The 60948-nt window shown below is 44.0% G+C and overlaps 5 protein-coding genes across 10 annotated transcripts in view; 3 read left to right on the forward strand and 2 right to left on the reverse strand.

Moving 5' to 3' along the window:
* cdk17 (cyclin dependent kinase 17) overlaps positions 1 to 13531 on the forward strand; it is a 34069-nt gene extending 20538 nt beyond the window's left edge. The window contains exons 4-17 of the mRNA XM_076722862.1: positions 2227 to 2360; positions 5175 to 5300; positions 6403 to 6459; positions 6549 to 6663; positions 6866 to 6960; positions 7239 to 7301; positions 7467 to 7590; positions 7786 to 7906; positions 8099 to 8196; positions 8311 to 8416; positions 8683 to 8725; positions 9250 to 9340; positions 9448 to 9525; positions 10063 to 13531. Coding sequence (XP_076578977.1) covers positions 2227 to 2360; positions 5175 to 5300; positions 6403 to 6459; positions 6549 to 6663; positions 6866 to 6960; positions 7239 to 7301; positions 7467 to 7590; positions 7786 to 7906; positions 8099 to 8196; positions 8311 to 8416; positions 8683 to 8725; positions 9250 to 9340; positions 9448 to 9525; positions 10063 to 10103 — 1292 coding nt within the window. The 3' untranslated portion in view covers positions 10104 to 13531. The remainder of the gene's footprint in view (positions 1 to 2226; positions 2361 to 5174; positions 5301 to 6402; positions 6460 to 6548; positions 6664 to 6865; positions 6961 to 7238; positions 7302 to 7466; positions 7591 to 7785; positions 7907 to 8098; positions 8197 to 8310; positions 8417 to 8682; positions 8726 to 9249; positions 9341 to 9447; positions 9526 to 10062) is intronic.
* A 61-nt stretch (positions 13532 to 13592) lies between these two features.
* Positions 13593 to 22145, reverse strand: elk3 (ETS transcription factor ELK3). Of its 2 annotated transcripts, none has more exons than XM_076722863.1 (5): positions 21819 to 22145; positions 18111 to 18346; positions 17245 to 17970; positions 15701 to 15823; positions 13593 to 14495 (listed from the first exon to the last, which is right to left on the reverse strand). In XM_076722863.1, the coding sequence occupies exons 1-5, from the start codon at positions 22039 to 22041 to the stop codon at positions 14400 to 14402; spliced, it is 1404 nt and encodes a 467-aa protein (XP_076578978.1). In that variant the 5' UTR covers positions 22042 to 22145; the 3' UTR covers positions 13593 to 14399. The 2 variants fall into 2 exon arrangements, with proteins under 2 accessions (XP_076578978.1, XP_076578980.1); XM_076722865.1 differs by having other exon boundaries at positions 13596 to 14495; positions 21815 to 21870.
* A 1494-nt stretch (positions 22146 to 23639) lies between these two features.
* Positions 23640 to 30188, forward strand: hcfc2 (host cell factor C2). 4 transcript variants are annotated; one of them, XM_076721853.1, is made up of 17 exons: positions 23640 to 23855; positions 24630 to 24778; positions 24875 to 25035; positions 25414 to 25616; positions 25822 to 25906; positions 26022 to 26125; positions 26321 to 26551; positions 26643 to 26834; positions 26947 to 27011; positions 27220 to 27340; positions 27635 to 27694; positions 27788 to 27825; positions 27911 to 28045; positions 28241 to 28426; positions 28572 to 28869; positions 28971 to 29043; positions 29136 to 30188. In XM_076721853.1, the coding sequence occupies exons 1-17, from the start codon at positions 23690 to 23692 to the stop codon at positions 29143 to 29145; spliced, it is 2277 nt and encodes a 758-aa protein (XP_076577968.1). In that variant the 5' UTR covers positions 23640 to 23689; the 3' UTR covers positions 29146 to 30188. The 4 variants fall into 4 exon arrangements, with proteins under 4 accessions (XP_076577968.1, XP_076577966.1, XP_076577969.1 ...); XM_076721851.1 differs by having other exon boundaries at positions 23665 to 23855; positions 27908 to 28045; XM_076721854.1 differs by having other exon boundaries at positions 23665 to 23855; positions 27635 to 27688; positions 27785 to 27825; positions 27908 to 28045.
* A 1167-nt stretch (positions 30189 to 31355) lies between these two features.
* cep83 (centrosomal protein 83) lies at positions 31356 to 38703 on the forward strand. Of its 2 annotated transcripts, none has more exons than XM_076721857.1 (16): positions 31356 to 31467; positions 32545 to 32765; positions 32954 to 33104; positions 33230 to 33322; positions 34032 to 34163; positions 34292 to 34543; positions 34640 to 34771; positions 35075 to 35189; positions 35360 to 35504; positions 35768 to 35917; positions 36459 to 36534; positions 36647 to 36804; positions 36904 to 37033; positions 37146 to 37249; positions 37432 to 37621; positions 38172 to 38703. In XM_076721857.1, exons 2-16 carry the CDS (start codon positions 32566 to 32568, stop codon positions 38307 to 38309), a joined length of 2166 nt encoding a protein of 721 aa, XP_076577972.1. In that variant the 5' UTR covers positions 31356 to 31467; positions 32545 to 32565; the 3' UTR covers positions 38310 to 38703. The 2 variants fall into 2 exon arrangements, with proteins under 2 accessions (XP_076577972.1, XP_076577971.1); XM_076721856.1 differs by lacking the exon at positions 31356 to 31467 and adding an exon at positions 31589 to 31766 and having other exon boundaries at positions 38172 to 38702.
* On the reverse strand, positions 38471 to 59791 carry plxnc1 (plexin C1). The gene is made up of 31 exons (XM_076721850.1): positions 57983 to 59791; positions 57267 to 57389; positions 55258 to 55392; positions 55065 to 55165; positions 54886 to 54991; positions 54636 to 54801; positions 54364 to 54466; positions 54191 to 54266; positions 53911 to 53952; positions 53647 to 53780; positions 52793 to 52972; positions 51528 to 51636; positions 51035 to 51211; positions 50783 to 50950; positions 50586 to 50688; positions 50378 to 50479; positions 49272 to 49375; positions 49147 to 49188; positions 48931 to 49055; positions 48256 to 48454; positions 47027 to 47173; positions 43799 to 43967; positions 43509 to 43609; positions 42600 to 42675; positions 41676 to 41710; positions 41484 to 41579; positions 40818 to 40981; positions 40515 to 40662; positions 40228 to 40368; positions 40067 to 40141; positions 38471 to 39206 (listed from the first exon to the last, which is right to left on the reverse strand). Exons 1-31 carry the CDS (start codon positions 58997 to 58999, stop codon positions 39102 to 39104), a joined length of 4569 nt encoding a protein of 1522 aa, XP_076577965.1. The 5' UTR covers positions 59000 to 59791; the 3' UTR covers positions 38471 to 39101.
* Between the last annotated feature and the right edge of the window lie 1157 nt (positions 59792 to 60948).

The following is a 60948-nucleotide window of genomic DNA, read 5'->3' on the forward strand; positions in this document are numbered from 1 at the left end:
GAGTGAACAGGAAACAGTTAATGGTATAGCTGAAATCTGAAATTGAACATTTAATCAATTATGCTCATGTGGTTGACAGTAGAGTTGAGGTTTGGGCAGAATTGATTTACCTGCTATTACACCTGTGCGATCATTGTAATTCTATGTTTAAAAGTGAGCAACTGTGCTAAATCCTGTATTCTGTAGACTGGGTATTGGCCACATATCCAAAGAGATAAACACTCCTATGGCATTAGTTATTGCTTTGGTCTCAGTCTGCTGTGAGGTGCTGCTTGAATGCTGCGAGGAGAAGGAACGAACGCGAGCTCGGCGGTAAGCCGAGTAGCACGCTACAGCTGGCGCGCTGCCAAAACATTCCAGGTAAAAGAATTCTGTTCCGCTCGCGCGAGTACTCGGACTTAAAACGAATGCTGTGACAGTAATTGTTTGGTTGACAGCGTGTGCTGAACTGAGGAAGTGACATACCAAACGGTTCAGCATGAATACACGTGCCGTTACACCGCCAGTATGCATGGCTGACACATGAGGCCCCGGGGGAGGACAGAGGAGGTGCGTGAAGGTAGATGGTTGCAGGGGGGTTGAGATGTGGAGCATCTTCCTTTCTTTTCTGTCATACTCTTTTTTTTTTTTTTTTTTTTTTGTGGCAAGACAGACATGACGGCTTGTTGCCTTCTATATTTTGGTGTTATATTTTCCCTTTTTCTTGCTGTAATATATCAAGTTCTGCCACTGGAACCAAAACCAAAGATCAGATGGAGAAGCAACAGAGAAACCTCACGTTAACCATGTGTGGAAAAACACAGGAGCGACATGTCGGGTGGAACAGCACGGGTCAGCCCCAGAGGAAAATCCTGAAGACATTTTGGTGGCTAAAAGTGGAGCAGCATTTCCTTTAATCTGAAGAGACTTTGGGTTTTAACCAGATGACCGCAGACAGGTTCACAATCTGGGGCAAAGTGTTCCTTTGGGTTGTGGCCGAACCGCAGAGTCAGAGTCAGAGAGCTTTACCACGGTGCAAAACCCAGACTAACAATTCCAATTAATAATGTTTGGTGTGATGTTTAGAGAAATAATCGGGATTATCCTGTTTGGAATAACAGTTAATCTGCATCAACAGAACAGAGATTTCTTTCTCCTCTCGTTTCTGTGCGCTCACATTTCATGAGCGAGTGCGTGGTTGGAGGCGCTGACACGCTGATGACAGAGAACTGTTCAGCCACAGCTACTCATTAACTGTGTTTGTACGTGTGTGTGTGTGTGTGTGTGTGTGTGTGTGTGTGGAGTCGGGGGGTGCATGTGGTTTGTGTGTCAGTGTGTTTGCTCCTGCAGTGCTATGGTAGTAGTGGTACCTTCACTGGCCTGGAGGAAGCGGTGCAGGTTGGAGGGTTTAATCTTTGGCCTCGGGGGTTACAAGGCTGTGAGAGGAGATGAGAGAGAGAGAGGGGTAGAGAGACATAGGTTTGAGGGCCAGTGCTAGAGCTTTTATTTCTATTCAGTCTTAAAGTCAGATGAAATATTCAACAAATGTTGAGTTTAAATGCAGCTACTGCAGTACTGCAAATGCATATCCGCTATATTCCCAAATGGACTTTTATTGAAATAGTATCATTTTCAAAAATGTTTCTTTTCACTCATGTTTCTCATTTCTGCTGTACGAATATAACAAATACACATTAAATGCATGCAAAACACACATCTCACATGCACGCTGCAGTGTATCGACAGTCAGAGCCTTCTCCCTTAAGGAATTTGACTGAGGTGTTTGCCTGATGAGGACAACCAGTTTTTCTCTTCTTCCCAGTCTAAAGTCAGTCCATGTTTTCTGAATAACATACATGCATGTTCTTAGTGTCACCTCTGTTTGATAAGTCAAACAAAATGCTGTTGAAAAGGTCTGTTTAGCTGTTGCCCGGTCAAGTCAAACAATACAGCGCTGATGAGTTTTAGTGCTTTAACAGTTAGCTCGTCATTCGACAAGTTGACTGACAGAGAGTCAGTTGGTAACAGTTGGGATCATCCATCAATCATTTACGTCCTTTCAATGGGACGATTTGCTACTTTGTTATATCACTGAAAAACTGATTGATCAAACTAGAAATGCCCCTGTCCATCATATTAGACAGACTGAACCAGGTCTGATTTAATGGACAACTTCAGTCTACTTTATCTGTATCTTGTGTGTGTGTATCTTGTGCGTGTGTAATTGTGATTCTCTTTCTGTCTTAGATATTGTGCATGAGAACCTGAAGATGGGCTCGGATGGGGAGAGCGACCAGGCGTCGGGGACGTCCTCGGACGAGGTGCAATCTCCCACCGGCGTCTGTCTGAGGAACCGCATCCACCGGCGGATCTCCATGGAGGTGAGACGCGCGGCGCAATAACTGCAGAAGTGGCCTACACGGCTCGTCTGCATTCCACCCTTCACCCCCTCTCCTTCTGCTCTGCTCCTCACCTCCTCCTCCCCCTCAACCCCCCAGCCTCATGGGAGATTTGATTCGGGAGGGGGCTCGGGTGGTGGGTTGTTCATCTGCTTAATGGGCTCTTGGTGTCTGGGCTTCATGATACTCACAGCAACCTGCTCCCTGAGGACCACCGCAGCGTCTGTAAAGAGATGCAGGGCGGTAATCTGTGCTGTAACCACAGTGATTTTCTATACTGTATGTGAGACGTGTCGGCGTGCTCCAGAGCATGCTGGGACAGGAGTCTCCTTTGTTCCTCTCGTGAGGATGTATGTAATCATATGTGCCATTCAAAAATCATGTTAGCATTTAAGCACCTGCTTGACATCAGAGCACCAGCTCTACATGGATGAAATTTCAGATTAAACTAGAAATAGTCTTTTCTTTCCTGGTTCCTTTACTGCCCTCTTTAAATGAAATACAAAATCCATTTGCATTTAGGCACACAAAATTGTTTCAGAATAACCTACAGTTTGTCGTTTCTGCCTGTTGATACACACTGAAAACATAAATAAAATGAAGCTAAATGTTGGCTTCATGTGGGTTTACGCTACATTGCATGCAGACGCTACCAATAAACCATCTTTGCCTTTATAATCATTGAACCCTGGGGGAAGTTTGGATTTTGGAGGAGCTTCTGAGCCTGGAGGCCTCCTGCCCCCTGCTGGCAGAGGAGCATATGTGACAAACACACACACACACACACACAGGTGACCTATTTTTCACTCGTTTTGAGTGTTTATCTCATTTGTACGTGCATGAAACAAGAGGAGCTGAAGGATGTGGTGATGAACACTTGACTTGGTGCACGTACACACACACACACACACACACACACACACACACACACACACAAGCTCTGTTACATGATCGCAAGTGTGCTGCTCTTCTTGTGGTTCTTTTGACACCGCCGGAGGTTTTAATGAAGCCGTATTATGCCAGTAAAGAGGTTAAGAGGACGCTGTACACACTCGCTTACTGGCTGTTATTGGCAGACAGTCAGCTTTCTTTCAGTTATGTTGTGCCTCTACAAGTCGGTCACCTCAAAAACACTTATTACAAACTTAGGTCGACCAAAGCCTTGGAAGTCAAGAGTGTGTGCCATCAGCATGTAATTCAAGACATTAACCAAGCTCAGTGATGTATTCTTGTTACTCACACTCACTCTCTGGTCAGTTTTTGGTTTAGTTCATTCACATATGTGGCATATTGTGTTAACTTTGATGTTATTGTGGGAGTGGTCATGTTTTTGTAGTGTAACCAAATGCAGATTTGCTTTTATTTAAATGTGAAATCAGCACAGGCTTTGGGATTACTCCGATCGCATGTAGATAATGATTATGAGTAGTATCGCCACAACTAACATTTTCATTTTCGATTAGCCTGTCCATTATTTTTTAGATGATTAGTTGTCATTAAATTGGCTGAAAATGGTGAACAATGCGCATCACAAGTTCTCAGAGCCTGAGATTGTCTTACTGCTTGTTGTCTGTGCTCGCAGATATGACATTTTAAATGATACAAAACATATCCAGGACACAGAGAATGGATGGAATTTTTAGCTGATGAATAACTTGAACAATTAAATGATTATCACACACATTACACGAGTGACAGTTTTTAAAATTAGAATGACAAAGTGAGTAAAAAGTAATAAAAATAGATGAAATGCTGAGAGGACAGGACAAAATCTGTTGTAGAGTGGTGAGTTTTAAGACACCTCACATCAGAGAAAAAGCAGCACAGACTCACATTACATAATACCTCTTGAAGACACCATAATCAGAGCTTTTACTTGAATCCTTACTTGTCATACACTGGCATCTCCTCTGAGCAGCACTGTCAGAGAGGACAAAAGACTGCATTAATGAAATGAGAGCAGATGGTATTTGTGGAGAGGGACAAACTTAAAAGCGTCCACAGTGACCAAGCAGATGTGACGCCTTCTCTCGTTGTATTTTTACTCCGCTCTGCCTTGTTTTTCCCCACATCAGTCAGCATTATGTCAGCGCATCGCCATCAGATGTGGTCTTTATTTTGACCCTAGAATAGATATGATCGGCAAAAATACAATATGAGCCCAGTAATACTGACAACAGCTGCCTGCGCTCTGAATACGGACTGAGAATACGAGCTGCAGACATTAATAAACACATGTATAATTTGCTTTTATTCACGCCTGCTTCCTCTTGCTGTTTTGTTTACAGGAATAGTGTTTTCACAATCGCAATCTGATTCGTGCTTTCAAAGGTTTCGCTGTTCAGCCGCAGTCGCGCCTCAACACGCTGCCTCTGATTTTCACCCTCCATAAGACGCCGATCGGCCTCATCTCTGTCTTCTCTCTTGGGGAGTAGGAGGAGATGGGAGCGAGTTATTTTCGACGTGTGTGTGTGTGTGTGTGTGTGTGTGGGTGGGTGGATGGGTGGACTCGTTAGCCTACATTGTCTTGTGCTGCTTGCTGCTGAAACATGCCTCACACCACATACAGACTCGGGGCATGTAGTGGTATATTTTCTCATGCACGACTGCAAAAAAGCAACAGTGTGACTCATAACCGTCATGTGTTGAAGTTCAATAAGTATGAGTAGCAAGAATTTAATCTTGCTATAGCGGGTTTTAGCTTTAGAAAGAAACGACCTCACTGCAGGAATGTCAAATCAAAAGCGAATTTAACTTCTACACATTTAAACATTCTTCTGTGCGTGTGTGTTTTAGGACCTCAACAAGCGCTTGTCTCTGCCTGCTGACATCCGAATTCCCGACGGTTACCTGGAGAAGCTGCAGCTCAGCAGCCCCCCCTTCGACCAGCCGCTCAGCCGACGCTCCCGCCGAGCCTCACTGGTCAGTGTCTGCACGTGTCCATGTCTGTGTGTGCTAGCTTTATTGCTTCGCGGCGCTGTTACCAGACTCCCTCTGTGCGAGTTGCCATGGCAACTGGTGTGAGACCAGGATGGATTAATCTGGAGTCACAAGCGCTCACCTCCTGCCTTCAGCCCATCAAATTAGATCATAATGCTCAGCTCATGCAGCTTTGTTGCAGGGTGTCAATGACAAGCAGGTTTATGCATATTAGACGTTTGCCAGCGGTGACGCCGAAGCTTAAAAAAGTTTTCACGTATGGTTCCTTCTCACCTAGGATCAGGTGGAATGCAGCATTTCTTGTTTGATTCGTACTTTGATGTACTGTTTTCCTCCTTTTGGCCAAACCTTTTCTCGCCAATCTCAGAGAATGTCATGTCAGCTCAAGATCTTCCCAGCACCTACATTGCCAGCACTGACGGCTACATTTTGGCAATTCAGCACCATTGAAAGTATGCCAAATGAATGAGTAGCAGTTCCTCTTAGCAATGTACCCATGGATGTACATGTGACTTTCACTGTACTACTTTGATACTGTAGAAAACGTAAAAGCGTGATGATTCTCAAGTTCTGGGGCTGTAAGGAGCGTCTTTTTTTCTAGTCACACTTAATGAAATATGTGTATCATGTCTCTGTGTTGAGATTTGAATGAGTTATGACCCTGAGAACAAGTATGGCTTTTGAAGCAAATTGCAGTAATCAAGCGCGGATGGTTTTGAAGCACCTTAAGTGCCCCGCAGTGTGAAAACCTTTGATTTAAGACATTGACTGGTTTGTTGTTAGTCCTTTTGAAGCAAAGAGCGAAGGCGCCTGGAGCAGCTTCTTTTGCACCATCATTCAACACGCGCACACAGAGAAAAATTCATCACAGAAGACGCAGAGACCGAATTCTGCACCGACAGTGACAGACCAGAATACCACACACCTGCCTGTCTGTTGAAATGAGCTTTATTCAGGTGTTGCAAGGACAGCAAAATGCACAGACTGAGCAGCCTGCAGATCCAAAATGGGACGTAAGCCACATGTTATTAGTGGCCCCATAATTTAATCTTAATTCTGATTGTGTCCTCTGTCTTTCCCTCAGTCCGAGATTGGCTTTGGCAAGTTGGAGACGTACATTAAGCTGGACAAACTGGGAGAGGTAAGGAAATCCTGAAAAACCAATTTGATATTAATGAAAGGAATCTGTTAATTCAGTAATTTTGAGCCAGCATTGTGTGTTGCATTCAGGGAACCTACGCCACGGTATTTAAAGGACGCAGTAAACTGACGGACAACCTGGTGGCGCTGAAGGAGATCCGACTGGAGCATGAGGAGGGAGCACCGTGCACTGCAATCAGAGAAGGTTTCTCCTCCTGCATTTCAGTGCAGCATTCTTATGAAATAAACTTTTTCTCATAGTGATCACAGACAGTCATCCCCCTGTTGTAAATAGTACAATTAATGTTGTTAATGATAATAATAACATGCACAAGTGGAGCCATCAGGATCTGTCATTAAGAAGTTGTTCTCTTTGTATAAACGTCTGTCGGTCATTGTCTCTGCAGTGTCGCTACTGAAGGACCTCAAACACGCAAACATCGTGACGCTACACGACATCGTCCACACTGACAAGAGCCTCACGCTCGTCTTCGAGTACCTCGTAAGACTCGCTGCTTCCCCCGTGCTGTCAATGCACGATGCTCTTTGTGGACACAGCACTTGTAAATTCAATATAAAGAAAAGAGCTGGATATGAACATATGAGTCGTTGCAGAATTGTATAATAATATCAGGTTGTTAACATTATTTAAAAATGTAGGAAATGAGCAGAAACATTAACATAGACAATTACCGCTTGATGATGACAAAATGTCTGCAGAGATGCTCTCTTGGTGTCGTTGTATCTACTCTTGTCTGACGGTGTCGTCTCTCCCTGCAGGATAAGGACTTGAAGCAGTACATGGATGACTGTGGAAACATAATGAGCATGCACAATGTGAAGGTGAGGACGTCTCGAACTTTTACTGACTATTACACTTTTTTTTTTTTGCTCTCTTTACTTTGGAATGTTAGAGAGATGGGGCTGCATGGTGTTTTGGACCACAATAATAATCACAAAAGAATCAGATATATTCATAACATCAACTTCTTACACATATCTTTCCAGATCTTCCTCTTCCAGATCTTGCGAGGGCTGTCGTATTGTCACAAGAGGAAAGTTCTCCACAGGGACCTCAAGCCCCAGAACCTCCTCATCAACGAGAGAGGAGAACTCAAACTGGCTGATTTCGGTAAGAGGAAACACAGCAGGAGCTAATGCTGTTTTTAGGGTAGTAGAGAAGGGAGGAGCGGGAGTATATTCCTGCTGTCCGTACAGTTTGTGAAGGAAGCTTTGAAAACGATTTCCAGTTGTGCTTTTATAGATATCATACTTCTCCCTGAGTGCAGAATCCTGATGTTTGTTTATGTCTGTGGTGGGCTGGCAGGTCTGGCGAGGGCCAAGTCTGTCCCGACTAAAACTTACTCCAATGAGGTTGTGACTCTCTGGTACCGGCCTCCTGATGTTCTGCTGGGATCCTCCGAGTATTCAACACAGATCGACATGTGGTACGAGCGCAGCACTCATTTCATCATTTGAGCCATTCATCAATAATTCAACATACTTCTCCCAGTATTTAGTTGTAGCCCATCGCTGAAGGACTCCATGGCAACATTTGACTTCCTGTTTACATCCCCCAAAGGCTCCTTAATTAAAAGAATTTGCAGATGAAGGCTCTGTGGTTGTGTGTGTGTCTGCAGGGGCGTTGGTTGTATATTCTATGAGATGGCTGCAGGTCGGCCGCTGTTCCCCGGCTCCACCGTTGAGGACGAGCTCCACCTCATTTTCAGGTTACTGGGTGAGTGACTCCTGCCCCCACCACATCAGCATAGGACCCCAAATGTTTCATCACTTGTCTCATCAACAAGGCCAAATGCTGAGTATCTGAGAGGCTGTGATTCTGTGACTTCAGGCACACCCACAGAGGAGAGCTGGCCGGGAATCTCCTCCATCGAAGAGTTCAAATCCTACAACTTCCCCAAATACAAACCACAGCCGCTAATCAACCACGCGCCCAGGTACTGTGGTCTGTGTGTTTGTTTTTTATGTACCCATGACCCGGTTGCCAGTATGCAGTCGTGTGTGTGTGTGTGTGTGTGTGTGTGTGTGTGTGTGTGTGTGTGTGTGTGTGTGTGTGTGTGTGTGTGTGCGCCACAGGCAGGAAGTCCTGTGGAACATTTTACAGACAGCCATCCACTTCCTTCCTCCCATGAGCTCCCTCTTTCCCATCAGGCTGTGCTGCAGGCAGACAGTAAACTGTTGCTCTTCCTTTTGTCCCCTCTAGGCTGGATGGTGAAGGCATCGAGCTGCTGCTGTCTTTCCTCAAAGTGAGTGTTTACTTTCCTCCTAATACCCAGAATGCAATTGGCTCACTGCATTTCACACCTTTTTTTTTCCTTTCTTTTCATTTTCATGTTCTTATCTTGAAGCCCCATTAAACTAACATGGATTCAGTGCTCAATCAGTCAAACTTTTAATGATGAAAACAACACTATGAAAACTTTTCAAACATAAACATACACAAAACTCAGGATAAGCGCACCATTTTTAGTGTACTGTGAGGTAAGATCAGATAAAAATTCCCTGTCTTTCATGTTAAAACCGTCCTTAATAGATATATTTTGGAAATCCCTTCAGTACCAGGTGTAGACAGCAGGGGGCATAGCACTCTGTGGTTTCCCTTGCACAGTATGTCCAGTGAACATACACTGGGTTCCTGTTTCCGATGGTCTTGTTTTTTGTTAATTCATCACAGTTTATCTCACTCAATCGCTGATTGCAGACATGACACTCACAGCCTTGTCTGCTAAGATCACAGGACGCTTTATATCTCCTGCTTCTGTCCCCACAGTACGAATCCAAGAAGAGGATTTCAGCTGAAGAGGCTATGAAGCATTCCTACTTCAGGCAGCTCGGCATGAGGGTTCACACACTGCTCGAGAGTGAGCGCACACCCATAACTGATTCAAGCTGTCTTTCTTGGGCTCTCTTGCTTTTCTTCTTGTTTCCTGTCATTTGCTGTAGACTGAAGTTGTCCTCTGTGTTGTAGGTGTATCAATATTCACATTAAAGGAAGTGCAGCTGCAGAGAGACCCTGGCTACAGGAACTCCTCATACCCAGAGTCAGGTGGGTGCTGATCACATCCAGATGATTTCAGTGTTTAACCTTGTTAGATCTTTAGACAAAGAAATAAAGTTTTCTTCCATGATCGGGTGTGTGGCGATCATCACAAAGCAGGTTAAATGAGTGGTCAAACTTAAACAACAGGGAACGAGAACCTTTAGTTTCTTGCACGGTTCAGGCTTCAACAACACTGGATCCTACATTTCCCATAATGCAACATCTTTCATTTGACCCTCCCGGGCTCTTAAATGCCCACTTCTTGCAAACTTCACTCTTCCAGTTTGTAATGCAGCCTTCCTATAAAAACACTGTAAGTCTCACGCAAAACCCCAGATTACCCCAATGACATCATCAGGGTTATATTTTTTCACTGGTTTAGTAGGACTCCTACTTACAAGTAACGTGAACATCAGTGTAATGCTTTAAACTGCCTTAAAAAAATAATGATATGTTGAGCAATTGAGGCTGTATAGAGCGTCTTTAATGTAGAGCAAAGGCATTATGGGTATTGTATTTTTAGAGTCTGTCTTTTTCTTCCAGGTAACGGCAAGATCAACAGGAGGCAGAGCATGCTCTTCTAATCTCCGATGAAGAGGATTTTCAACCGCCCAACTTCTTCATCCCTTCCCACCAACCTCTCGCATGAGCCCACCTCCCATTGGAGTGACCCTCCCCTCTCCCCCTACCTGCACACACACACATAAACACGCACACACACACCCCTCTGAGCAAGTGACTCTGGGTTTGAATCTATTTGGAGACTGTGTTTATTTATTGGGGGGTGGGGTGAGGTTGAATTTTTTGCTGCTAAACTACTACTGTCTGTATTTAACACACCGCGTGCGTGCGTGTGTGTGCGTGTGCATGTGTTTGTGTGTACAAGATGTGAACTCGAGACGCCATGCACAGTTGAGCAGTCGGTAAGGTTACCATTGTTTTTCTTCTGACTACGATCCTCCGGCTTCGTTTGAGTTAGAATTCCACTGATGTTGATGTCGACGCTGTGATCCAAGTTGTTGTTCCTGTTGTGCTTGGAGACCGAATGCTTCAGTTTCTTCAGATTTTTTTTTTCGGAATACGTACACAGTATCTATATATATTTGGAGTTCATGTTTTGTTTTTCTTAGAGCTTCCATGACTGAACTCTTTCCAGGTTTAGAGACTGGGACGGTTAGATGATCTTAGTTGGGGAAAAACGGTTCCTCTGGATTCCTTGTCGTCATTTTTTTTTTTTTTTTTTTAAACATTTCAGTCAACTTTGCTTCCAGAGGCCCTGCTACCCTCTGGGGGGTTACTCTGAGTGGCAGAAAGCAGAACTGTGAGTGGATTACGGTGACAATTTTGGTCTGTGGGATAAAGAAGCACACAGAGTCCAATCAAACTGGGAGAACATGAAACCAGCTTTCGGTTCTTTTGTTCTTTTGCCCATTCTGGCTCAGCAACGGGACCAAAACTGAGGAGGAAGGGGGGAGGCTAACCGTTCAGAAGATGGCGAGAAGCACGGATTAAAGAGGAGAAATACTGGAGCTGAACAGGAAGTCATGTGACGTCCCACAGGAAGCCAGCAAGCCTTCCCTAAAACCCCTCACAAAACTGCCAGGACTTCAGTGCTTTTTTTTTTTAAAAAAATGCAAGCTACACTTTGTCGCTCTGTGTGCGTTTGGATTCTCACTGCAGTAACTCTTTGTTTTTAACTTGCACTTCAGTCTGTTTTTTTTAATTTTTTTTTTTTTTTTCTTGGAATCAGGGACCCGGGCCTCGACACGGCCGAGTTTACCCAGCAGTATTAAGATGTGTTCTCTGTGTCTGTGACCTTTGACCTCTCCGTGTGAAACAACGGCGTCAATGTGGCATGTTTTTTCGGAGGGGGTGGGGCGGCGCGGTCAGAAGCGAAAGGGTTGCTTTCCGCTTGCCGTCGGACCTGCTCTCTCCGGCGTTTGTACACAAGAAGAAAAAAAAGGTTTCAAATTGAAATTTTTGATTTAACTGCCCGCTGTGTTGTTTGCAACTTACAGTGATGCTACAGATGAAGCCATTAGAGAAATCTCACTTTTGACTGCATGTTTACTGAAGCAGGTGGAAGATCTCCCCAAAATCACTTAAATCACTGAAATGTCTACTGCTGTGCTTTGTAATCCTGGCTTAGTTAAGTAGCAGTGAGTATTTGTCTTATTCCTGTGGACCAACGAAGGTGTAGTCACCTCTTCTCTGCAGATGTTCCCAACAGCTGAAAGCAAGAAGTGTTTTGTGGCTTTAAAGGAACATTCTGCTGATTTGCATTCTTGCAAGACTTAGATGAGAATAACGATGTCAGTCTTGTCTGTGCAGCAATGAAGCTTTGTCTTAGTTTGGCTTAGCTGGACTATGTCTTAGGTGGGCATAGTAACTTCTTAGAGTCTTGCAGAGTCTTATGCTAAGCTAAGATATGCTAACCTGCTGCTGCCTCCCTCTAGATGTTTATTGTGCAGACTGGTATAGAGTGATATTGATCTTCTCATCTAACTTTTAGTAAAAAAGCTAATAAGTCTATTACCCAAAATGTCAAGGCTTGAGCTTAACATCATGTTTTAGGACTTTCAGAATCAGAAAGCAAGAACTGCCAGAGCTGCCATTTTATGCCAAAATTCGACAGTCACACAGGGACAAATCCACCATGGAAAAGGCAGAGAGCAATTTCTGCACTCACAGTAGCAAAAATAGAACTGAGTGCAGTGCAGGAGCTTCTGCACTGAAAACACCAGGAATTCATCGCATATCACAGGTTGCCTACATGATAGTGTGGGAAGATCTGAGGGAGATCTTCTAGTTACTGCGGCTCTTTTGCTCAACATCTACATGAGAATTTCACATTTGCTGAGATTTAAAGGATTTGAGCAACACTAGAGTCCTCTGAACAGATTGGGTAGAACGTGCTAGAAAGGTGCTAGAGGCACTACTAATGCTTGACAGTCTTTAAAGGCTGAGAGAATTAATGTAATAAGCATTAACTTAAACACAGTTTGCAGAAAAGAGCGTAATAATCCTGTAAATCCTGGCGACAAAACCATACCTGTAGTCAGGTGGTTTGGTCGGGGTTACATTCCCAGCAGCATAGAAGCCACTGAATGTTACAGGAATACCACAGGCAGCAGTGTGTCCCTATGATCCTCGCTCTCCTCTGTGACTACGTTGCTACTTGTCACTTTGATCGTGAGTATTTAAAGTATATAGTTTGGAGAATATTATCGGTGTAAATGACAGAAGGGCGGGACCATTACAAATCCGTCTGCTGCTTCAGCACCACGGACAGCACCACGGATTCATCAATACACACTGACGAGTGGTATTCCAGAGGCATGGTCATAACTTGCATAAATCCTCAGTTAGATAAAGGATCAATAAGTCAGGCAGACTAGACTAACATTCATCTAAACAACTCCTCTGGAGGAGAGGAAGATGGCATCCCTGCTCATCCTCGCTTAAATTGCCCACTGTTTATATTAATGGCAGACATGCTGTATTACATTGACCCACTGCCTCATGATTTCTCCCTGGGTAGCTTTAAAATGGGGAAACTTTCTCCTCATTGTATTTCACAAAAACATCTGTGTTTGGATGTTTCACTGCCAAAAAAAAAGCAGTTTTTTTTCACTTTATAACAAACATGAGAATGCAGGATTATTCCACTGTTAACTGCAAACAGTGTTTCTGCTAATAGCAGTTTTCTTTTTTTTTTACATGAACAACAGTGACATGCATGAAAGTAGATTTCTACAATGGCTAAATATTTGTCATTGTACAACTTTTTCAAATGTATGAATGAATTTCTGTGAACATGTCTGAACGTGCGTGTGTATGTGCGTGCGTGTGTGCGTGCGTGTGTGCGCCTGATGCATGGAAGGCCTGCTGTGTTGTGAATTCGACCTCTCTGAAACACTGAGCTGCCGGTCAACAGTTGGTGTGTGACTCTTTTTACTGGAACTATTTATTTCTCATAACCATCGAAAGTAAATTTAATCTGTTTCATAAACAGTCTGGGATTCATTCTTTGAGCGGTGATTCACAACTTGAGGTATTATAGTTTGAAACTTCTAAAAAGTTATTCATTTTATTCCAAAAAGTTCTCAACAAAAACAGCAAAACACAAGCAAATCAGTGAGAATACATTTCCATTAATTTCTCTATAAAAATAACCAGGAACAACTTTACAGAAAAAAAAGGCTTTTGTGCAATTTTGACCTGGAATGTCTAGTAAAACCTGGTTTAAAGCTTAATACAACACACATCTTAAAATATTGAAGGCACGGCTGGTACAAGGCTTAAAAAGACAGTGCATTAACAAAAAAAAAAAAAAAAAAAAAAAGCATTGAACTATACAGAAATTTTAAAAAGTTCACAGCGTCAAGTCAAAGCAATATAGAGGACAAAGTAAAGATTTGTCCAGCGTTCGGCGCACTGGCTAGCATGCGCTCTGCTAGGAGTCAGTGAGGGATTCATCTCGCGGCCACACTCTAGATCTGGACAAATGGATATCAAGTGTAAAATGAGATGAGATTTAACATGAGATGAGAAACTTGACCCTCAGTCACTTTCTTTGCATGTAAAGAAATTCAGAAGCTTTTCCATCTTGAAAAGAGGAAAACCCCAAACACGAATGCAAAGAACACACAAAGAAATGTCTAATGCGGATACTCTTCTCAGAGAGCAAAGCTTCAGAGTGAAGCTCCTGTTTCTTCAGGTTATAAATGCAAAGGAACAGGTTTCAGATCAGAAATAGAACTCAGAGGAAATCCAACTCCTGTGCCATTCATCATCAGTTTAATGCCGATTGGCTCGGTGCTGATCTGGCCTAGGTCGGCCCGGTTTAGCCCAGCTCGCTCCCGGAGCTCGGGGTGGCATCAGGACTTGTGGGAGCTGGAGGAGAGCAGCAGAGAGGAGGGGGCGTCCATGCTGGTTAAAGGCACGGGGATGGGTCCATTCAGCAGTGAGGGGAACTGCAGCAGGACAGTTAGAGTTAGAGGAGGAGACCACAACTCATTTAATCCAGTGACACAGAGCTTCACAAGAGAAACCTGGAATACTTCAGCTTGATTTTAAGAAGTTTAAGAATGTCAAAGAGAAATGTGCAATGTTTGGTATTACTATTCAAGTTCCTATGTGGAGAATTAGTTAGGGATTATAGCCTCTTGAATGCTGTGGAACACACTGATGCTAGCTTAAGTGAGAAATGTTCAAATCTGACACAATGGGCATTAAAGAGGATTGATATGGTTAAATGACTTAAGTCATTGCGAGTTCACACTGATTTAAACTATATGGTTGTTTTAAATGGCGTAATTAATTTCTCGATCATTAAAAGAAAATCGATCAGTCCCACCGCCCATACAACACCAACGATGTTGCATCCATACTGTCAACAGTAACGTCAAGGTTCATCAGTGCTTTCACAGAATTATTTCTGCAAAAAGACGAGGAAATTTACGTTCTGCCTGAGCTGACATCAGCTGATTTCTCTATTTTCTGCCGCTCTCTAGTCTGCCTGCTGCTGCGTCACAGAGTGCACTTTTGCTTTTATAACGCTGTGGGGACCTACCCTCATACCTATGTTACGAGGACCAACCCGTGTTGTGGGGACCAAAGCTGGTCATTAGATGCTTAAGTTTAGTTTATTTTGGGGTTGTGTGTGTGTGTCTGTGTCGGAGAGTTGACATGGGTGGGAGGGGCTCCTGACCAACCAGCCCTCTCCCTTTCCCCCTAGCCAACAGGAAGTTGCCCCCTCTTCTTGTCCACACCAGAACGGAAACATCTGTAGCTTATTTTGAAACCCTGGCACACTGCGAATCACACATACGCCAGCAGACACACACACACAACTGTATGAAAACAACCTTCGAGGTAAATCTGCGGTGTGAAATGAAAGATCCTGTAGTTATGAGGGAGGGATCTGCAGTAAATAGAGATTCATAGGCAGACAGAGATTTTGTATCTATCACCATCAGAGCAAGCCGGTGTTTTCTCTGACAGGCAGGTATAGAAAATAAAGGTTCGTTTGTCCCTTTGACACAGAACTGAAAGCTTTAGGGGTTATTTTAGAGCACATTTTACATAATTATCCATGAAAGTATTTTCCAGCATTACAGGGACAAAGTTGGAGCTCACAGTATTTTTCGTGTGTGTATGAATACATGGTGTCTGTTACCTGAAAGAGGGAGGCATGGCTCTGCAGTTGGGCAGGACTGAGGGGTCCTACAGGACTCAGGCTGGACCAGAAATGGATATTGGAGAGTAGAGGACTGGGAGCGAGCAGCAGACCAGACGGAGTCTGCATTGACAAAACCCAAAATGAAATGTCAGAGGATAAATAGACAGGGATGGAGATGATGGTATTTATTCTGGCAATAAGTCCTCAGAGTTCTACATAGTCTGTGGTGAAGCTGTCATATCATTCAGTCTCACCCAGAGCTCGAAGCCAAGTCTGCCCTCTAGTGAACTCATGTCTACCAGACTGACTGACTTGGCAGACGGACTCCCTGCAGGTCAGGAAGCTGCACTCACACGGATTCATGAAATATATTTTCTCCTGTCTCTTCATATTTAACTAAGGCCAGTTTGGTTTTCATTCTGGCTCTGGCGCGAGAACAGAAGACTCCATTCAATCACGACAATAAGTAACTAAAAGTAACGACAGTTTCTTAAGTGTGTTTCTGTTTACCCTCTCACTGCAAAGATAAAGATTTATTTTGGTCTTGCTTCAATTTTTCTTTTAACTACGCTTTACATAATGCACAAGCTTAATTCTTTAAAATCTTTAAAAAGGCACATGGGTGGCCTAATGGTTCAAGGTGGTGGCCTCGTTTCCTGTCATCTGTCTATGATCGACTTTCTAATAAGGGCGTAAAATGAACTAAAAATGTTAGAGAATTTGTTTTTCATGGCAGCGAATGGTGCCAAACTCTTGCTGTAATGAGGCACAGGGCTGTGCTTTAGCTATATCCATCATTCCTTTCTTTGGTCACTCACTTACTTTTGCTTATCCAAAACAGTTTGGGATGTTTTGACTGTTGTTTCTGGTTTACCAGCCGGATCGAGCTCTCAGCTTGAGTAGCAGGATACCACTGTAGGCCATCAAAGACCAGCAACCACTGTAGACTGGTTTCTGGTGGACAACAGGGTCAACTGCAGGGACTGTTTTATAATGTAGCAGCTAAAATCAGAAGCACATCTGTCCTGGGGAAAGTTCATCAAAGGTTTGTGAATTCTTGCAGATTCCTGTGGTGGATAATGGACTGTGGACACTTAACCAACTGCTCAGGTGTTCCTTGCAAACACTTCATCATACACTTCTTGGGTTTAGCATGCACTTTTATTTTCCATCAATTCTGTACTGTACACTTAGCAGCCTGTCATTGCTCAGTCTGGATAAAAGCGTGTGCCGAATGAATGCAGTCAGAATGTCCTGGTTCGGTCAGTGCGTTCCTGCCAGTGAATCAGGAGCTTCAGGAACATATGGCTTCACTTATGAACCTCCTCCCTCCCTCGTCCTCTCCCGTCTTTCCGCTCACCTCTTTCCATCTCCTGCCTGTCTACAAGTTTAACTTTCTTCATTCCCCAAAAAACTGACACACCAACTTTTTCCTTTCCTCTTTTCTCTGACTCTGTCCTCACCTGAAACCACCTGTATTTACAGATGGACTGTGTGTGGGTGCAGTGGTGTTAATACATGTGTTATGTATCATGTTGTACCTGTGCAGTGAAGAAGGCAGGGGTCAGGGACCCTGAAGGCAGCGCTGGGCTGTTGAGAGCAATGGAGACGAGGTCACTTCCTGTCAGGAGGAGGGAGGAGGTGGAGAGTTCCAAGCCTTTGGGTTTTCTGCTTTTCAAAGGTGCACTACTGACCAATCCCCTCCTCTCTGGCGTTGTCGTGCTTTGTGACCTTACTCTCTCCCTCTGACCAGATGACAGGTTTAGAGGTTGAGCGCTCTGCTCCAACTCACCAGTCTCTGAGCTCTGGCCCCGCCCCCTCCACGATATGTGTGCGGGGCTCTGTGACGGGGAGGAGGAGCAGGAGGAAAGGCGGGCTTGCTGAGGAGACGGCCTGGAAGAATGGGAGGTCTCAGTCGAGGACGGGGGTGGGGTGGATGGTAGGGAGGAGTGGCCGTGATTGGTTATGAATCGGATGACAGACGAGCTGTCATCGTGGTGATCGGATCTGGGCTCCATCTTAATCGGATGGTGAGGTTCTAAGGAGTGTTGCAGGGAACTGATGGTGAAGGAGGAGTACAGGCCGGAGCGTAGGTATTGGTTTCGCCCACCCCCATCCTCGTCTTCAGCTTCAGGCTCTGATGTCGCACCACCGCTTTCCTCACAGCTCCGGCCCGACTCCACCACCGCAGGGTCCATCTTCAGGATCTCAGGGAACGACACAAACCTGTAGACGAACTTCTGGCCGATCACCTTCTTGATAATGTTCTACAGAGGAAAGAAGAGTTCTTATTTTAAACCCTTTTATTAACATTATGGTGTGTTGATTTCAAGTGGGTTTCATGGCCCTAACGACATAAACACTTAGACTGTTCAACAGTGTATTTTGAAATGTATATGTTGCATACTTTGTCATAGTAATAGCGCAGGGCTCTGCTCAGCTTGTCATAATTCATGTTGGTCTTGTTCTTGCGCAGCCCCCAGAGCTTGGCCACTTCCTCTGACTTAAGCAGCTTGAACTCGCCGTCGTTGGACGTCCAGCAGATTAGATGTTTGTGGCTTTGGTCAAGCAGCAGCTGCAACAGGAACTGCCAGAGTGTGATGGAACTCTCCATGACGGGATGACAGCAGAGACACAGGCAACCTGCAGGGGAGAATCAAGACTTAATGAAGTCAGTTCTACAAGCACAAATTGCTTTACACTCTCAAGAACAGTAAATTAGCTAAAAGATGCTAAAATGCTCTGCTGGCTGAGGGAAACTGCAGAGTTAGGTGATAACTACATGCAGATTTGTCAATATGAGCAATGCCTTAAACATTACACATAGTGCTTTGATCCAGTGCTATTCCAAAACTATTAATTAGTCCATCTTAAAATTCTCTGTTTGTAAAAATCATACATTTCTGTTTTGTGCATAAAACCTGCTGTGGAAATTGTTGCAGATTAAAGATGTACATGCAGCTCAGGAGATCAATTCTCTGACTGTTTAGGGCATCAGACACCAGAAAAGTCATAAAAAAAGAAGGAAGGAAAGAAAGGAAGGAGGGTAGGTGGGCAGGGAGGAGCAGGAAATGTCAACGTCAACACAAATGTGAACCACGATGTTTCCGCTGATGCAAAGTCCACTAAAAACCACAAGCATAACAGTGCTGACCAGCCCCCCACCCCCAAAACTGGGAATTTCCTGAACCACTGAACAGACAACAACACACACATACAAACAACACCAAAGCCTCTAATCCACTGTGACCTGACCTTTTCGGACCTTTTTGGTTCATGAACAAAGTAAGTAATCTACATCACGCATAAGAATATGAATTCATGCTCTTCTGCCTGATGGGCACACAGACTTTGGCTGCCATCCAAAACAGGCGGCAGCAGTAGTAAACACAAACTGCCATTGATGCTCACACTTGATTGTGTGCCCTTACTTCACCTCCTTATCTTGGAAAGAGCAGGTTTTATGTATAGATGAGCGAAAAATTAAAAGAAAAAGAAAACATAACAAATTGAGATTCTTCCATTCAGGGCACATATGGGGTCAGTGGATGCTTGCCCCTGCTTGCCAAACCAGTTCACACAATGCTGATTAAGGCTATCACTGCCAGGTAAATCTCTCAGTAAAACCAGGTAAATTTCAGACTTATTAAATCTGGTGTTTTCACATCTAACTCTATGAATCGAACCAGAGTCGGTGATTGTTGGAGCATTGGACGGTTTTGATCAGTTTTATTTTGTATCTGTCGAGTTTGAATGAAGCGAAGTTTTACGATGAGTTAAATTGGCAATTAAGCTCGACTTAGTTTAATAAAAGAGAGGAACTCGAAATCAGAAGGTGTACGGTTGTATTTTTTTGTTTATAAGGAATATAGGTGTATGAATATTTCCTTTCTTTATATATATATTTTTTTATTTTTTTTTTGTTTGTTTATTTATTAGAATAAAAAAGTTTGCATACATCTTCCAGCTGAAAATACTGAGGGGTCTATTATCAGACATTGTACCTTTAAGCATCTGCATGCATATTGTTCAAATGATACTAAACTCAGGGATGTAGTGAAGTTGAATATGTTTGATCTCACCTTTATTTACAAAACTGGGTCCCTTAAGGACATAGAATACATAGTGTTTTTTTTTTTTTTTTTGTAGTTAGAATTGCACTTTTTAAAATCGTCTTGTTATTTCACCTTTATATCTCCATACACTCGATCGCTTATGTGTGTGTGTGTGTGTGTGTGTGTGTGAGAGAGAGAGAGAGAGAGAGAGAGAGAGAGAGAGAGAGAGAGGGACAGACATTGGTTGGCTTTTGGACGTTTCCATGGTGATAAAGCAGGATGTGGTCAGTGACCTTCTGCCAAGACAAGCATGGGTATAACCGATGTGTTTACCTGGAAACCACTGACTGTCTTTGAGCGTCTGCCTGGCTGTTTCTCTGTCTCCTTTGCTTTTCCTCTCTCTCTCTTTCTCTCTCTCAAATTAATTTACAAGGCGCCTTATTGGCAGGAAATACAAAACTACTTACTGCCAAAAGAAAAACAACAAATAACTCACCATAACCAGATTTAATTTGCAATCATGACGACATGACAGCAGTGACTTTGCAGTTGCACCAGGAATCAACCACAACCACATCTGCCTCAACAGTGGAGAAACATTGGAGCCAAGGACCTCAAACATTGCTCCCAGAAGCGATGCTTACTCTACCAACTTCATAATAACATGTGGTTCAGTAATACCAGAATAATCAGCCACTAATTCAATATAAATATACAGTGTGCATCTCTCTTTTTCCTCTGTCTTTAAAAAGAGACCATCCAGCAGAAAGGGGAAAGTGTATGTGGTGCAAACAATGACCCATCACCATGAACACAACACATATCCCCTCACTTCCCTTTTCCTGCATGTGTGTGTGTGTGTGTGTGTGTGTGTTTGTGTGTGTGTTAAGTGACGGAAGAAGTGTAGTGCTGTCTCTCTGTCCACATTGAGGACTTCCTGTCATTCTGCTTCAGGGGCGTCTTCCCGGAGAAAGGCCTCGCCTCTCTGGGAGGTAGGACGTCCTGTTACTGAGAACCACCAGGAACACACACACACCTCATGCTTCTTTATTTGTATAGAGATCTTGTATGGACTGTTAACACTTAGTGGATGCAAAAGTTTCTCTTTAAGAGTAACATCTCAACACACACACACACACGTACATTTGCGGATCCATGATAACATATGGAGAATGCATTTATGTCCTGATGCCAGACTCTGTTTGATCTATATTCACCCTGTGACATTTCGCTCTTAACAAGTCTGGACTGGAGACTAATAAAGCAGTCCAGCTCTCAGAGATACAGCTTAGAGTTTGACAATTTGTGAACTTTAAGTGTAAGTTAACAAGTTAGAAATGACCCATACCTGAATATTCCCCTTCCCCAGATGGCAATCTAATAGATAAACACTCCAGTGTACTTTGGACTTCCAAGATCTTCAGTCAAACAGAAACAAACTAAACCAAAAAGCCGCACATGATTCTACATCCATTTTCTCTGGGTTAGTTATTTCTTATTTTTGGAAGAGTGTGTGTGTGTGTGTGTGTGTGTGTGTGTGTGTGTGTGTGGAGAGGGAGGGGGGTTCTGCTGGAACTCAACTGGTTCTTTGTTTTGCACCAGTGACTCATTTTCAAGATGTTGTCTGCTGCCAGCTTCAATCCGGAAGCGCATGGCAATTAGTCTGCGAGGTCCAGACAAACCAGAAAGTCTACTACTACATTTTTAAAGGAGCCACGGCTACTTTTTCCGCTGTGGCTGGTACACTAACCTCTTTTTTTGCATTAGTATTGTTATTTTTCCTAATGTAGTGAAACAAAATTGGGGCAACTTTACGGGGCCAAAGCGCGGAACGCATACGGCTTTAACACCTTTTACGCACAGCATTAACGCTTTTTACGCACAGGTTTAACACTTTACGCGCAGCTTCAGTGTGGTTTTTAAGCTGACATTGAATATGTGAACCTGATCAGGTTTCAGCAAATTCAACAAGAGTTAATATAAGTCCGCTTCTGTGTCTCTGTCATGTACGAATGCCTCCAAAAAGTTGAAAGTAGAAGGAAACTTAAACTCGCACCTACCCTGCTGTAGACGGCCGCTGCTCCTCTGTCCGTCTGCCCTGCGTGATTGTGTGTTTGTCTTAAAGCGGAGTGTGTGTGTTGGGCTCCATGCTGCGGCTGCTGCTCTCTGAAAGCGGATCCGCAGCTTTTCTCTCTCCTGCCTCAGAACAGGAAGTCGGGACGCGCAGACGGAGAACCGGCGCACTTCCTTTGGCGCAGTATTCCCGTCTGTGTAAACACGCATACACACATGCACGCGCGTGCGCACTCACGCAGAATCTCTATTTCCCATAAACACACCCCCTCCTTTAAACCACTCTCTCACACGCTCACACACACACACACACGCCCGAGGTACGCGCAGTACGCACACATTTTTTTAGACCTGCACACACCTTAACTCATGCACGGAAATGGCCTACAGGCCGACGAGCTCATTTTTTTCTCCACTTCTCTCTCTCTCTCTCTCTCTCTCTCTCTCTCTCTCTCTCTCTCTCTCTCTCTCACACACACACACACACACACACAAAAATTGCAATTCCGACTTTCCGACAACACACAGCGCTGAGCCAACTGACAACTGACGTCACCTTCTTCCTGCTCACCGGGAGGGGTTCCTGTTCTTACACACACACACACACACACACACACACACACACACACACACACACACACACATTGCCTTGTGCTATCTTTAAATATTTATTAGTTTATTAGTTTTCCCCTCTCTGGTTTTGCAGTCTATACATTTTTTATACTGTATTTAAGTACTTATGCTTTATGTTCTATAAAAAGTGAAACCTAATTGGCTGCAGGATAAAATCATGCACCAGTTAAATTTAGCTCATGCAGGTGATTAAATATTCTGGTTTCAGTGGAGGGGCTCAGTACCACAGACAGTTTACAAGGAGAGGGACTTCCAAAGATTGTCGATGTTTGAGATGATGAATCAAACAGAATGTAGCCCACAATGGGCTCTGCCTAAAATTTTCATGTCCAAACACATGTTGGAAGGCAAAATCAGCTGTCCAATGAAGTGTCTGACCTCAGCTGACAAGCATTACTACGAGGAGACAAACAGTGTAACTCCTGGTCACCTGGCAACATTTAACAGACTCTCATCAGGTCTATTGGTGCTGTTCATGGAGACACTTTGAAGTGTGTTCACAGTCTGAGATGGTCTGTGTCCTTACATGAGTCAGAGAGATCTGTTTCTCTGCACTATGGGCTCCATCCTGTTTATTTGTGCTTCTCGGTGTGGACTCAAAGGCCATGTCAACATCTTCTGTGTCCTTGATATCTTGCTGTTGAAATCAGTCTTGCAGCAATTTAGTTTTCTGACATACAGAAGACAGATTAAACCTTGAATGGACAAAGTATATGCTGTCTGTGCAGTAAATAGCAGATATACCGACTTTTACTCCTCTGTATTGGTTAAGCTCCATAATGCCCCACATTTCCCACAATGCAACTCAATTGCATCTTTTGTCTGATTTTACTTGGTCAATGTCCATTTGTGTCCAGTTTGTAAAAAAAGACTTTCTAAATTTGTATTGCTCAACCCCGAGACGAGATAACCCTGGTGACATCATCAGAGTTATTTCGCTCAGAAGCTCTTACCAGAGTTAAATGACATATAACACAACTGTCTGAATAGTAATCCTCACACAAGAAATCAAGAACAAACAAGTTGAATTGCCAAGTAGTTTCCCCCCGTTATTCATTAAGCAAACTAGTGTGCATTTGCCTTAAATTTTTGATTCCCGTTCTACGTAGCAGAGTCAGACGTCCTGTTTTGTTTCGACCTCTCTGATTGGATTTCCTGATGCCTCCCTCGCCCCGCCCATGTCTTTGAAACGTCAACAGCGCCAAACTTCAGCTCGGTGGGGAAGATGACCACGGGCACCGAGGAGCCGCAATGGAAGAAAGTCCATTCCGTTACAGGAGTGACACCGCGGTCCAGACACGGACACCGAGCAGTTGCCATACGGGAGCTGATTATTGTGTTCGGTGGTGGAAACGAAGGGATAGCGGAGTACCTTCATGTTTACAACACTGGTAAGCTAACGTTAGCTGGATGCTAACTAGCAGGTTAGCGGCTAATGTTTTTAGCATGCGCAGGAGTCAGAAAGACCACTAAGGGCCAGCAGGCCTTTTGTTGCGAGCTTTTGTTGTTTTTTGAAAGGTTAAAGACGATTTCAGCATTATTTTGGTCCCGGTATTATTAGTTCGTTGTTGTGAAGTAGCTTCTAACTTGAGTTGGACAGCCTACTTCTGCTTGCTAGCTAGCTTTAAGCTTTAGTTGGTATTCTCCCCAGAACATCTAACGTTACTTATACATTTCCGTTAACTGCTAAAAGAAAGTGTTGAGCAGTCAGACGAGGGACGTCATGTTGTTTTTTTGGTAGCGTTACCTGGAAACAATTGTGCTGTAATAAAAAAGTCTGACAACACAACACAGTTAATTATACACATATGGAACGTTAAGTCCTTAAACATACATATGGTTATCATTGAAGTGTTAGCACAGCTTGAGAATGATGTTTGTACTCATGCGTGAATGTGTTAACCCTTTGCACTGAATCAGCACTGAGTACATTTTGGTTTTGAAGTGATTGTTGTCACGATGTGTTGATGTTTGTGCAGAGCATTGTGCAATAAGTGTCACTGAAGTTTACTGTTATGGTGAAGTGGAGTTTGGGGTAGTATTTGTCTAACTACTGCAAAAATCACTCTGTTTGCACAGGTTGTTTCCCAATAAGGTGTATAAAATGTTTAAAAGGCAACATTGTCCTGTCTAATGCAACTGCTGGCACCTGGCCATTCTTCCAGTTTCAAAGCAGTGGTTTCTGCCTGCGGTGAGGGGTGACATCCCGCCTGGCTGTGCTGCCCATGGCTTTGTCTGTGAAGGCACTCGAATACTGGTCTTCGGTGGCATGGTCGAGTTTGGGAAATACACCAACAGCCTCTATGAACTTCAGGTAATACCGTCACATTTCTTCAGTAGTGATTCTAACCACATTGCTGTCATGAAGAAGAATCTATTCAGATCTTGACTTTCGACCCATTTGGCTCAGGCTAATCGCTGGCTGTGGAAGAAGCTGAAGCCGAGAGCACCCAGGAATGGAGCACCTCCCTGCGCTCGGATTGGGCACAGCTTCACTCTTGTGGGTAACAAGTGTTACCTGTTTGGAGGGCTGGCCAATGATAGTGAAGATCCCAATGGCAATATACCAAGGTGCTGTGCAACTACACACAAGAAATGTAACGTTTGAAGTTAATTAACCGTGGGCTTTTCAGAAAGGTCTGGCTGCACCCATTGTCATTCTACTTGTAACTTGATATTTTCATCATAGATCAGCATGAAGGTTGCTTCACTATTTTTCTTGTAAAATAACGAACAAATAAACAGTTATCAAAATAGTTGCTGATTATTTTCCTGTTTGAATGCCACTGCTGAACTCTGAGCCAATCACAGCGGCTGAGCAATGGCTCAGGACCAATGGGGAGTAATCATAGAATGATCTGTGTTGATCCTGTTGCTCTCTGTACAAATCCAAAACTGTATTCAATTAAACTTAGTTGCATAAATGAGTTTTACTTTTTACCATCTTAGATACATGGGGGACTTCTATGAGCTGGAGCTACAGTCGGTATCAGGGGCAAGAGGCTGGAGCATCCCAGAGACAAAGGGTGGAGGTCCTTCTGCACGTGAATCCCATGCCTCGGTTACCTATATTGGCCTCGGCTCCCCGAAGCTCTATATCTTTGGAGGGATGCAAGGATGCCGGTTAGATGACCTCTGGCAGCTTGACCTCGGTAGGATTTATTTATTTATTTATTTATTTTCTTTCTTTTTGACAAGATGATATCATCTTTGTGCAAGTTTCAGAAAGGAAAATTCTTACATCCTGTAGTTAACACTGTGCCTTGAACCTGCCGTAAGCTTGTTTGCATATAGTGAGAACCAACTCTTTATAATGTAATATTTAGTTCCTTATCATGATCCTTTCCCTCTCTTCAGACACAATGGTTTGGTCGATGCCTCAAACCAGGGGTTCCACATCATTTCCCAGAAGCCTTCACTCTGCCAGTGTCATTGGAAACAAGTATGGGATCCTTCATTGTTGGTGTCATATCTCTGTTAAAGTGGATGTCTAGTTTGTATGTGACCCATGGACAGGGTAGCCTTTGACATGTTGCAGTGTGTCCCTCTGTCCGCAGGATGTATGTTTTTGGTGGCTGGATTCCTGTTCCAGAGTCAGACAAACACAATGCCTTAGGGATTGAATGGATCTGCACTAATTCCTTAAGTGTGCTCAACTTAGGTCAGTACAATTCTCTACAAATATCCTATACTTCTATCAGAGTTTTCACACAGGGTGAAGCCCTAATGAATGTCTTTATTAGTTCAGTTTTAGCAAAATGCCATGTTAAATCTTGTCAGTACCACTGCTTGTGTTGGGCTTTCTCCATCATCCAGAACCCAGCAAATTCACTACTGCCCTGTCTTCCTGTCACAGACACTATGAGCTGGCAGAACCTGGGCCCGGAGCAGCAGGACGATATTGAGTCCCAGCTGCAGAGCCAGGGACCCCAGAGTGATGACCCATATGCCTGTTGGCCCAGAGCCAGAGCTGGCCACTGCGCTGCTTCTGTTGGGTCCAGGCTTTACATCTGGAGCGGCCGTGACGGATATCGTAAGAGCTGGAACTACCAGGTGTGCTGCAAGGATCTCTGGTACCTGGAGACAGGTGAGAGCTGAGAGCGAGCAGTTCAGAGAGGCTTTAACTAACAGAGAGCAAATACAGTTACTCAGTATAATATTCTGTGTTTTGTCCTCAGATCGACCAGCCGCCCCAGAGGCTGTGTTACTCATCAAATCCACAGTCAACATGCTTCATGTGGCGTGGCGCCCCCTGGCGGCAGCAGACTGCTACATCCTTCAGACCCAGCCGGTGCGTACTGCAGCCAGTGATCCATCGGCCAAACCAAGTGGAACAGATGGACTGGAGGGGAAGGATAAAGACTCTGCAGGTAAGGAGAGTGCACATATTTAGTTATTAATAGCATGTTTACCGGTATAAGGAACATTTTAAGGACACTTCTGACACTACAGTGGAATTTTTGCTGAACTCTCTGTTCTCAGGTCTCCAGTCCCATCAACTTCAAGCTGAAGGAGCAGCTAATAAAGAAGCAAAAGCATCAGCTCAGGTAGACTGGACATGCTGAGTCTCTGTTTTGAGACTTGGGTAAAATAACTGAAATTCAATTTCAGTTTTAATAATACTGTGAAGGAGCCCTGCCAGTTAACACAATTAAAACAATCACTGTACTTTGTTGCTATTTATGTTTGTGCCTTACTCTGGCAGAGCTCCCTATTTAGAACAAAAAAGTCTTTCATTTTCTTCCTGGATTTCAGGATGCTTCAGCAAAGCAGGACACTACAGTAAAATCGTTCAGCGGCTCAGCAGAGACCCAGGCACAAGGAGGGAGGAGTACTGGCAGAGGTACAGTGGAGGATTCTGACACAAAGCGCTGCAGTAAGTCTTATTTCCAAGTGATTAAATTCTAGATCACCCGAGCTGATTTTTGTGCTTCCACAAATTTAATTGATGACATTAAAGTAGTTGTTGAAGTAGCAACAATTAATGTATTTCTGTTCTATTTCCTACATAGCGGTAAGAAAATGGCACACAGCAAGATTTTACTCCAAAGCAGCTATTTAGTCTGAACCACCCTCATCAAATAAGATTTCACCAGTCTTGTCTTCTCACTGCAGCATTAGTGTCACTTTAGTTTCTCAGCTTTGACACCACTGAGCTTTGTGGTTGTAGGCGCTGGACAGGACACGTCAGCAACAGAGGTCAGCAGCTCAGCTCAGCAGCAGCAGCCAGGTAATGATGACACTCAAGCTCAGAAAGCAGGCAGCAGCAGGTTGAGGGTTTCAAAAAGTGATGTTCACTGTGGGTGCTCTTTTGCTTTTACAGGGGAACACACTGTTTCAGCTGAGAAGACAACAAATCAGGTACACCTCTGGATAGTGATTGACAGCTCTTTCACTCAGCTTAGTCTAAACTAAGACAATAAACTCTCATCTCCATGTCCAGCAGAATCCAGATGAAGCAGTGTGGTTTGACGTTGGTGTCTTCAAAACACTCTTCTCTGAGGTCAGCCACTACTTTGTACCCGCTGACGGTGATCAGGCATCTGGAGCCATCAGCAGTCGAGCCTCAAATACTAAAGAGGTAAAAATCTAGCATAAAAAGCAACCCTTCCCAGTGCCCATCACGTATGTGTTTTACTGTGTTCTCCTTTTAATAAATGGCAGGTATTAACTGGGACTCTGTGCCCCTGTCCTCTGCTCATTGTTTTTGCTTATGCAGACATATCATGAATCCTCTCACCCACACATCATCTGTCAATCCTTTGCTTTCCTCCAGAGGAAGCTGCCCGGGCCTCAGGACTACCAGGGCAGAGAGAAGCAGGAGCTGGCTCCAGGTCAGACCTACAGGTTCAGAGTTGCAGGCATCAACTGCTTTGGCAAGGGAGACTTCAGCCCCGTCAGCGAGTTCAAGACTTGCCAGCCAGGTTTCCCTGGAGCGCCCTCCGCTGTCAAAATTACCAAGGTGACATATCAAGGATATTTAGATACAAGGAAATGTGGTCAACATGTCTAGTATCCGTGAGTTTAGACTGCTTTCAGACTCAAAACTGGTGCTGAAGCTGCTTAGCTGTTCATATTTGTCCTAATACTCTTTTTTTTCTGCACAGGCGAATGATTCAGTCCACATCACATGGGAGGCTCCCTCGTCTCCATCGGGTCGCATCCTGGAGTATTCCATGTACATGGCGGTGAGGAAGAACCGCTCCAACAGCTCAGAGCGCCCGGGCCAGATGGCTTTCATCAGGATCTACCGCGGCATCAAGACTTCCTGCACGGTCAGCTCCACACATATGGACAACGCCCACATCGACTGCTCCGCCTCCAACCGGCCGGCTGTCGTCTTCCGCATAGCCGCTAAGAACGAGCAGGGCTATGGCCCAGCAACGCAGATCCGCTGGATTCAAGGTGGAGACGCTCGTCTTTTTGTAGCTTCTGCTCATTCAGTTAGTTTGTGACAGATGAAAACTTCCTGTTTTTGTATTATTATTTTTTTTTTTTTAAATTAGATCCCAGTAAATTGCGAGCATCTGCATCCAAAGCAGACAACAGTACTGAGGCTGACCAGGACGCTGCTGACAGGTAACCAGAGTGAACTCTCGTGATATCTGTTCATTTTCACTCTCTAAATTTGAATTTTTATTGAATTGTCTCCATTTCCTTTTTCCTTGTAGCTCCAGTTGAAAATATTTGCCATCATGTGTTGGAAAAGACAATATGTACACTCAGGATGCAATGTTCTCCACTCAGATGATGTATATTTCCTAGATAGTTTTGTTAATTTATTTTTTTATGTATTTAATTCCCCTGTAAATAGATATGCATTTTCATAGGAAGCTTGACCACTTGGACATTTTAGTTAAACAAGTGTTTTGTTGAGTAACAATGTATAATAGGATGTAGACCAAACTACAGATCTGATTTCCAATCTAAAACCCTTCAGAGGTTGGAGATGCTTTTCATCTGCCAGTGATTCTTTCCACAGTATGTCATACCTTTGAATGAAACACTGGTGGTAAGATCTTTTTTTTTATCATTGGCCACTTTTATGATCCTGTTGACACTGTGATGAAATAGGAATTATCTCTACAGTGGAACGTTGTTTTATAATCAGGTTGTTTACTGTTATTCAGCTCTTTGTTCATATGTTGTGTCACTATACACAGCCATGTTACTACAAACATCTTCTGTATCCATTATGTTTGTTGTTTTAGAATTTTTTCTGCGTCCCTGTTATCCTCATTATTATCTGATTGTTTACAAGGTATACGTTTAAAGAACCAGTGTGTTGGATTTTATGGGGACCTATTGTCAGAAATTGAATATAATATTCATAAGTGTGTCTTCGTTGGTGTATAATCACCTGAAAATAAGAACAGTTGTGTTTTTACCTTAGAACGAGGCATTTATATCCACAGAGGAAGCAGCTCCTCTTCCACGGAGTCCACCATGTTGCACCGCCATGTTTATACAGTAGCCTACAATGGACAAACCAAACACTGGCTCCGGAGAGGGCCTTTTACGTTTTTAGCTTCCATCAGGGCTGGGCTGAGGCATGTGGTATTCAGTTGAGCAACCTCACTGCTAGCTACCACTGAATCCTACGCATTGAACCTTTAAGTTAAAAAAAACATTCTCTTTCTCATCCTTATTCAAAAACCTGAGGTACTACTAACATTTCTGTTGATTAAAGGTATCAAATGTGCCACAGCTGTGACATGAAGAGGTTTGTGTGTCAACACTATTCTTGTCTCTGGTTTGACCAGCTCACCATTTAGTGGCAAAGAAGTGCAGTTATTCTCTATTAGTCTCTTTCCTCTGCTCCTGCATTTCATCTGGCCTCAGATTATTAGAGACCTCTTTCAGCAGTGTTGTGAAGGAACACCTGGAAAGACATCAATCCAAACCTCAAATCATTGAAACTGGACCTGCATCTCTTCATTTTCTTGCTAAAAATGGATTCTATGCTTGTGCTGTCTTCTGTCTTCATCTGGTTGTGGTAAGGGTAACTTAATGCATTTGAAGCAAGCAAGCTGCAGACTCTTTATTTCCATTCAAGATGAATGAAGATAGGGGTAAACCTCAACAAGAACTTGGTTGTCAGCAAGAGGAAATACAGCTGCACAGAACTGCACATGCCTCCCTCCGACTAGCCACAGCTGATCATTTTAGATGCAGTGTCTGTGTAATGCTGGTGAATCTGTTCTCATTGTGGGCAACTATGATTGTAAACGGCATCATATAGAGCAATATGGTTTGCGTTAAGTATGAACAGTATAAAAGACAATCCTTTATTGAGCTCATACAGGAGAAAAAGTGCTAAAAGTATTCATTATATAGGCAGAGAGGGCCCTGCCAGTGTTAAATCATTTAGTGTTGCAATGGTAAATTAGCATTATTCATACATTAATGTGTGAGTTTTGATATTGCCGCTCTTTAAGTAACTTTTTTTTTAAACTAGCTGTCAGATGATGGTAGTGGAGTGAAAAGTACATTTCCTTCTTAAAGTTACATAAAAGTGAAATACTTCTGTCAAATACAAGGCTGAGGCAGGGTTTGTTACATTTTTATAAGCATCCTAAACTTAACAACACACTATAGATGTACTAGCAGTAGTTAGTCAGTCCCTAAATGAGAATGATATTGTTTGTATTGTGCAGTGTGTTATGTCTGTGGAACACGCATTGCATCCATCACCTTTACTCACGAAAGTCTATTTTTAAAAAATGGAGCCTCTCGATATCTGAAGCAAAGGAACGAAATTAACATAGAAGGACTGTACGTGCCTTTATACCGTCAAACATTTTCAGCGTCATGATTAATGTGCATCACGTAACGACCCTTTGACAAAGTTTGACGAAAGTTATCTTCTTTAACCACAGACGATGCACTTTGGGAAAAATGCTCCCATGATGCCACAGTTTGTAGTTTACAGATTAGCCAGCTAGCACTGGCTAGCACATCAAATCGAAAGCTTGAAAGAAAGGAGTCAAAGTTCAACAAGAGGTAAGTGACTTTCGGCAGCCGACTGGTCAAGTGTAAGGTAGACGACAGCGTAGTTTAATCGTACTTTATGCGGTCGTAATTCGTTGCTTGAAACCCAAATGTGCGTCGGGTTGTGCAAAACGTTAGCCGTGTTACTAAGCTAATTTCAGTTGTGCTAACGTTAACTAGCTAACTGGCGTTATGCCGCTTGGGTGGCCAAATTGCTGCTTAAGTTAATATGTGAAAACCCGTCTCAATGATGTTACTGACTTCCTGTTTGAAGCCTACTTCAGCGATTTGGAAAGGAAATTTTCATGCAGGTAGCGTTAACGTTAGCGTCGGTTAATGGACGCAGTGAAGTAGCTGGCTGGCTAGTTAGCATATTAAGTCACGGGACACAGAGCGCGGCATTTAAACACTGTCAGTGCTTTTGCCAAATTTGTAGCGTACTCATGTATTGTGATCGGTCTGCAGCCAATTCTAGGGCATTGTGTACTGTAATCACCACTGTTGTCCCACAGGTTAGTCTTTGTGCCTCCAGTGTAGGCGAACGCTAACACTACATGGTTCTATTTGAGGGAAGTCAGATGTCAACAAACCTTACCCAGTGCTCATTAAGTTAAACAGTCTGCTTTTATTCATGTGACATGTTCCTAGCTACATTTATGGATTTTTGAGTCAGCGAATTAAACTACAGTTGTGAACTCTGATATAGACAGGCTGCTTGGTTTTACGTGGCTGAAGTGGTTCAGTAGTTGCAATCACAGACTGTGTATCCACAGCAGAGCCGGCAGCCAGGGAGTGGAACTAACTAATCACTTGAGACTGATTCAGAGCTTTGCCTTGACTGCTAAGAGGTTTTGATTTTAACAAGTAGCTGGGGGACTCTAAGCCACCATGGTAACTAACTGACAACAAAGCCAGACTTGATTTTGCCCTCTTAAAGCAGCTCACTATGTTTCGTGAGTGCAGGCAGTTTTTCTCGCTGTTACAGGACTGAGGTTTAGCATCCAAACAAGCCCTGCTTCTTTTCTCAGACACAGACACAGCAGTTCCTTTGCTTGCTTCCCCCAGCTTTTATTCATCTCCTGTCTCTAGCGCTGCTCCTGCAGAGGTGAGATGACCTCCTCCGCCCTCGGCCAGTCGGCCAATCTCGTCCCAAACCTGGAGCCTGGGATGGGGAAGTCTGCAGCCATGCTGGGGTTGTCCGCTGGGTTGGGGGGAGCAGAGATGGAGCTACAGAAGATGCTCATCGATGAGAGGATGAAGTGTGAAAACCACAGGACCAACTACCAGACACTGAAGGCTGAACACGCAAGGTACAGCTAAATCTGGTTTGACATAAACATTTCAGTTCTAGTCTTTTGTTTCATATCGTCTATGAATCACGAGGGACCACCCTGAATCAAACCTTGGATGAAAGATTCAATTCTGTCTTTCACTGTGCATCACGCTTCACAGTTTCCCATGCTCAGTCTCAGCCCCACTGTCTTTTTTTTTTTTGCAGCTTGCAGGATGAATTCACCCGGGCTCAGGGTGAACTGAGACGCCTTCTGAGTGACAAACAGGCTCAGCAGGAGAAAATGCAGCTGCTGCTGGCTGAGCTCCGAGGAGAGCTGCTGGACAAAACCAGGGAGCTGGAGGAGCTTCGGCTGCAGGTAAACCAAACTTGAGAAGGAGAAACTCTCTCGTGCCACTGAGATTTTCAACATTGCCTCTTTGCAAGTAAACTTCCTCCGACTGTGGATTCAGATGTGTGTGTTTATGGATGTGTGTTGACCAGGTGATGACCCCTCAGCGGCTTGAGCTGCTCAGAGCTCAGGTGCAACAGGAGATGGAGGCTCCAGTCAGAGAGAGGTTCAATAAACTGGAGGAGGTCAGTCAGTTTGTCTGTTTCTGTATCATAGATCAGTAATGTGGCACACAAGTGGCATCAGTTTCCTTTGCATTAACAGCACTGGCAACTACTGGCTGCAGACTGTAGTGTTTAAGTGCTGATAGAGTGACTACCCATTTACTGCTATTGTATGTCTTACTTATAACTTCCCCTATCATTATGTAACAAATGCGGATCTAAACTTTGTGTTAAACCTAGCTTAAAGCAAATGTTGTCCATCCTAGCAAAGATGCCCTAAGTTAAAATAAATTGATGAACTAATTGAATTCTGAAGGATTTGTTCTCTGGGGACACTTAAATTAATTCCTTGGGGATTAACAGGAAGCTATGCAGTGCTGATATGAAAACACGAAACTAAAAAGTGAAATGACACTAAAACAGAATGCTCCTTCGTGTGCATCGTTACAGATTACGTCACTGTATGAAATGTACATGAATGAACAGCTGCAAATGACTCCTGCTGAAGAAGGCAGTATTATACTTTAGCACCTGCTGTAAAGTGGCATTTGCAGCTCTGGCTGTTATGGTTATGGTCAAGAGATTAGCACTGATTGCCTTTTGAAAATCATTTGCTTTCAAGGAGGTAGCGGCTCATTTCCATTTTGTCTGCTTGATTGCTCCCTCCCTCCTCCACCCTCTCTCCTCTCACGGATTTCGGGCTAATGTGTGTACGCTTGGTTCTCTTTAGGAGACTGAGAAGTACAGGTCTGAGTACAACAAGCTGCGGTATGACTGCACCTTTCTCAAGTCTCAGCTGGACCACCAGAGGGAAGAACATGCTCGTATACTGGAGGAGAGGAGCATTCGCTATGAGGCAGAGGTAGGTTTGTTGTTGGGTTGGTCTGCATTTTAATTCTTTATGCGTTTCAGTTGAATTCTAGTGTGCCATCAAGTTGTAGTTATACACCGCTTTGTAATGATAATAATTTAAGTGACACCCCCTTTCAGATTTCTCGTCTGGAGAAGGACAGGGAGGACCTGATGGCTCAGTACCAGAGTTCAGACCCACTGCGTGATGGGAAACGAGTGGAGGTTCTGCTGAGGGAGAAAGCCCAGCTCCACCTGCGGCTAAAGGGCCTGGAGACAGAGGTGGCTGAGCTTCGTGCCCAGAAAGAGAACTCGGGCCAGCAGGCCGAGAACGTCCAACGCATCCAAATCAGACAGCTAACAGAGTCTCAGGCTGCTTTGAAGTCTCTGGAGGTGAGACGGCAGCAGTGCTGTTGTCGTGTCACTGGACTCATAAATGTGTTATGTGACAGGGGTGATGTTGGATCTAATTGGTTGTTGGTGTCACAGGCAGAGCGTCAGTCGCTGCGCCTGCAGCTGGAGCGGATGGAGAGCGAGCTTCATCTGAGCCATGAGCAGAACAGCCAGCTCACCGGGCGCCTGCACAAAGCTGAGAGAGAAGTTAATTCCCTCACCTGCCAGGTACCCCGACCTCTGACCCTGACCACTGAAATGTTTTATTTACTGTGATATCGTCACAAGTCAATGCTGAGCACTGTCTGGCCTTCTATAGCAAGTTAAGTGAAAGGGTTAAGATCGAGGTTTTGTCCACCTCAGTGTTTTTTGATCTGTGTTTTGTGGTCATGAATTGCGGCTGAAATCCAGTCAGACCTGGTTGAGTTTTCAGAGAATCTCATTCATGCTCATTTCTCACTGCCTGCACATGTAGTTTGACACCAGAAATGAAGGTAAGTGATCTAATTTATGACTTCTTCTGGTTCTCAGATTGAAAGCCTGAAGCATTCACATAAACTAGAGGTGGCCAGCGTCAAACTGGAGTGTACCCGCTCTAAAGGAGAGGTGGAGAGGGAGAGAGACACACTGCAGGGGCAGATTGACGGTATGACACACGCACATATCTCAGTACTTCAGTTCTTCTCTCTGTTTTCTATTTCGTATTCCTTGGATGGATGTTATGGTATTCACCTCACCATGCCTTCATATCTTATGTGTAAAATGCCCGCATAGAAACATACACAGTACAGTCTAACTTTTTTTCACTTGCTTCAGGTCTGCAGGCGGATGTCGAGGTGTTGAAGGCTGCAGTGGAGCGACACAAGGAAGTCCTGGTGGAGAAGGAGCGGGAGATTGTCAGGAAGGTGCAGTCAGCCCGTGAAGAGGAGTTCCGCAAAACTGCAGTGTTGCATGAGGAAAAGTGAGCATCACCTTTGTTTTATTTCAGTCACTGATATCAGTCATCTGGTGGAAAGAGGTTTGAATCCCTGGAGAGGCGATGCCATCAGTCACTGACCTTGATCGTTCCAGCAAAGTGGACAGTTTAAATGCCTCATTTGTATCAAACCAAAGAGATGATTTCTGTGTCAACTCTGTGTGCAGCTCATCTCTTTCTTCTTATATTATCTTCTCTGCTCGTGTCCGTCTCATATTGGTGGATTTTCTCTTGCTTCATGTCTTTAGGTTGGAGTTGGAGAACCGTCTCGCTGCTCTGGAACAGCAGAGAGCGCTGCAGGACGCTGCAGACCACGCCCAGAAGGAGGAGTGGGAGGAGCGACTTCGCAACACCCAACATGGAGAGGAGTCAGCCCGCAGAGAGCTGCAGAACCTGAGGTCAGCCTTTGACTGCATGCTGAGTGGGACTAAACCCACATAGCTCCCTTAGTGAGAGATCAGCATGCCAACTTTATAGGAAATATCCACCATTGATATCATCACTACCTCCCTATAGGGTTAGTTTTCTTAAAAATTTAATTGTAACTGTGCATGAGCACATTTTAGTTGCTGAAACAAATTTAGATGACAGTGATTGAGATTCTGCACCACATATACCAGTCACCACAGTCTGCAACTGCTTTTCAGACTCAGTTTCTGTTCCCATATAAACATTTTGTGGTCAGAATTAGACTTCCCCAGCTTGTGAGGCATTTTCTACAATTAATTGTAATGTACTATTTTCTACTATTTACTGAAAAAGACACCACAGTAATCTTTACATTTGGTGTACGAACCCCATTTGGACAAGACAAAAATAGAAATGCTGAAATGAACAACAAGAAAAAGATCTTTTCTTTGTGATGGCATGTCACGTAATCTCTGTACTCTTTAAGGAAAGTCAGTGCCCTGATTGATGAAATGGTTTTGTGTCAACCAGAACTAAACTACAGCAGCAAAGCTCCCAGCTTGAGGAGCTTGAGAGACAGAAAGCAGACATTGCCGACCTGCAGAAGGTAAGTCAGCATCAGCTACCTCAAAGGGTTAAAACAAAGAAACAAGGGAGGTCGTATACCTGAAAAAAAAAAAAAAAAAAAAAATGAGATTGTTGTGTGTTTCACCCAACAGCAGAACCAGGAACTGGGTGTCCAGCTGGGGACGCTGTCTCACTCTGAAAGCGACCTGATGGAGACCAACCAGCGACTGAGGGAAACTCTGGACAGAGTCAGGGAGGAGCTGAGGACAGCCCGAGCCCAGGCTGAGAGGAGCCAACACGAGGCCGAGAGGTACGTCTGCTGCTCTGGCTTCACGTGAACTGAAAGCACTCAGCAGTACTCTGAGTTCAAACACCCCCTCTTTCTCCCCGTGTGTCATTCCTCCTCCAGGCTGGTGGAGGACCGGCAGGTGGAGTGGTTGGAGGAGAAGCACAAGCTGCAGGAGCGAGACGCTGAGCTGCAGCAGAAATACTCTCAGGTCAAAGAGAAACTGCAGAGGGCAGCGGTGGCCCAGAAGAAGGTACCGCTGCTCCTTACAGCGTGTTTACATGTTGTAACCTTTAAATGGTGTTAAGAGGGACTTGATTTTTAGTGTATGTGTGTGTGTGTGTGTGTGTGTGTGTGTGGTACAGAGGAAAACACAGACAGAGAACAGAGAGAAGAGACTGCAGGATAAGATCCAGCTGCTGGAGGCCAAGATTGAGGAACTGCAACTGGAAGCTGCTGCAGCAAAGAAGTAAACTTCAAATCTCTCATCTTATGAATGAAATGATACAGTTAAGCTGCCACAAGCTGCTCTGTCAGTGGTCAAAGTTACTTTTTTCCTGAGCAACATGTCTGCATACAACATACCTGGCTAACAGTTAGCATGTATGATGGTCTAATTCCAAAACTAAACTATAACTCCCCCCTGTCCAGACGTTCATCCTTCTCAGAGGAGCAAGCTCAACTCAGCAGACGGCTGAAGGAGCTGCAGCGACGACACAACGAGTTTCGACGCCTCCTCTTGGGCGGCCAGGGTCCCTACAGCGTCGGCCCCGCCTTCCTGGCCTCCTCACCCACGCCGTTCCTCCTCCTCGGGTCTGAGGGACCGTTGTCCAACATACCGGTGAGCAGAACTAGCACAATGATTTGCATCAGGCTTTACTGTAGATGGATGATAAGGCAGTGAAAATAGTAGCAAAAAAACAGCAATGGCTACAAACCCAGAGAGAGCGACAGAAAATAGCTTGTGTTTTGAGGAAATGAAATCTCCCACCTTTCTCTCTCTCTCTCTCTCTAACACACACACACACACACACACTCACTCTCTTTAACACTCAGACAGTCACTCAAACCTGACCTCACTATGGTGACACCTGTCTGTGGCTCTATTTCATGTCACCTCAAGTGATGCAGCAGTTCATGTTATGTACTGGGCAAAGCTTCTGAAGGTTGATTGTTAAATCATTGTGAAAGTCCTCACACCCGCACACTGTGTGTTTGGTAACTGCTTGAACAACCTGGAAGAGCAGAGCCGCTTCACAGTAACCAAAGGGTGATGAGTATTTACTAAAACGTGAATGAACATGAATGCGGATGGTGTGAAAAGCAAGCTCGCGGTAAAGGGAAGTAACAACGTTGTTTGTAAGGCTGTCGTCACGTCTGCTTGTTTGCAGGAGGAGCAGCATCAGAGGGAGCTGTCTCTGCTTCGTCGCAGGCTGGAGGACCTGGAAAGCGCCCAGCAGCAGCAGCTGGAGGAACTGGGATCTCTGGTGCAGCGGGACCGGGACCTCACACCCCAGCCTGACCTCTAGCCCTCATTACTTCCGGTTTGAAAAACAGAGAGAGAAGGCGTCTTGCTTGTCACATCAAGGACACCAACAGTGTTTCTAAAAATGGACAGACAGCGGTTTCATGTCTTCCTAATGTTGTGAATATGAAATACCACAGCACCTTTTTTTTTTTTTTTTTTTAAATTGACATGACATCCTCAGGGGTTGATTTTGTATCGAGATGCTTGTTGTTTACACACATTTGCTCTGAAGCCACTGTGGAAAAACGTTTTCATACTGATGAGTGGATAGCACAGGTTTAAGACACTACGGGCTGTGAATTGCACAATATTTATACAGACTATGATGTCGTTCAACAAGTTAAACTTGAATTGTATTGAAACCATAATGATTTAAAGATGAGCTTTTTTCTGATATATCTGTGCTTTTGACTTTGAGTGTCTGTGTATTTTTGGCCTTTTTAAGCAGTTAATGAAGCAGTTGTTTTTCACTGTGAAACTCGAGTATAGAACAGGAAAACTGCATTCCGTAAGAGTTTCCGCTCAGAAATGCTACTGATATGTGCCTGGCATCAGTATTGTCACAAGTTCAGATGCCAGAATTCAGATTTCCCAACAGTTTTTGTCACATCGGGGCAGGAAACCCAGACTCAGCTCCTCTGATAACAGTTTCTTAACCCCTCGTCTCATCTCAGTAGCAGGGGATGATGCACACCAGACAAAAGTCTCCTCGGTCCTCTCCCAACAGCTTCGTGAGACCGTCCGTCTCACCAGGTCGTTCGTAGTTCATCAATAGGAGAGAGAGGATGGCAGCTCAGTTCCAGGAGCAGCCCTTTAGTCCATCAAACAAGTTTTTCACGTGATGTAGTTGCTCCTTCAGCTCAGTAGGGGCTCCGTTTTGGTCCAGTTTCTCTTGGATCTGTAGGAAAGGCAAAAGTAGCCAGAAGAGCTATGGTAAGACAAGGGTCTTTGAGCTTGTTAATCTCACTTGTTTGGAGACTTCATGAAAGGCTTTGTTAGTCATCTTGATTCAAGAATGCAGAGATCTACATTGAAAACCAGTCAGTCTCACTATTGCTCTGCAAAAGGGTTATGAGAATGCGTGCCGCTCTGAATGACAGAGCAGGAAGCGACCGCCGATAAACAAAGCAAAGTTTTGAAATCTTATTTCCTCTACATGTGGTGACAGTGTCGCAGAAGCGATGTCACTCTTGGCTGTCACCTGATGATTTGTCATCAGTATGAAAAGAAGAATTCTCCACAGTTTGTTTTCCAGGTGCATTCTGGGTTGTGGATTTCTTTTTCTTTTTTTTTTTGGTGACAAAATCAGATCCAAAATCATGAAACTGTCCCCGGGTGATCAAACTAAAAACAAAAGAAAACGTTGGTTTAGAAAAGCTAATTATTGTAGAAGGATGCTTCATTTTATTGAACAGGGTTGCAATAATGACGTAGCATGACAGATCAGCTGTTTGCTTCCATTAGACTGCACAATCATTTTAAACCGGGTCTAAACAGACTGAAACGAAGAGCTGTCAGACACACTGCTGCACCAGCTGGGGCTTCGGAAAGCAAGAAACAAATGGCCAAAAGCTTTAAAGTCGAGACAGCTAAGCCCTTTTTTTTCCTGACATGAGACAGTTCAGCAGCATCTAAGGGTTTCATTCTCCATCAAAAGTCATCTGAGAGCATCCCGACTGATTTGGAACCAAACATGAAAGCCCATGACGGCACAAAGAAAACGTGTGTTGAGTTTGTGCGGAGATGGAGAGAACTGACCTGCGTGAAGTATCGCTGGATGTATTTGTAGATCTCTCTGAGGGCCGCAGCCTCGTTGAACTCGTTCTCATGTTTCTGAAATGAAAGCAAACGCTCATCCGGTCACTGCTGGTCTTCACGGAGCCGCTTGTTTACTTCTTTTGTGCTGAAATGGACCTTACCTTTGACTCCTCCTGCAGGAAGTCCCTGAATTCTGAGGCTGTGATTGGTGGCTGGTCTCTGATCTGCTTGTAGTAAACCCTCACTTCCTGTCTGAACTTGGGAATGTCTTTGGCATAGAGGAGCTTGTTGGTTGGTGCATACTGGAACACAATAATACGCCTACTTTTACATTTATAGGTGCAAAACTCCTGCAGGTAGATGCATGATTTTGCAAAAGAAAGGAAAACTGGACTTCCTGCACTTCATCCTGCATCAACACATTTTGAGACACCTGTGGTGGCTTTACCTTCCCCAGCTGGGTCTCACTAAGGGAAAAGGAGTCCATGAAGGCCTGAGCGATGACATTCAGGCAGCCGTCCAGATTTGCAGTCCTCTCCGTGTCGAACACAAACTGAGGGTTTTTCATGATGTTGACCCAGAAGCGCAGGGGCAGACTGTGATTGGACGACAGATACCACGGAGGAAAACACGAGCAGACTTGTTCAAGGTCATATCTGCACTAGCATCACATAGATACGTCTTATTTGTTCTGACTTGTTTATTCAGACTATCCCTCCTTTCCACAGAGCTTTTGATGGCACGGCCGTACCTGTTGGTCTTCCAGATGTGCAGCACATCAGGGTCGCTGATCTTCATGTTGTCCGCCTGAGCGTCCAGGAAGTCGAAGAAGTATTTGATCGCGTGCGGGGCTCTGCAGTGTGGCATCCCCCAGATGGATCTGAACAGGTTCTCCACAAATGAATGCACCGCCACCTTGAAGAGAAAGAACAAGGTAACGTCACTCTTTGCGGTCTCTTGTAGTTCAGAACAGCGGGAAAGAAAAGCTTTCCAGAAAAACTGGATCACTCATGTGAAAGCAACTGACGGCAGAAAGCAGCAAAAGAGATTCAGATTTGAATTGCCTCTGCAGGTTCTGCAGGTATTTATTTCAACTGAAGATGAAGGTGAACGTGACGAAAGGGCCTCAGTGACTGAGCGTCGGGCTGTAAAACACATGACCTCCAATCAATCCTGTCCCTGAACGCATCCTGTGTGGCCACAGGCGAAGCGCTGAGGCAGCTCTGCTAACGCGCTGCCCGTGTTCTGCCTCCTGTGCAGACGCAGAGGAAGCATGCCATTTTTGTTACTCTCTCTGGAACACAAACACTGCCGCTGGTGGTAAAAATAACCGTGAAGGAGACAGATTCTGGTATCAGTTCTGCTCGTGCTGATGCGCGTGTGAGTAAAAGGAGGCACTGTGACCGATTCCTCTTGCCTTGGTGGACAGCAGCTTGGTGAGGTGCACTTCCTTCAGCTTGAACTTCTTCCTCTCTGGGTTCTTTCTCTGGGCCTCGTCAACATCAGGATCAATCTGGGAAGAACCATTTCATCAGTCAACCTCGGTTCTGTGTCCGTGCTGATTAAAACTGTCCTGTCTTATGAACGTAACACACACGCTGCCTCTTACCAAGTGGAAGTATTTTCCAGAGAAGTTTTCATCATCTAAAGGACAAAAGTGAACAGAAATCAACAGGTTTCATTAGCAGAGTTAATGAGTTTCCACTTCTGCGATCTTCATCGGTTACAATGACCCTTCAAGGAGTGAAAGCAGAGGAATCCTTTATTATAATTTCACAGAACATTATGTCCTTTATCTTTTACTACTTGTACAATCGAATTCAATTCTGTAGATGAGCAAACATCGATGGTATGACACCCAGTTATTTTCATACCACAGTAAACTGCTGCAGCCCTCCTGCCATCAGCATTTAGTTCGGTGGTTATGGATTCATTAAAGATGTAATATGCTTTTTCAAAGATGGTTCAGACATTTTGTGACATTTGCTATTTCTTAGTGTCATATGCGTGCGGCTGATGTTGGGCACAGCGCAGGAAGGGCAGCAACGCCCAAGAGCAGTTAAGTTAAAACTTAAAAGCTCAGAAAAAGCCAGTAAGAGGAGCGTGAGTTGAGGTTATTTTGCCACATGCTGCTTCAAGATTTATCTGTGGGCTAGATGGTTAGCTGAAGTCTGTTTCTGAGCTAATGTCCAGTTAATAGCACCACAGTTTAAAGGTTACTGATAGAGCATGATCAATAATTTACTCTAAACCCACGAACTGGTTTTCTCTCAGTTGAACTGAAGGAGTCGTTTAACATTTGATCAGTGGGATATGACGAAGCTTTATGAAGCTTTAGAAGTGTTTCTGAACTTTGGACTGAGCCAGGCTGGCTGTTTCTCTTCCCCTTCTGGCTCGATGTGAGTAATTAGTGCACACACACACACACACACACACACACACACACACACACACACACACACGAGTCGTACTGATCTTCTCATTTGTATTTCACCAAAATGTTCCTTTAAGTGTTTTCCCTCTCTGCTCTTACCCTTCAGACTTGTCTGCGGGCTCAGAGGAGGATGAGTTTTCCTAGAAAGCACTTTGATTGTCGCTCCATCAGGAACCTGCAAACAGCCCCCCAACACACACACACAGAAAGGTCAATAAATGACATTTTTTTTCATTTTGTAACCTTTCTAAAATTTTAACGCACCTTTTGGTCGCAAAGAGTCGATATTGCTACGATATTGCCTCCTTGTGTAGCTATTTTCAATAAAACCTGCCACTTACATCAGCCATGCTGTCAGTTTTACCTTCGGCTGTGTCTTGTTTTTATTCTTTGTGTGGAAAAGGAAACCACTGTCACCACAGAAATCCCCCAGAGACACTTGAGTCTGTGCTGCATTCAGGTGTTGGTGCATCACAAAACGTTCCTTGACACTGGCTCAATTCATCTTTTACTGAAACACACGTACCCCCAGAGTAGTTCCAAGTATTTTCCTCAGACAGCAACATGTGTGCAGCAGTTGTTAGTTTCATAGTCGGGAAAGCAAAGATGCCTTTTTGAGTCAAGCCCGCAGACGACACTGTGAAAGTGATCCGTTCAGTGAAAGCTGGACTTTTCCTTTTGTGGTGACCTCACAGACCACCTATTAGGGGTTGCTCTGTGTGTGTGTGTGTGTATGTATACGTGTCAACTTTCAGAAGTTCTTACATTCAAAGCAGCGGCTTCTTGCTGCTACTTGACTCTTCCTTCCTGTTAGATCTAGTCTGTCGATGTTGAAAATATGAATCACTTGCAATGAGGGGTTTGTTATTCACGCTTATCTGCCATATAATAATACTTAATAGTGAGAAGAGAGAAGTTCTGCCAGCTGACTCAGGGTCAGCTCTGCCTCCCTGCCCTCATGTTGACCGGGGCTGTGGTTGGTTCTTCTATGATACTCCCATTTCTCACCTTGTAATGCTTGAGCGTGTTGAACATTGTCACCTCCCCGATAACCTCCGAGCTCGCGTCCACTTCCTCAAGGGGAACAAACAATCCACCTTTCTCGTACTCTGGTGGGGAAAAAGGGGGCAAGAAATCTTTACTAGCAAGTCACAAATATATCGTTTTTATTTGATTATTTTTATCAGAGGCTCTGTGGCAAAGAGAAAGGGCTTCGTATGCACAGACTTGCTAGTCGGTTCAGTTCATTTTTTTGGGTTGAAGTGATGCAGGACTTAAGAGACCAGTCTGCTGTTTACCGATACAGACGTCCATCAGGGGGGTGATGTAGGGGAAACCAAACTTGGCCTTGAAGGTGGACAGGATTTTCTCTTTGACCTGCTCTACGGTGTCACAGCTGAGAGCGTTGACCTCCAGAGGCTCGCTGACTTCTCCGTCGCTGCCCACCGCAAACAGCACCTTCAGCTTCTGTCCACAGCATACAGAAAAAAAACGACTGTCACAGCATCTTTGTATACAGTCAGAATTAAAGCAACTGTCTCTGAATTGTTCCTGAATCTCACCAGTAGCTTACTTGCTACTCCGAGACAATCAGACTGTAGAATCTATGCTAGATTGCACGTGTGATTGGTGACTAAAAGCTTGCCAAACTTGCATTCCTGCTCGTCAGAAACCACGTAAATAACCACCAGCGTTAACCTCAGTTTTCCCATCATGCAAATAGCAGCATTGAAACGACAACTGTTTCATATTATAATACATCATGGATTCTTGAGGTGCGGTGTGGTTAATGAAAGGCTTTCACAGCAGTGCTGCACGAGTTAATGCATCATCAGTCCCCATCTTATTTCCTCTCTGCAGTTCTGAGGCGAAGGCAGGCACTGGCTAATGGCCGGAGAAGTGAGATGGTGGTTTGTTAGATTAGATAAAACGTTCATGACTGCTGTGGGTCGGGTCACTGCAGCAGCAGAGAGAAGGAAGTGTAAAAGAAGAGGGAACACGGAATTGACGGTGCAGCAGAGTCAAGAGTTACATTATAGGCGAGTGCTGGGAATAATTTAGATATGTCTTTGTCATTAACAACGCTGAAATAGAAATAACATTATTTGCAGTTAGCACATGTTCAGAAATGTTGCACACTGTAAATGTCTGACTGTGGGAAAAAAACATCTTTAAGTATTATTAATTCAGCATTTAACACCCCAAAACTCATCTTCCTCAGGACTGTGTGGTGTAATCTGGGTGTGTGGTGTAATCTGGGTGTGTGGGTGTGTGGGTGTGCCTGGCAACACAAGCGAACAGCTCCATGACTGTCAGCAGACGTGCTCAGTCAAATACTGTGCAGTTCTGAGTGGTGTGATATATGTGACATCAACCTTTGATGACCAAACTAAAAATACAAATTCAAAAATGCAGAAAGCTTTCAAAAACAAGAATAAAAAAAAACAGTGGAATGGCAGAAATATTACTTAAAATAAGTAAAATTATCCGCCAACAGAACGGCCCACAGTTACCTTAAAGCTAGTGCAGCCAGACTGAAGGCAAGTACATTCGTCTGGATACAAAGAAAGCGTTTTAATTTTGGACATTCAAGTTTAAAGCATGAAGTTACTCAGAGCTAGAAATAAAATCTCAGTAACAATTATAAAATCTTAAGATAATTAAGGATAAAAAGCGTGACACAAGTGAAATGGTCCAATATAAAAACTGCATAGTAGACAATAGACAGGCACGTAGTGTGTTGATTTAACATATTTCATCTTAAATGTTGCTTTTCGCAGTAACTCTGGAAGATAAAAATCAACCTAAACACTGTCCCATGTGCTTCATGAGACATATGTGTGAATCGGGTCTACTGAACGCACCTTTAACCCACATTTGAGCCTGTCATATGACACGAACTTCACTGAGAAACCCGCACAATTGCAAAGACTTTGATGATGCAAGAACAACATCAAACTCTGCTTCAGTTTCAGGTCTATTTGCATATCAACTCAGTCGCCAGCTGTATCTGACCTGCACTGAACCGTGCTGTTCTCAATAGGCCCTGCAATAGCCCACCCCACATCTGCATTTTTCCACTTAAATGTCCGTGTAAATATTACTATTACTGCTATATTAAGCCTAGCATTCCTGTATCTGCATCTCATCTCATGAACCTCTATCTATCTCTCAGGATCAGGGTGTGTTCAGAGAAAGCTTTTTTTATAAAGTATGTGGGCTCATTAATGTGTTAAATCTGAGAAATGCTGAGACGTTCCACTTCCTTGAATTGGGTGTTTTTGTGAAGAATCTGACTGAGAGGAGCTGCTTCCTTAAACAGGTTCTGTCACACGTTAAAATTCGATGCATTTTAGGGTTTCTCTTCATCAGGAGCAGCACATTAATGTGAATGAATGAGCAGAAAACTGGCTATTGACTGTTTTTTTTTTTTTTTTTTTACTCTCTAAAGGATAAACGCCAATGATTGAGCAAGCGTTCGGTAAAAAACTTCCACAATGTGCACATCTTCATATACCAAGGACAGCAAGGACAGCTTGTTGATCGACCTGAGCCTTTCTCAGCATTTATTTCCCTGACAACATAGTGAACACATCCCTTGCTGTAAACAAACATCTTTCATTCTCATTTTCAGTCTCACGTTTGACGGCAAACGGATGAGATATTTCCTGCCAGCAGCGTGAGGTGGCACCGCTTTTCAGTTTCGCGTGTGTTGCCACGTGCTTAGAAACTGTCCTAAACACAAAACATTAACAGGTTGCTGTTTAACTCTGCTTGATATTTCTACAGTCGAATAAATTTAATTTAGCACAACCAAATCCCTGTTTATTAAGCCATGTGTTAAGTCACCTGATGTATATCTTTGTATGGGTGTTACAGGAAATATTACAGAACTTCTCCACCGTACCGCATCCTGGAAATTAGTTTTTCAACATTCAGTAAATGCAGCCGTGTTAAGCTTTTTAAAGCAGTACTGCTTTGTACTGCTTTGCATGTTCAAAAGGGCCGTAAAGTACATTGAAGAGGAAGTGCTTCGGTGCCAACCGCTGTGCACTGACACTGTCTCACTGTCATACTCGCAATGTGGCAAACAGCCTTCATATACACACGATGAGGATGTTGTCTTATCAAGCTAATTCTCCAACCTGAGAGTGCTCACACAAATCCAGACAGGGCGGAAAATGACCCACCATTTGTAAACTTAGCATCATTTTTTTGTGTAGGCTGGGGGTACTCTGTACATGTTTCATGATTAGACAGAGCACCGAGTTCAAACTAGCAGACCAAAAACAGAACTAAGAACTGGGAAGTGTTAATAATTGCTTCCATAAGTACAAGCTCAACTGACTAAATCTGTGATGGACTGACGGAGCGTACGTCTTATTCCATTTGTGTGAAGTAAGTAAACCACACATGAAATGACCTCCTGTTTCGACCCAAGTAATCCGCTAAAGTGTGCAAATGCCCTAAGATGTAAAATGTGTGTGTGTGTGTGTGTGTGTGTGTGTGTGTGTGTGTGTGTGTACCAGGGAGCTGAAGTCTTGAGCCTGCCACAGCAGCCAGTCCTCACTGAGTGTGTACAGAGCTTTCCCGGTCATACAGTCCACAGGTCCTTTTGCAGTCTGCTGCCTGAGAGCGCTCACCATCAGGAACAGGTGCTGGCCGACACTTTCCTACACAAAATTAGACACAAGAAGCCGGTCGGCCAAACGAGGCTCAGATGCCGCAGTAACTTTGCGGTGAACTTTCTGAAGCGTTGAGCGTATCGGGCCGGTTTAGCTTGTGCATTTTAATATTGTGTCCATTCTGCTTTACACCATCAGTAACAAATGTGGCAGGGCTTGTAAACCAAAACTGGGTGATAGATGCTGCCAGATTAAAGTGTAGCAGAGCTAAGTAAATATACTCAACTGTGAACTATATACACATTTAGGAAACATGAAAACCTCCTCTGAGTGGGTGATGGCTGTTCAGACCTAATGTGCAGAGCCATGGCGGTGTCTCCTTTAGATTCAGCTGTTATTGGGTGTGTGGGCAGAGGAGGTTCAGAACGGATAGGATGTGGTTTATCAAATGCCTGAGGTAACACCTCTAGTTTCTGTCAGATCACAAATATAAAGGTCTGAACAATCAAAGGTCAATCAGATCAGGACGTAGCTTGACACAAAAGGGCACAGTTCTCTTGAGTTATTGAACGTGCCAGTTGGGAAAGACAGCCCGAGTGAAGACTTTCCACAAATGCACGTGTATTGCATAACCTGTAAAGACATTTGGTTTCAACACTTGGATTCTTGTGCATGATTCGTATGGTGTAATTTTATGGTCTTTTCTGTAGCTTCACAGAACATTCTCCGGTTTATTTCACACACTGTGTTCTGTCGACACAGAGGTTTCTCCGGTGTTTCGAAAGCACAGTAGCGGCTGATGGGAATGACATTCGTCTTGCAGGTATTCGGTCATAAATCCAAATTTTGGAGAAATAAAGATGTTGACCTGATGGTGGCGCTACATGAAAAGTTAGCAGATAATTAAAGTTAATTCACGTTTGCATCAAATTTCTTGGCAATGCATCCAATAGTTGTCGTTGAGATACTTCAGTCTGGCCTAAAGTGGTGGACAAAACGCTTGCAAACATGTTGTCTTTGTGAGTCAAAATGGATTACCAAACTACCACATTCTGTTTTATTTATGTTTCACACAGCGGCCCAACTTTCCTGGAATCGGTTCTTGCAAAAGAGGTGTAAGAATAACTAACCCGGAGGAAGCCGTACAGGCAGATGGACATCCAGTTGGTCAGCAGCTTCTCCACGGTGGACTCGGTGCGACGCAGCAGCAGTTTGGGCTGAGTGTTGCTGTTCTGCTGCATCAGAGCCCTCAGCAGAGCCTCCATTATTTCCGTCAGGTACACCAAGTTGTTGTGGAGCGCGACAGTCAGTAATGATGCCAGTGCACACCTGGAGGAGAGCAGATGAAGGTGAGGAGCTAGAAGTCGGCAAGAACAAGCACAGCTCGGAGAGCACAGAGAGAGAAGAGCAATGTACAAGAGAAGAAAACAGCATAGCAGACTCAACTGTCATTCGATTAATCAGACAGAAAGTTAATGTGCAATTTTAAAGGTTATTTTTTTATTAGCCATAACAAACACCCATGGATTAAAGTGAAGGTGAAGAATGAATGGAACAGTAACAGAAGAGCAGACTAGAAAACCGAAGTTGAAGATAATCATATAGACAAGCGCAGGCAAAAATAAAGTGCCTGAGAAACAGCAGACCACAAAAGAACAGCAGATCGAGATAGAGAACAGAGGACGGTGCAGATGTTGCCGAGCAGAAAACCAGTGAGAGCAGACGCTTGACGATCAAACAGACTTAAGCTGCTTTTTAATCATCACACTGTATAAGACGCACGCAGCGAAACATCACAAACTGACTTGTCCTTGATGTTGAAGCTCCTCTGCTCTTCCAGGGCGTGCACCATAGATGTGAGGAAGAGCTGGTCCTGGATCAGCCTGGCCAAGCCCTGGCAACACTCGTCGAGCTGAACCTGCACCGCATCCTGATTTCAGGTCAGATACAGCAGCACATCACTGACAGAGTAACGGTGCTAAGTGCTACCAACATCAGCAACGGCTGGCGTCAAGCCTTACCTGGCCGATGTCTTTCATACACGATGTCATCAAAGAGTCATTCTGAAAAACAGGAACAAAAGGTAGCTTTGACACATCAGTTTGTCAGGCGTGAACATTTTGCTGCCTTTCCAGCTCCACTGTACCTCAGGAAAAAAGATTCTGGAGGCAAAGTGCTTGTAGTCCAGGAAAGGAATCGCTCCAACATTTTCCATCAGGTCAGCTTTCTCCGTCTGCAGATCCACAAAACCTGCGGAGGACAGGCAAGAGAGGCCTCTATTATGGACTACAGATCCATGTGTGTGTCGAGTGGCACCAAATCTCACCGGGCACAGTACACAAGACAAAGCAGATTATATGTATTTCTGTATAGTGCCACGTATAAAAGAGAAATTGTTTAGCAGGCATCACTTCTTTTTTAACATCAACTGCATTATTGTGACAAGTACCACATTAGAAAAAGGAACAACCATAGAGCACACTCTTAAACTGAGCTACATGTGGAGTGTGTTGAGGGTTAGATAACTGTAGATAGTGAAGTGGTTAAACATAGGTGAGTCCATGATAAGGCTGAGATGCCAATTTGTGATTGCTATGCTTGCAGCTCTGTGAAGCCGTACTTAAAATACAGTATGAAATACAGCAGAGGCTGGTGGGAAAGTCATTAGCTTTGCAGGTATTTTGCCATAAACAAAAGCACTGGACAATTCAAATTTTGATGCCACTGATTCGGCACTGCACTCCGATAACATTGTCGGACTCATAATGGACAGTACAGAGTACAAAATTGATGCAGGAGAACCACAGATATCGTCTTTTTTTTTATTCCACACATATTTCACAAATCTGGTGCCTACATTACCCACTATGCAACTGAATTGGGTGGGTTGTGCTAGTAGTTGCTAATGTAGCCTCAAGCAGAGAAAGGGAGTGGGCTCCAGAGATCTGGTAAGCTCACTTCTTTCTAACTCTGCACCCTCAGATTTTTCTCATTTTCAAACTTAGAGTCTTCAGCTCCAACTGACGCTGACTCGAGTGACATCACTTGAGGACATATATCAGACTTCATGCTGCTCCCTCTGGAGCCACAAAAGGCTTCATGCAACTTGTTTCACATATGCAGCGGCACTCCACAAAAGGCTTTGATGTTAAGAGTTCGCCTTTAAGAGATTAAAGTTACTGCACGCCACCATGAAGGGAACACGAATGAGCAGATATCATGGCAATCCATCCAATAAGTGTTGAGGCCAACCTTGTCTGATGTCATTCCTAATGTCGAGCTCCAGGTCTTCCATACGCTTGTTCATCTGAGCAGTGAGCTTCTTCTGCTTGCTTCGATAGATGATTGCCACCACTGAAGGACAAAACCAAGCAGACAAATAGAATTTTGCAAATTAAAAAAAAAGGCCGGTGGTGGACCAGAATGGGTCAAAGCACTCAACTCTACTTTGTGTACTTACAGACAATAATGCAGGGTATCAGCAGCAGGACCAGCAGTATCAGAAGGGACAGACCAGATGAAGATTCAAGCTCCAGCGTTACTGTCTTGTCTCCATACTTGATCTGTCAAAAAGCAAGAATCACACAGTTTACTACTCAAACGTCGCATTTTATTTCTCTATTGTCCAGCGTGACGTAGTGTGACTGAGAGATTTACCATTAACTGCTGAAATGTAGCGTCAGGTGTCATTCGGATCTCACAGATGAAAAAGTCTGTCTCTTTACTGGTTTCTTTGGCTTCCATGAAGCAGACGTATTGTTTTCCTTCCTGAATGCCCCACACTGACAACTCATCTGGGGTCATCTCCAGTTTGTCGGCCTTTTTCTAACATGACAACAGAAACAAATGCTAACCTTTATGTATTCATCTCCTAAACCTGTGCTCGTGCGCTAAAATCATATGCATTACCTCTATGGTGATGCGGACGTCGTCCCCCGTCCTTGTGGCTGTGAAGTTGGTGAACTCGGGGTCTGGATAGTAGGTTATCGTTGTGGAGCAGCCCAAGGTTGTATTAACTACTTTCAGTAACACACCGCTGTTGAAACTCCCAATATTTTCAGCTGCAGGTGTGTCATAAATGAGATTCTGCAGAGAATTAAAAAACACTCTGCGTTATATATAACATCATCTGTGATGCTGATGACATGGTAAACTGTAATGTGACCTGATGATAACACAAGGAAACAAGGTAACACTGGTTGATGTAAAAAAAAAATATGCTAGTACAACATAATGCTGCATAATTTAATACTAGAATATGACATGGTTTCCACAAGATAGTCTAACATACTATAATATGGCATGATGCGATATAATGTGCTAATATACTGTAGTGCAGCATGACATGACGTGACATAATTAATGTAAGGTAACGATACACTGTGCCTGACTGCAGTGCCACCTGATAGCTGCTGTTTGTGGGAAGTCTGACATCCTGCAGGGTGTAGTTGTGTATGACCCCTTCCACAAAATCCAGGTGGGATCCAATGAGCGTGATCTTCCTCATCCCACTACAGGACGCAGAGCAGCAGCCAATCAGAGAAGAGGAAACTTAATACAGATTTGAAACGCGAGAAATCCTGTTCTTACAACGATAGGCTAACGTGATGGCAAAAAAAACATCTGTGGCTACCACCGGAAGCTTCACTGTTCACTACACCCTATAATACAATTGGACAAAACAAAAACCATCCTGAAAATGTGGCTGGTTGTAGAACATTAAAAGAAGTGTAGCTAACATAGAGGAAAGTTTGTTATCACCATTCTTAGGCTCTGCAGCTAGCAGGGCAAAAACAAGACGTGCTGCGCTCTATGCAGGATGAGTGCATTAGCAAGCTGCGCATGCTTACTGATGGGCATGAGTCACAAACCACAATGGTGGACACTAATGTTTCCGTGCAACATCAGCGTGCACAGTGAAATGCAAAGCTCTGCTCTTGCGTTTTCTGTGACTCCTTTAACATGGTTCAACCAGTGATGGCCACTCCCAAAATGTACCGTGACAAGCAGCGGTGTGGGCTCCGCTTCTTCCTTATTAAACGTAATGGTGACAAACTCATTCCTGTGTTCAGGGATTTTTCATTTTTATGCGTACTATGATACGACTAAATGGAAATAAATTGTTATTAAAAAAAAAATAGACTTGTGTATATCTATTTATATTGTTATATTTTGTGCTCTCATTTTTAATAGATGTGTCATACACCAACTGCACCACAATAAATTCCTCGTATGTGTTAAATCATACTTGGCAATAAAGCTTTTTCTGATTCTGATTCTGATTCTGATTATTAAACTCTAAAGTATCTTCACTGTTTTGTCTTTTAACACCATTGCTTGTCAAGGGGCAAAACACAAAAGCAGAAGTGACACTTTCAGCTGCAATAACTGAAAAGGAAGTGATCTCATAGTGAGCGAAATTGCTTTGGGGAAGTGGCCATCTTTCTCCATAAGATGACCCTCAGCCCATAACTGATACTCAGTTACCAACACTGTTTCCTAGAATAAGTCTGGATTGAAGTTAGTGACAAAGCACTTGGGGCAGATCCCAAAATAGCATACTAAAGATTTCACTGCCCTTTTTTATAGCTTTCAGTGTTGACTGCTGTCAAGAGCAAAAATCACATGCATTTGGAATGAAAAAATGCCAACAAAATCCAGTCATACCTGATCCAGGTGCTGTTTGGTGCAATTTTAGTGCAGGATGGTGATGACCGGTAGGTGATTTTAGCGAAGCCATGGCAACTACCGTCTGGGAGGAGAACACACACTTTGACCACGCCTTTGTTATCGGCGCTGGGAATGTGGAACGTCAGACTCACGCCAGTGTTGTTCCATACAGGAGATCTGCCCAGAGCAGATAGAGAGAAACCAGTATCAGAACCAGAACCACAATCAGGGCTGGCTTTTTTTGCAGAGGGGACTTGTTCTGAGAACATAATGACAGTAATATGCCGAAAACCTGATGCTCAGCAGCAAAATCTTCCTCAGCATCTAACAAGAGGGCGTTTCATAAGCTTAGCACATCCAAAAGATAATTCTACTGTTGGATTTATTTTTAAATTCCTCAACCCCTAAAGCAGGGGCACCATCAGCTTTAGTTTCAAATTGACATTAAAAACTGGGCAAAATCTACCAAATGAGCAGCAGGCCGACTGATGTTGAATAGGTTTCTGACTTGCTGTGTCACCAGACTGAAGATTGGAATCTAGAAGCCCTTGCATGTGTGAACCACATTTTAATGTAAGTACTTCCACAAAAACTTCACAAAAATCCGACCGCCTACATCTGTAAAGCAGAACCCTGTTTTACGTCCATCCATCCATCCATCCAGTTTTCAGCTTCACGAAAAAGCAGTGCACATGAAGTGTTGATCGGACAGTCACTGGTAAGCACTGAGCAATCTGAACTGTAGAGTATGTCGATTCATAACATGAGTGGCGTTTCCACGTGCCAATTGCTGTCTCTGAAATATCATTTATAGTGTAAGTATAATCTTCGCTGGCCATAAACTGACTCACTCTTTTGGCTTGCAGTCCATCTCTGCCTGGACCCTCACTCCCGTCACGCCACCGAGGTTACGACCGGACAACAGCGCATGGTTTCTGCCGTAGAAAGACACGACGTCGGGAGAGATGGAGAAGATCTCTGGTCTCTGACGGTAAAACACACACAGAGATCATCAGTTGTAACGTTTCCTTCTGCTGATGTTTTAACCTCGAATGACTGTGAACGAGGTGAGCATCAGAGGAAGAGTGTGTGCGTGAGGAGAGGTTCAGACTCACAGAAAAGTTCATGCCTGACTCCGTCGTTTCGCAAACACTGTCCTGCAGGAGGAGGACATCCAGCATGTTACATGACATCCACTGTAAAGGCACTATTAAGTGAGAGCTAATTCAGGACCTATTTCGGCTAACTTTTGCCTAGCCAAGAACCTGGAAACAGTAGAAAACAGCTAGCCTGAGCTAACGTTATCTTAATCAACTTATCTGGTATTTTGCTGTGCATGTACAACATGTGTGAAGTCTGGAAAAGCTTATGTCAGATAAATAGGTAAAACCTTACATTCCTCGTTCCTTGATTGGCCCAGGAACAGCCGCTGGTTCTCCAGCCGCACCCCATCTTGATACACTGCCGACACCTGAAGAGAAAATATTGTTGCTGACGACACTGGACCACATGCATTTCTATTACAGGTTATGTCTACTTTGACATCTTGAAAATAGTAATGGACTTACAGGACTGAAGTTGGTGGTCCCCTGATATCAGCGCAGTTGGATATGTTCAGTGTTTCCGACAACTCCGTGGTCCCAAGTCTAATCCTAACTGTGACACTGAGGCCTGTTACATGAAAATAATAGAGTGAGTCAGAGTCTTGACCACAATTTTCAGTAATGCACGTGTAATGTAACAATATGACACAGATTTGTCGACTTTTTCATCTGATGAAGGTCCTTATTTGTCAGGTATTTAATTCACTGGATCCTTCTATTTATCAAAAGTCACTGACCTTTAGCAGGAAGTGTGCTATTTGCAAGGATGCAGGTGCATTGTGGGAACTTTGGAGGAGGGCTGCTCCTGCTACAAAGCTCACTGGAACTTGCAGAGAATTGACAGGCGAAGTTAGACAGCGCCTTCTGGCCCACAGTCAAGTGTGTCTGGATGTTAAATGTGATCTGACAGAGGAAGGGATGTGAACGTTAAAAAAAAAACCTGACAGTCACAACTGATTATAGTTAAAACTTGTACCTGGTCTGTACCTGGTCAGTGCTGTTCTTCATAACTTTGTAGGAAACCATTTTCTGTTGAGAATCATCAGGAATGGATATCCAGTCTGAATCTCGGCACTCATCTTCGAATGTGCAGCTATGGGGAGAAAATGACGTTTTAGCCAGGTTTAGGATAGTTTAAAGGTGTCAGCTGCAGATGTTTCACTGACCTCCCTGTAGAGCCGCACCAGACACAGTATGGATCCTGTGCAGACCAACAGTCCTCCACATCTGTGTATGTGCTGCACTTTGACACAAGCACACGCCTAAGCTAGAATGAAAACGCAAACATAGCAACACTTTAAAATGCAGGATAGGCACATATGACATTGTGGTCATAAAATTCAGCGTATTCACACCTACCTGCTTTTGAAATGGCACATAGATGTGTTTTAGATCCCCTTGAGCCAGACGCATGTTGGGAAACACTTGGCGGTCGTCATTGGCCCTGTAGAGCACCCTGGGACAGTTGGTGTGATAGTTCTTGTCCACAGCAAGCTGACAACAAGAATGTAGCGTTGTTATGTTTGGGCGAGAATGATAATCAAATATTAAGGCGTATTATGGGTGGATATATTACAAAAAGTTTTTGCATGGGAGCTAACAGTCAAACTAGAACAAGAAAGAGGGAACTACTCAAAATCTAAAAAAAATGGAAACAGAAACAAATTGTTTTTCATCCATTTTCGTTCATTTTAGAGTGTGGCACTGATGATGGAAGAGCTGCTGCTAGAATGGCTAACTTGAACTTTGCTAACCAGGTAACCTAAATCATTTTTATACCTACATGCTAGCCTTCATAATATCGCCTTAATTGTCCCTGTCTTACCTCTTGTCTTTGTCCTAGTAAAGAACATTACCCCTGCTTCTGACAAACAGTACAACTAATACTCCACCCTGCCAAAAACATCTGTGAGTGTCTTTATGAACTCATTATAACAGAATGCAACAAAGGGTATTGTGCACCAGTATATTAGACAAGACCTATGCAGAAAAAATAATGGGGAAATGATATGCTGCCGCAATCAATGACTGTGGTGATTCTGTAGGAGCTCGCTACATTTCCTGGTATATCTGCTGCTCAGGCATCTCTTAGAGGTCAAGCCACTAGCTAATAACCACCAGCATTAAGCTTGTTGAGGAAAACCTCAATCCACTGGTGCCTTTCAGGTCTAATGGGGACACTGTTGTCTTCTGAATCTACTACAAACTCCCACCAGCACAGAGAAAAACTCAAGCGTGCTGAAAACTTCATGCTGGTGTTTCTGTTGAGTTTCTGTCCCTCGGCTCGCATCATTTTCACTGCGTTGCCTCATTTTAGCACAGGACACAGGATGTGTTGCAACCTTATTTTGTGGTGCTCGGGGTAAATGTTTAAGCAGAAGTGACATGGTTATGTGTCCTTCTGCAGCATCTGACTCCACAGTCAGTCAATGGTTCAATTATGTGTTTTGTTGAAGCATCATGCTCGGCCATAACGGACAAATAATGCTAAAGAAACAGAAATTGGTGTGCCTAAAACATGACCACAACCACTTAAATGCTCACAACCAATAGCTTGCGTCAGTTCCTGTTTGTATTTCATTTAATCATAGGTATTACAGCTACAGCATCTCGCCGTCATCTCACAAGTAGATTCCCCTTATTTCAACACATTTTCTACAAGCTATCAGCTGTCTTCCTTTATGTGTGACATTAGCCTCTGAGTCAATAGAAAAGCCATTTTTCTCTGTTCTCTCCTTCTGCACAGCTGTTAGAAATACACTTAGAGGTTTTATGAAGACTTGTTAAAGTAAACTGAGCATGAAAAGAGCCTATTGTGTTGAGCAGAGTGTTAATGTGGAGTGCTCCCAGACTTATGTCCAAGTCGTTAATCATGTGAGCGAGCGTGCACAGCGTAATGGACTCAGTTGTTGCATCAAGGAGATGGAAAGAGGACGGAGGATGATGTGATGGAGGAGTTGGCAGAGGAAATAACAAAGGAGGTGACAGGGAGATGGTCAGTATGAACCAAAAGCGATACAAGAAATTGGATGTTATTTTTCAGGCCCCACTAAGACGAGTTCCAAAGCTAAAATGACAATTTGCCAACAGTTTCTGCACTTTCGCACAACAAATAAAACCACATTACACCTGCAATTTGTTGGAAGTTGTAATGGAAGCATTTTAGAGTATCTTCCCTCCTATAGAGCATCTTCCTTCCTTTCATTTAATAAACACCGCCATTCAATTTTACAAAGTGCACTGAATGACGCTGCCAATTGGCTAGTGAAAAATCCATTTCTGATGCACCCTTGATGCATGCTGTCACCTGTGTTGCTGAATGACTGATTCTTAGCGAACAACAGATGCATATCACTTTTCATACGCACCTTAATGAGTTGCCCATCTCCTGTCCCAATGAAGAAAACCATCCAGGCCTTGTGCCTCACTGCCACCACTGAGGTCATGTAGTTCTGCCTGAGGAGCACCGTCTTTGGCGTCAGTGTCTTTGGCTGTGTAACACAAACACACTGGTCATCGGAACAGAGCTTTGAAGTATTGCAGAAACTTGAATTAGCCCAAAAGCTCAATTAACTGCATTGTGTACTTAAAGTGAGTCATGTTCATTCATCCTGTACAGTATGGCTATCTATATCTGTCAATGTAGGTACCTCATAAATAGACTTCTCACCATTTAAAGACTTTTTTGAATGATAGGTTTTTCTTTGATTATGAAATAAGCCAAGTATCTATATTTGTATCAGTGGAATGTATCTCAACTATTACTGCTCAATCAAAAAAATCTTGCGGTAAAATGAATAAATAAGCCAACTATCAGTCAGCAAAACCTAGTTCCTTCCTCAATTATGTAGCCACTGGCAGACCAAACTGCACTTGGAAATAACCCTGACTCCTTATTGTGGCGTTAATTTACATAGTGGAAGTGTTTGAGACAACTTCCCTGAGGGTAAAAGTGATTTTAAAAAGAGCATTTATTCTCAAATTCTTGTTTTATTTTAACATTCCAGCTTGTTAGAGCCTGTAGATGCTTTATGGCCAGAGATGAAACTGCTGTAACAGGTGTATTTACAATACAGCCACCCACCGCCGGTTTTTGCTTGTCCGTGCAGACGCTGCAGAAGTCCCGATCGAAATCGGCCTCTGTGGTACGGTCGAGGCTGATGTCGAACACTGCCAGCTCTGTCTTGGTTTGACCTCCGTCCACACTGAACACCCCGCTCCACAGCACAGGTCCCGACCCACCCGGGATCACTGAGGAGGCCAGGAGTTTGCTGCCTTTACCCCCATCAGAGACACTGAGGGTCGCGCCCCTCAGCGACTTCAGAGTCTGGGTTTTGCCTGATTTGCCTTCAAGCCAAATGAGACGCACTTCGTTGCTTTTGTCGCTCGAGGGCAAGTTGGAGAAAAGATAAATGATTAAACCAATCTGAAATCCATCCACAAACTCCACATTGCCTGTACGTTTAATCGCAGTATTAGAGAACTCGCCAGTGTTTGAAAATATAAATCCTTTCTGATTGTTATTCGTATTATGAAGGTTGACCGCTTCAGATCCGGTGGAGCAGCTGGTCTTTGTAGAGTTGCCTTCGAGTTGCTGTATGCCAGTCAGAATGTAAGTCTCTGTACTTGTGTGCTCCACGTTGACCAGAAAGCTGACGGACGCGCTGCTGCGCCAAGGTGGCCCCACCTGGATGTGCTCCTTGTACAGCACATTTGAAATGTCGTTCAGGTCCAGCACTTCGCAGTAACCGCATTCGTTGTCGATCAAACCGCAGCTGATCAGAGTGCCATTTTCAACAAACGGCAACAATATGTTGACACTGAGAGTTGCGTTCCACTTATCTGTCGCAGAAATACGGTGAAACTGCGCTTCGGTCGGCTGTGACCCACCCTTCAGGACTCCTCTCTGGGTCACACTCTGGACCGGCGACAGGTCGTGGTTCAGCTGGTACAGCCTGTCCTTTGTAGCGACGTAAACCGTGTTGGTGGTTACGGCGAACTGGCGGATGTCTCCCTTAAAAACATCAAAGCCTTTACCCACTTCCAGGCACCGAGCCGGTTCCCTCCAGAGGATGAACAGCAGACCAGGCAACAGGATCATCTTGCAGTGGCAACAGCAAAACGCTCACACGCTGACGGTCTTCATGGCACTCTGCTCTCATCCACAGTGTCACTGGGGCCGTGCGTAAAAGCGCACCACCGTGCCTCTGTTGAAACGAGAAGCGCTCAAAGTGGGAGGGAGCGCGCGCAGCGAAACTGAAATCTAACCGTCTTCATCATCTCTCAAATATAATGTTTGCGCTTTCACCAGGTTTTCAAACAAAGTCAAGCAGGTCTAGTCTAACCACAGAACATGTGCGTGAAGTCATACGTGTGCGCTCCCGTGCAAATTCTGAACGACGGCGAAAAAGCGTTTGACTACATTTTCAACAGTTCATGTCATGACATCGACCTCAAGAAGAACCAAAGGTCGCGCTGCTGCGACTGGGCGACGACCTCTACGTCCACATCCATCTACTGCTCGAGTCAAAGTCTGCTCAGTCAGGCAGCAGAGTTGAGATAGGTCTGCTATATGTCAAACGCCACATGACAGTGGTCCTTATCCATCTTTACAAGCAACTTGAGTGATTTTCATGGCATATTCGATGCTCATCCAGCATCTACAAGTCATTGAACACCCCCAGCTGTAGCATACAGTGACAATAGTCAGTATTATTGAACGTCGGTTACAGGGAGCTCAGGGAGAACACAGCAGATGATGCCTCCCCACTTCCCCCAACAAGTGAGACATTGGACGATATGAAGTGAAGTGGCTGGTGAGCTGCATCCATCAAAATATGTTTCCCCCCAAACTCATGGACCTGAAGAGGGCACGAACCCTTCAGATCAACACTATCAGCAGACCAACGCTGAAAACCGAAATACGCTACTATGTTCGTGTTCAAGCTCCAGCACAGCAATCATATCAGTGACGGCTGGAGGACATCTAGTGTCAGCTTTGGGAAGCTCTGTCTTTTAGGTAAAACAAATCACTACAACACTCCGTCAACACATGAAGTCAACCTCTGTTAAGACCAAAGACAAAACGACGAAGCTGTTGACCAGCAGCAGGAGCCACGGGTTACAACTGAAAGACGACTACCCCCCCCAAAATCAGTAAAGAAATCCATGACTAGACAGCTCAAAGTTGAAGCAGAGACCGTCAACATCACATTCCACCGAGCAAACATCTGGGACAATCGAGCGCTTCCGATCAGAGCCAAGTTCGAGCACTCATGAAGAACTAGGTCACCGACAAGACAGCTGCAAGGAACGACTTACACGTTTGATTTCCACTGGAATTTTTTACAAAGGCACAAACACCTATACCAGTCCAAAAACAGCCGAGGGAAGGAAAAAACAGCAATAATTCCACCGCACCGATTATACACGTGGACAGATGCGGGCCGCCGAGATGAAGACGTGACACCTCAGCTGCAAACACACGCTCAACCTCCTGCACCGTTAGACGCGCACACACATATTCCGACTCACAGCAACACACAAAAAGAGGTCCAGGTATTTCCACCAATCTGCACAAACCCACCGTCAGATGGCGCTTTAACACACCTGTCCTCAAACACCCTGAGTTTGGAAGTTAAATTCTACTCAGAAAAAAGTGGGCATCCTTCCTGGAAATAAATGATTTTCCAAAGTCATCACCAATTCTTCTGTGGGAAACAGGAACGGCAGCGTTAAGAGGAAAAACAAGTTCATTTTCCCTTTATAAAAAAAAAAAGAAAGGAAAACGGAACATGAAGCTGAACTGGAACAAAAACAATATCAAAGCCTAAAATAGTGAACGTTCAACAGAGGAAAACCAGAAAAAAAGTCACTTTATCCATAATAATAATAATAAAAAACCCCCCAACTGTATAACTTAAGGCATTATCCACCATCACAACATGCAGCGACCATCACAGCTGCCTTGGATGCAGAAAAAAACCTTTGAAAGAGGATTTTCCCGTTTACTAAATTAGAAATATTTGGCTTTGAGGAATCATTTAATAA

This window comes from Chaetodon auriga, chromosome 22, assembly GCF_051107435.1.
Source record: "Chaetodon auriga isolate fChaAug3 chromosome 22, fChaAug3.hap1, whole genome shotgun sequence".
NCBI lineage: Eukaryota > Metazoa > Chordata > Actinopteri > Chaetodontiformes > Chaetodontidae > Chaetodon > Chaetodon auriga.

Excerpts from the sequence above, each read along its gene's own strand:
- hcfc2 (XM_076721851.1), top strand. The coding sequence starts at position 23,690 with ATGACCACGGGCACCGAGGAGCCGCAATGGAAGAAAGTCCATTCCGTT. Across the intron at positions 25,617-25,821 it reads CCTCTGGCAGCTTGACCTCG|ACACAATGGTTTGGTCGATG; the intron begins GTAGGATTTATT and ends CCCTCTCTTCAG. Across the intron at positions 27,341-27,634 it reads TTCTGACACAAAGCGCTGCA|GCGCTGGACAGGACACGTCA; the intron begins GTAAGTCTTATT and ends TTGTGGTTGTAG.
- elk3 (XM_076722863.1), bottom strand. The coding sequence starts at position 22,041 with ATGCGTGTTTACACAGACGGGAATACTGCGCCAAAGGAAGTGCGCCGG. Across the intron at positions 15,824-17,244 it reads CTGCCTTCTTCACTGCACAG|ACTCCGTCTGGTCTGCTGCT; the intron begins GTACAACATGAT and ends TTGTCAATGCAG. Across the intron at positions 14,496-15,700 it reads GCCATGCCTCCCTCTTTCAG|TTCCCCTCACTGCTGAATGG; the intron begins GTAACAGACACC and ends GTCCTGCTGCAG.
- cep83 (XM_076721856.1), top strand. Across the intron at positions 32,766-32,953 it reads CTGAAGGCTGAACACGCAAG|CTTGCAGGATGAATTCACCC; the intron begins GTACAGCTAAAT and ends TTTTTTTTGCAG. Across the intron at positions 36,535-36,646 it reads ACATTGCCGACCTGCAGAAG|CAGAACCAGGAACTGGGTGT; the intron begins GTAAGTCAGCAT and ends TTCACCCAACAG.
- plxnc1 (XM_076721850.1), bottom strand. The coding sequence starts at position 58,999 with ATGATCCTGTTGCCTGGTCTGCTGTTCATCCTCTGGAGGGAACCGGCT. Across the intron at positions 49,056-49,146 it reads GTATGAAAGACATCGGCCAG|GATGCGGTGCAGGTTCAGCT; the intron begins GTAAGGCTTGAC and ends ACCTGAAATCAG. Across the intron at positions 43,610-43,798 it reads CCTGATGGACGTCTGTATCG|AGTACGAGAAAGGTGGATTG; the intron begins GTAAACAGCAGA and ends TTTCCCCACCAG.